Here is a 72,089-nt window from a genome sequence, read left to right as displayed (position 1 = left end):
CATATAAGGTTAAGGTCAGTCAAGTTGGTAGTGTACATGTTCTGCCATATTTAATCCTAAACAATGTGTTGTATGTTCCAGATTTCAAGTTTAATCTAATTTCAGTTCACAAACTCACTAAACAACTCATGTGTACCTTGTTTTTCTCATCTTTTGGTACATTCTTGCAGGGCCCTTCACTGAAGAGGCCAGTGGTAGTTGGTGAAGTGAAGGAAGGTCTATATCTACTTAATCCAGTTTCTCTAAGTTCCGGACTAGTTCATGGAAATCAATCAGTTTTTAAGTCTTTTTTAGCTTGCAACAACCTTAAGAAGGACATTGTGTCTCATTCAATTTCTTGTTCAGCCAGAGTCAACTCTAATGTAAGCCTATGACACAAAAGATTGGGGCACATGCCCTAATCTAGCATGCAAATCTATCAAGTTTTCATTTTCCTTCTCTTGCCACATTTAATCATCCTTGTGATGTATGTTCTCAAGCTAGACAGGCAAAGTTGCCTTTTCATTCAAGTCATATAAACACAAATTTCATTTTTCAACTAATTATGTTGATACTTGGGGACCTTACAAGCTCTCAACGCAAGACGGTTATAGATATTTTTTGACTACAGGGGATGGCTATAGTAGAGCAACTTGGACCTACCTATTACGAACAAAAAGTAATGCTTTTTCAGTTTTAAAATCTTTTCTAATAATGGTAGAAAGACAGTTTGCCACAAATGTTAAAATCATTCGTTCCGATAATGCTTTGGAATTAGGATCGGGATCTATTCTTTCAAAAAAAAAATTCCTCTAATGGAATCCTTCATCAAACCTCTTGTGTTGCCACACCACAACAAAATGGAGTGGTTGAGCGAAAGCACAAACAACTTCTAGAGACATGCAGGACATTATTATTTCAATCTAATCTCCCCACCATGTATTGGGGTGATTGTTTGTTAACTGCTACTTTTCTAATAAATCAATTTTCCTCAAGAGTTCTTAATTTCAAAACACATTTCGAAATTCTTTTTGGAAAAGTTCCATTTTATGATTTTCTGAAATGTTTTGGTTATCTATGTTATGCATCTACTTTACCTCACAACAGAACAAAATTTGAATCTAGATCTATCAAATGTGTTTTTATAGGTTATCCTTTTAGAAAGAAAGGCTACAAATTGTTGGATCTTCACTCTAAAGCCATTTTTATTTCACGAGATGTTATTTTATATGAGGACATATTTCCTTTCTTCTCTCTTTCATCTGAACAACCAATTTTTCCTAAAGAAGTTTCTACTATTCAAGACTCGAATCACTCTTTCTCTCAGTCTGATATCCATTTTTCCACAGAATCAGATTCTAACTCCCCTATACAACCTTCAATAACTTCACCTCGCTCAACTCCTACCTCATCTCCTATCGCCAAAGATATTTCCTCTCCATCTTCCCTACCCCTTCAACCTGAACTAAGGCGGTCTACTAGGGACCACAATCCACCATCATATTTGGCAGATTACGTGTGCAATGCTGTGTACTTGACTGATCTAACCAAATTTTGTCTTGCAGCACCAATCTCACCTACTACTATGAATTTCACTAACCTCTCTCCTACAAATCAATCCTTTTTTAACTCTATCTCTCTCATCGTTGAACCTACAAGTTACTCCCAAGCAGTTTTACATCCCAGTTGGCAGGAAGCAATGACACAAAAACTTCTAGCCTTGGAAACCAATCAAACCTGGGACGTGGTTGAACTACCGAGAGGCAAGAAACTTTTACCTTGTAAATAGGTTTATAAAGTTAAATACAAATCTGATGGGAGCATTGAAAGGTTTAAAGCTCACCTAGTTATCCGCGGGGACATCCAAAGAGAAGGAATAGACTACACTGAAACTTTTAGTCCAGTGGTGAAAATGACCACTGTTAGATGCATTTTAACAGTTGCAGTTAAACGACACTGGAAATTGTTTCAATTAGATGTCAATAACGCTTTTCTTCATGGTGATCTACAGGAAGAAATATATATGAGATTCCCCTCAGGATTGCCTTCACCTTCTAATAATCATGTATGCAGGTTAAAAAAGTCCTTCTACGGACTTAAACAGGCTTCTCGACAATGGTACACACGACTTACTGGTGCACTCAATTTCAAAGGATATTCTCACTCTCTTAACGACTATTCTCTATTTTTCAAGAAGACAGCTACTGAAATTTCTATTGTTGTTGTTTATGTCGATGACATACTTCTCACAGGTGATGACCCTACAGAGCTTTCTAATCTCAAAGAATTCCTCAATTTGGAATTCAAAATTAAAGATCTTGGAGAAGCTAATTATTTTTTTGGCATGGAACTACTAAGGGAAAAAAATGGACTAATTTTCAGTCAACGAAAGTTCACCTTGGAGCTTCTTTCTGAGTTTGGTATTCTTGATTCACGGCCAGTCTCATCTCCGCTAGACCCCAGTTGCAAGCTTCGAGACGATGTTGGCGAACTTCTTCAAGACCCAACCATCTACAGGTGACTGCTCGGAAAGCTCAATTTTCTAACTCATACTCGCCCTGACCTCTCCTTCGCAGTTCAACATCTAAGCCAGTATATGCAAAGTCCCCGTAAACCTCATCTCAATGCTGGTTTACACTGTCTTCGTTATCTGTTGTTTTCACCATCACTTGGGCTTTTCATGAATTCAGAACCTTCTATTCAATTAACCGCTTTTTGTGATTCTAATTGGAACTTGTCCGGAATTTCGTCGCTCAATCAATGGTTTCTATATCAACCTTAGAGGATCCCATATTTCATGGAAATTAAAGAAACAATCTTTAATATCCCTTTTCTTTGCTGAAGCCGAATATCGGTCTATGAAGAAGGTTGTTTCAGAACTTACATGGCTTGTACGCCTCCTCACAGATCTTTCATTTTCCCCCTCCTTTCCAGTCTCCCTTCACTCAGATAGCCAAGCGACTATTCACATTGCAAAAAATCTCGTTTTCCACGAACGCACCAAGCACGTGGAAATTGACTGTCACTTTGTCCGCCAACAGTTCCTCGCCGGACTCATCTCTTTATCATTTGTTCCCACAAAATCGCAACTCACCGACATCCTCATAAAACCCATTTCTGGACCTCTACATAGGGCCATCGTCTCCAAGTTGGGTCTGTTTTCTCACCCCTCCAACTTGGGGGGGGGGGTATTGGACTAGAATTTACAACCTGGCCCCTAAATCAAGAGCTGGTCGATATAAAGCATATACAGTCGAAGAAGACGACGAGGAAGAGATAAAAGAAGTGTATCAAATGACCTAGAAATCAGAAGACCAACACATATGATTTAGGATATATTGGGCTCAAACAAGAAATTGGGCCAATATGTTATATTGGTCCAATAAACAAATGAGAAGCCCAAAATACAAAATAAGGTCTGGCCCAAACTATTTAAACATCTAGTCCATTTTCTTGTAGCATAATGGATACAGCTGGAAGACACTTGTTCCTTCCAGAACATCACTATCCAAGTGCAATGTATAATTGTACATGTCATAATGCAAACATGAGTAGGACAACAAATTAAGAATTACACACTTGTACTTAGTACAGCTGTAATTGTCCTTAGTTTGATTCCTAAAAGAGGTGTATAAATATGCATTCTGTACAACATATTATTCCATTGAAAAAAAAGGAAATTTTCCTAAATCTCTACAGTATCACTTTATTTTAATTATGTAAACATCATGCACTAGTAAGTAGAAATTTACTGAAACCAGCGGTTTATGCAAAATTAAAGACTATAACACATGTGTCTTTTGTAACATATATTTATTATCACCTAATTATAGTTACGCGATATAAATTTTAATTTTAATTTTTAGTCATTTAATCATTCAATTTGGTGTAAACATCCGGTGGAACTAATTAGTTTTTAGGTATTTACTCCCTTCTTTTAAAAAAGAATGTAGCTATTACTATTTGGGAAGTCAAATAAAATTTCTTTAATTTTAGTTTTTGGAAATAATTTTTAAATATTTTAAATTTTTAACTATTATAACTTATACTTTTAGATATGTAAATTATTTTTTTTAAAAATAAATAATTTATGTTCGAATTTATTTGGAAAATTAGTTAATTACTTTGAAAAGATTCAAACAAATTGAAACCCAAAAAAGAGACTAATGATTACTTCAAACTAACAGATCTAGTCACAAGATTTGCACGTGATATGGGGTAGAGAAAGACCAACCAATCTTTTTTCTTCCCCAATTCCTTCTTCAGAAGAGATTTAAGGGACAGTTTTTAAGTTTAGAGGCGTTCTTTCTACCAACATGTGATGACCCATTTGGGTCATTACTTGTTTTAAAAGTGGATTCTGCATTTCGAGCCCTTAAAAATCTTTTTTGGTATTACCTCAATTTACGTGCGCATTCCGGGCGCGTAGCTGGAAAGCCATTTTGTGAAATTTTGTAAAAAATGATGAATTTTGTAATTAAAATGAGTTTAAGTTGACTTCGGTCAACATTTTGGGTAAACGGACCTGGACCCGTGATTGGACGGTCCCGAAGGGTCCTTAGGAAAATATGGGACTTGTGCGTATGCCAGGAATCGAATTCCGAGGTCCCAAGCCCGAGAAATAAATTTTTAAAGAAAATTATTTTTTGAAATTGTTTATGAGTTTTGGAAATGAAAAGTGTTTAAAACTTGATGGTATCGGGCCCGTATTTTGGTTCCGGCGCCCGATATAAGTCTTATATGTGATTTAAGATAACTCTGTGAAGTTTGGTAATAAACGGACTTGAAACGATGTGAATCAGATCGTTTTTGAGAAAATTGAAAAGTTTGAAGTTCTTAAGAAATTTCATGATTTTGATCTTAAATTCATAGTTGTTGATGTTATTTTAGTGATTTGAATGCACGAGCGAGTCCGTATGATATTTTTAGGTTGGTGTGCATGTTTGGGTTGGAGGCCCGAGGGCTCGGGTGAGTTTTGGATAGGCCACGGGGTGGATTTTAGACTTGAGAAATTGCAGGCTTCAGCTGTTTCTGTGGAGGCCTGGCTTGCAAATGAGATATCGCAAATGCGAGGGCTATGTCGCAAATGCAAAAGTAGCCCATGCCAACCTATCTCGCAATTGTGAAAGTTTTAATCGCAAATGCGATCCCCCAGCTTGTGGCCAATTGTCGCAAATGCGACATGTTGGTCGCATTTTCCAGCTCGCAAATGCGAGCCCATTTTCGCAAATGCGAACTTAGCAGAAGTTTGGGTTCGCAATTGCGAATCCTGGTCGCAATTCCCATATCTGCAACCTGCAATTTTATAACTTAGCCGAAAATCTTTCATTTTTCACACTCTTTCAAAACCAAAACACTCTTGGGCGATTTTTCAAAGACAACTCTTCTTCCAAATTGATTGTAAGTCAATTTTAACTCATTTTCTTCAATCATTAACATCTTTTCACATGATTTCAACTTAAAATCAATGATTTTTATGGGGAAAATTGGGTGTTTTGGGTAGAACCTAGGTTTTTCAAAAATTGGGGATTTGGACCTCGATTTTAGGTCCGATTTGAAAACAAAATATATATTTGGGTTCGTGGGGGAATGGGTAATCGGGTTTTGGTTCGAACCTCGGGTTTTGACCATGTGGGCCTGAGGGCGATTTTTGACTTTTTGGGTAAAACTTTATAAAACTCATTTTCATGCGTTAGAATTGATTCATTTAGCATTTATTGATGTAATTAAGTAACTTGTGGCTAGATACGAGCGAATTGGTGGTGGAATCAAGAGGTAAAGCGATAGTAGAGACTTCAATTGTGTTCGTGGCATCGAGATAAGTGTTTGGCCTAACCTTAGCTTGGGGGATTAAGAGTCGAGTCCTATTTTCTATGTGGTATTTGTCGGGTACGACGTATAGGATTGGTGACGAGTATCTATACGTTGGTGTCAAACATGCCCGTGAGTCTTATATTGTGATTATTAAGGCTTCGTAGTATTATTCATGCTTTGATGATGATTTCTATTGTTGCGCAAAGTTTATGGAAGTAATTGTGATATTTGAATATTGAGGAGCGTTGGCTCAAGTTGTACAATGAAATATGAAAGTATAATTGGAAATTGAACCTTTTAGAGCATTGGCTCAAGTTGTGAAGTGAGTTGAGAAGTAAAAGTGAAAAAGAGAAGAGAATCATTATATCATCTCCCTTGCCGGAAATTTGTTATTTTTGATGTTATATCCCTAGACGGGATGTTGATGCTTCTTTTGATGTTTTTCCCTTGCCGGGATTCTTATTGTAATTTCATTTATTCCTTTGGCCTATTATTTGTGATTGTTGTTTGGGTGAGGAAGAGTGTTAAAGCACGAAGGGTGATGCCCTGTATGAATTATGAGGAAAGAGTGTAAAGCACGAAGGGTGATGCCGTATCGCACGATGTGCCATTCAGTGCCTATTATATTGATTATATGGTGAGGACGAGAGTAAAAGCTCGAAGGGTGATGCCGTGCACATTTCATTACTTGATTGCTTTGGTGAGGACGAGAGTAAAAGCACGAAGGGTAATGCCGTGCACATTTTCATTACTTGATTGCTTTGGTGAGGACGAGAGTAAAAACACGAAGGGTGATGCCGTGCACATTTTCATTACTTGATTGTTTTGGTGAGGACGAGAGTAAAAACATGATGGGTGATGCCGTGCACTTATTGATTTCTGATTCTTTGTTGATATCTGAGATACGTTGTTTCTTTCAATTACCTGTTGTCTTTCTATTCTAAATTGATAGTTCCCCGCAGCATGTTACCCCTCCCATACTTGACTATATATTACTGTTCTTCTTTTCTGTTGTATATAGTTGAATTGCACATGTTTATTTGGTAGTCTTGTCCTAGCCTCACCACTACTTCGCTGAGATTAGGCTAGGCACTACCAGCATATGAGGTCGGTTGTGCTAATACTACACTCTGCACTATGTGCAGATCCCGGAGCAGCCGTATTTGGACCGTAGATTGGGTGGCTGCCTTCCATCCACACGGAGATCCAAGGTAGACCTGCAGGCATCCGCATGCCCTAGCGTCTCCCTCTATCCCTTTATTCCTGTTTCATTTCCTTAATTTAGAAACAGTGTATTGCTTATTTTCAGACTTTGTATGTAGCATTCTTAGATCGTCTTTGGTACTGTGACACCAGTTCTGAGTGGTCGAAGTTCAAACAGTTGTATTGGATATATATATTTAGATAATTTACTGCATTTCTTCCGCTTATTGAAATTTTTTGCTGTCTACACGCTTTGGCATTATAATTGTTAAAGAGTATAAAATGGATAAAGAAGTAATTTGTTCAAATAATTGGCTTGCCTAGCTCACATTAGTAAGCACCATCACGACTCCCGAGGGTGAGAAATCCGGGTCGTGACAAGTTGGTATCAGAGCTCTAGGTTACATTGGTCTTACAGTTCACAAACAAGCTTAGTAGAGTCTGAGGGATCGGTACGGAGACGTCTGTATTTATCCCCAGAAGCTACAGAGTTAGGAAAAACTTCACATTTATTCTTTCCTGTCGTGCGGTTTGGTTTCTCAATACTAATTGGATTTCTATTCTGTTCTTTCGCAGATGGCGAGAACACTCGCTTCCTCATCCACTGACCAGCAGCCTGAGCCCCTAGTGGCAACTCCTACGAGGGGCAGAGGGCGAGGCCGAGGCCGTGCTAGAGGCTGAGGTAAGGGTAGAGCTCAGCCCAGAGCATCAGCACCAACGACGAACCTCAGGATGACTTTGATGATGAGGTTCAAGCTCAGACAGTTCCGGTGGGCCTAGATCAGGTCCCAGAGGGGTTTATTGCTACCCCCGTACTCCAGGATGCTCTGGTCCATCTAGTGGACCTTATGGAGAGTGTCACCCGGGCAGGCTTGCTTCATGTAGCACCAGCCGTCTCTCAGGCTGGAGGAGGAGCCCATACCCCTGCTACTCGCACTCTAGAGCAGGTAGCTCCCCAGTTACAGACTCCAGCAGCTCAGCTAGTTGGAGCAGTTCAGCCGAGTGTGGTAGCTCAGACCGGTGATGGAGCAACTACGTCTGTCGATGCTTTGTGGAGGTTGGACAGGTTCACCAAGATCTTCACTACTACTTTCAGCGGTGCATCTTCTGAGGATCCCCAGGATTATCTAGACAACTGTCATGGGGTTCTCAGGAACATGGGGATAGTTGAGACCAATAGGGTCGATTTTGCTACTTTTTGCTTGTCTGGATCCGCCAAGACTTGGTGGAGAGATTATTACTTGGCTAGATCAGCCGGATAACCAGCATTTACTTGGGAGCAGTTTACTCAGCTATTTTTGGAGAAGTTTCTCCCTATTACTCAGAGAGAGATCTATCGGAGGCAGTTGAGCATCTCCAATAGGGTTCTACGACTATTACTCAGTATGAGACCAGATTCATCGACTTGGCTTGTCATGCTCTTATCATACTTCCCACCGAGAGAGAGGGTGAGGAGGTTCATTGAGGGACTTATTCAGCCGATTCGACTTCAGATGGCCAGGAAGACTAGGAGTGAGATTTCTTTCTAGGAGGCGGCCAATGTGGCCAAGAGAGTTGAGATGGTTCTATCACAGGGAGGTGGTTAGGGGTATGACAAGATGCCTCGTCATTCAGGCCGATTTAGTGGTACCTCATTTGGAGGCAGAGATTCGTATGGTAGAGGCCATCCTCCTAGTCCTTTTCAGTCAGCACTTCAGGTTTCTCACGGTGCTTCAGGTGGTCGTGGTTCCCATATGCAGTATTTTGATCAGCAGTCCTATAGTGCACCACTAGCTCCTGTCAGTGCACCGCCACTTCAGAGTTTCAGGGTGGTCATTCAGGTCTTCAAGGTCAACAGTCTCAACAGCCGAGGGCTTGTTACACTTGTGGTGATATGGGTCACATTTCTAGGTTTTGCCCTCGAGCACCGAGCAACTCTTAGCATCAGGCTTCCCGTGCCATAGTTCAGGCACCGAGTGTTCCACAGCCGCCCAGCCAACTAGAGGTGGGGGTAGAGGTGGAGGTAGAGGTATTAGAGGTGGAGCTCAGGCCGCTAGAGGTGGAGGCCAGCCACCAGTAGGTCGTCCCAGAGATGTAGTTTAGGGTGGTGGGGCCTAGCCCTGATGTTATGCTCTTCCAGCCAGCCTGAGGCTAAGGCTTCCAATGCAGTTATTACATGTATTGTTCTGGTTTGTGGCAGAGATGCTTCAGTTTTATTTGATCCGGGATCTACGTACTCCTATGTGTCATCTTATTTTGCACCGTATCTGGTCATGCCTAGTGATTCTTTGAGTGCTCCTGTTTATGTGTCTACCCCGATGGGTGATTCTATTGTGGTAGATCGAGTCCATCGTTCATGTGTAGTTGCGATTGGGGGTCTTGAGACTCGTGTAGATTTGTTTCTTCTAGACATGGTTGATTTCGATGTCATATTAAGGATGAACTGGTTATCACCTTATCACACTATCTTGTACTATCATGCCAAGACTGTGACCTTAGCCTTGCTGGGTTTACCTCGTTTAGAATGGAGAGGGACTCCTGATCATTCTACCCGTAGTGTTATCTCATATATGAAGGCTCGGCGTATGGTCGAGAAGGAGTGTTTGGCCTATGTCTGTGATTCTAATGTTGGGGTTCCTTTTATTGATTCTGTGCCCATTGTTCGTGAGTTTCCTGAGGTATTCCCTTCAGACCTGTCGGGTATGCCAGCCTAAAGGGATATTGACTTCTGCATTGATTTGGCTCCGGTCACTCAGCCCATTTCTATCCCGCTGTATCGTATGGCCCGGCCTGAGTTGAAAGAGTTGAAGGAGCAGTTGCAAGACTTACTCGAGAAAGGTTTCATTAGACCTAGTGTTTCGCCTTGGGGTGCACCGGTGTTGTTTGTTAAGAAGAAGGACGGATCGATGAGAATGTGTATTGATTACCGGCAGTTGAACAATGTTACAATCAAGAATAAATATCCATTGCCGAGGATTGATGATTTGTTTGATCAGCTTCAAGGTGCCAAGGTATTCTCGAAGATTGACTTAAGATCTGGCTACCATCAGTTGAGTATTAAGGCATCCGATGTCCCTAAGATAGCTTTCCGCACTCGGTATGGGCATTATGAGTTCTTGGTAATGTCATTCGGGTTGACAAATGCCGCAACAACTTTTATGGATTTGATGAACTGAGTGTTCAAGCCTTACTTAGATTTGTTCATGATAGTATTCATTGATGATATTTTGATCTATTCCCGCAGCCGGGAGGAGCACGAGCAACACCTTAGAGTGGTTCTTCAGACTTTGAGGGATAGTCAATTGTATGCCAAGTTTTTGAAGTGCGAGTTCTGGTTGAGTTCAGTTGCATTCCTGGGTCATGTTGTATCAGCAGAGGGTGTTCAGGTTGATCCGAAGAAGATTGAGGCAGTTAAGAACTGGCCTAGACCAGCATCAGCTACAGAGATCCGGAGTTTCTTGGGATTGACAGGCTACTAACGCCGGTTTATGGAGGGGTTTTCGTCTATTGTAGCCTCGATAACCAGGTTGACCCAGAAGGGTGCTCAGTTCAGATGGTCAGACGAGTGTGAGGCGAGCTTTCAGAAGCTTAAGGCAGCTCTGACTATGGCAGCATTGTTGATTTTGCCTATAGTTTCAAGGCCTTATACGATTTATTGTGATGCATCTCGTATTGGACTTGGCGCAATGTTGATGCAGGATGACAAGGTCATTGCCTATGCTTCACGGTAGTTGAATATCCATGAGAATAACTATCTAGTTTATGATTTGGAGTTAGCAGCCATCGTTCACGCGTTGAAGATTTGGAGGCATTATCTATATGGTGTGGCATGTGAGGTGTTCACGGATCACAAGAGTCTGCAATATTTGTTCAAGTAGAAGGAGCTAAATTTGAGGCAAAGAAGGTTGTTGGAGCTATTAAAGGATTATGATATCACCATCTTATATCATCCGGGAAAGGCCAATATGGTAGCCGATGCTTTGATTAGAAAGTCAGCTAGTATGGGCAGTCTTGCTTATATTCCGGTCGGTGAGAGACCGCTTGCTTTGGATATTCAGGCTTTGGCCAATCAGTTTGTGAGATTGGATGTTTCTAATCCTAGTCGTGTGTTAGCTTGCACGGTCGCTCGTTCCTCTTTATTGGAGCGTATCCATGATCGACAGTATGATGATCCCCATTTGTGTGTCCTTAGAGACACGGTGCAACTCGGAGGTGCCAAGCAGGTTACTTTAGGTGATGATGGTGTTTTGAGATTGTACAGTCGAATTTGTGTGCCTAATGTGGATGGGCTTCGAGAGTTGATTTTAGAGGAGGCCCATAGTTCCCGGTACTCTATTCATCCGGCCGCCGCGAAGATGTATCAGGATTTGTGGCATCATTATTGGTGGAGAAGAATGAAGAAGGACATCGTTGCATATGTGGCTCAGTGTTTGAATTGTCAGCAGGTTAAGTACGAGCATCATAGACCTGGTGGTTTGTTCCAAAAGATTGAGATTCCTGAGTGGAAGTGACAGCGTATCACCATGGACTTAGTTGTTGGACTCCCACAGACTTAGAGGAAGTTCGATGCAGTGTGGGTTATTGTTGATAGGCTGACCAAGTCAGCACATTTCATTCCGGTGGCAGTCTCCTATTCCTTCGAGAGGTTAGCTGAGATCTATATCCGGGAGATTGTTCATCTTCATGGTGTTCCTGACTCTATCATTTCGGATCGAGGTACGCAGTTTACCTCCCATTTCTAGAGAGCAGTTCAGCGAGAGTTGGGCACACAGGTTGAGCTGAGCACAACATTTCATCCTTAAACGGACGGGTAGTCCGAGCGGACTATTCAGATTTTGGAGGATATGCTCCGAGCTTGTGTCATTGACTTTGGAGGCTCGTGGGATCAGTTTTTGCCTTTAGTAGAGTTTGCTTACAACAACAGCTACCAGTTGAGTATCCAGATGGCTCCTTATGAGGCTTTGTATGGTAGACGGTGTCGGTCGCCGGTTGGATGGTTTGAGGGGGGGGGGGCTCGGTTGTTGGGTACAGATCTAGTTCAGGATGCCTTGGATAAGGTCAGGATTATTCAGGATAGGATTCTTACAGCTCATACCAGGAAAAAGAGTTATGCCGACCGCAAGGTTCGTGATTTGGCATTCATGGTCGGTGAGTGAGTATTGCTTTGAGTGTCGCCTATGAAGGGCGTGATGAGATTTGGGAAGAAGGGCAAGCTTAGCCCTAGGTTCATGGCCCGTTTGAGATTCTTGATCGAGTGGGAGAGGTGTCTTACAGACTTGCGTTACCGCCGAGCTTATCAGCCATACATCCAGTGTTTCATGTGTCCATGCTTCGGAAGTATCACGACGATCCATCCCACGTGTTAGATTTTAGCATTGTCCAGTTGGACAAGGATTTGTCTTATGAGGTGGAGCCGGTAACTATTCTAGACTGGCTAGTTCGTCAGTTGAGATCGAAGAGTTTTCCTTCTGTTCGTGTTTAGTGGAGAGGTCAGCCTGTTGAGGCATCGACCTGGGAGTCCGAGTCCAATATGCGGAGCCGTTATCCCCATCTTTTCCCCGACTCAGGTACTTCCTTCTTCTGCATTCTGAGGCCATAAAAACCTCTTTCGATATTACCTCAATTTGCGTGCACAGTTCGGGCACGTAGCCGAAAAGTCATTTTGTGAAAATCTGTGAAAAATGATGAATCTTGCATTTAAAATGAGTTTAAGTTGACTTCGGTCAATATTTAGGGTAAACAGACCCAGACCCGTGATTGGACGGTCCCGGAGGGTCCGTAGGAAAATATGGGACTTGGGCGTATGCCCGGAATCGAATTTCGAGGTACCAAGCCCGAGAAATGAATTTTTAAAGAAAATTATTTTCTGAAATTGTTTATGAGTTTTGGAAATGAAAAGTGTTTAAAACTTGATAGTATCGGGGTCGTATTTTGGTTCTGGTGCCCGGTACAAATCTTATATGTGATTTAAGATAAGTCTGTGAAGTTTGGTAAAAAAACGGACTTGAAACGACGTGAATCGGATCGTTTTTGAGAAAATTGAAAAGTTCGAAGTTCTTAAGAAATTTCATGATTTTGATGTTAAATTCATAGTTGTTGATGTTATTTTAGTGATTTGAATCACGAGCGAGTCCGTATGATGTTTTTAGGTTGATGTGCATGTTTGGGTTGGAGCCGTGAGGGCTCGGGTGAGTTTTGGATAGGCCACAGAGTGGATTTTGGACTTGAGGAATTGCAGGCTTCATCTGTTTCTATGCAGGTTGCGAGGGCTATGTCGCAATTGCGAAAGTAGCCTAGGCCAGCCTATCTCGCAATTGCGATCCCCCAGCTTGTGGCCAGTCGTTGCAAATGCGACATGTTGGTCGCATTTCCCAGCTCGCAAATGCGAGCCCATTTTCGCAAATGCGAACTTAGCAGAAGTTTGGGTTCGCAATTGCGAAACCCCGTCGCAATTCCCATATCTGCAACGTGCAACTTTATAACTTAGCCGAAAATCTTTCATTTTTCACACTCTTTCAAAACCAAAACACTATTGGGAAATTTTTCAACGACAATTCTTCTTCCAAATCGATTGTAAGTCAATTTTAACTCGTTTTCTTCAATCATTAACATCTTTTCACATAATTTCAACTCAAAATCAATGATTTTCATGGGGTAAATTGGGTGTTTTGGGTAGAACCTAGGTTTTTCAAAAATTGGGGATTTGGACCTCGATTTGAGGTCCGATTTCAAAATAAATTATATATTTGGGTTTGTGGGGGAATGAGTAATCGAGTTTTGGTTCGAACCTCGGGTTTTGACCATGTGGGCCGGAGGGCGATTTTTGACTTTTTGGGTAAAACTTTAGAAAACTCATTTTCATGCATTAGAATTGATTTATTTAGCATTTATTGATGTAATTAAGTAACTTGTGGCTAGATACGAGCGAATTGGTGGTGGAATCAAGAGGTAAAGCGATAATAGAGACTTGAATTGTGTTCGTGGTATCGAGGTAAGTGTTTGGTCTAACCTTAGCTTGAGGTATTAGGAGTCGAGTCCTATTTGCTATGCGGTATTTGTCGAATACGGCGTATAGGCATGGTGACGAGTATCTATACGTTGGTGTCAAACATGCATGTGAGTCTTATATTGTGATTATTATGACTTCGTGGTATTATTCATACTTTGATGATAATTTCTATTGTTGGGTAAAGTTTGTGGAAGTAATTGTGACATTTGAATATTGAGGAGCGTTGGCTCAAGTTGTACGATGAAATGTGAAAGTATAAGTGGAAATTGAAAAAGAGAAGAGAATCATTATATTATCTCCCTTGTCGGAAATTTGTTGTTTTTGATGTTATCTCTCTAGCCGGGATGTTGATGCTTCTTTTGATGTTATTCCCTTGCCGGGATTCTTATTGTAATTTCATTTATTCCCTTGCCCTATTATTTGTGATTGTTGTTTGGGTGAGGAAGAGTGTTAAAGCACGAAGGATGATGCTGAGTATTGTTTTGGTGAGAGAGCGTTAAAGCACGAAGGGTGATGCCGTGTATGAATTATAAGGAAAGAGTGTAAAGCACGAAGGGTGATGCCGCGCTGCACGATGTACCATTCCATGCCAATTATATTGATTATATGGTGAGGACGAGAGTAAAAGCACGAAGGGTGATACCGTGAACATTTTCATTACTTGATTGCTTTGGTGAGGACGAAAGTAAAAGCACAAAGGATGATGCCGTGCACATTTTTATTACTTGATTGCTTTGGTGAGGGCGAGAGTAACAGCACGAAAGGTGATGCCGTGCACATTTTCATTACTTGATTGTTTTGGTGAGGACGAGAGTAAAGTCACGAAGGGTGATGCCGTGCACTTATTGATTTCTGAATCTTTGTTGATATCTGAGATACGTTGTTTCTTTCAATTACCTGTTATCTTTCTATTCTAAATTGATAGTTCCCCCGCAGCATGTTAACCCTCCCATACTTGACTGTATATTACAGTTCTTCTTTTCCGCTGTATATAGTTGAATTGCACAGGTTTATTTGGTAGTTTGGTCCTAGCCTCGTCAATGCTTCGCCGAGGTTAGGCTAGGCACTTACCAGCACATGGGGTCGGTTGTGCTGATACTACACTCTGCACTATGTGCAGGTCCCGGAGCAGCCGTATTTGGACCGTATATTAGGTGGCTGTCTTCCGTCCATGCGGAGATCCAAGGTAGACCTGCAGGCATCCGCATGCCCTGGCGTCTCCCTCTATCCCTTTATTCCTGTTTCATTTCCTTAATTCAGAAACATGTATTGCCTATTTTTACACTTTGTATGTAGCATTCTTAGATCGTCTGTGGTACTGTAACACCAGTTCTGGGTGGTCGAAGTTCAAACAGTTGTATTGGATATATATATACAGATAATTTCTTCCGCTTATTGAAATTTTTCGCTGTCTACACGCTTTGGCTTTATAATTGTTAAAGAGTATAAAATAGATAAAAAAGTAATTTGTTAAATAATTAACTTGCCTAGCTCACATTAGTAGGCGCCATCATGATTCTCGATGATGAAAAATCCGGGTCGTGACACAACATGACTTGGGATAGTCACATTTTTCGTCGCTCAAAATTTGTATGATTCTGATTCGCTTTTTTCCTATTCGATTTGTCAATATCTTAATTGCAGTAGATGTATGGTTCGTATGTTTCATTTGTATGAGATTTGGGAATTGGAGCTTTAGAGCCCTACTTGCAATTTATCATTGAATTAATTTATGACTGTACGTATTAATTTTGATGGTGACTCTTCTTTTTACCCATGAAAACTTAAAGTAGGGTTACTATTAGAGAAGAAGGATCTAAGCACTTTTATAGAGGAATTGGAGGGGTAGAATGAAACTTAATTGAGGAGATACACAATATAGTTTAAGTTCTATGCAAGTTGTCAAAGGCTCATTTTAGGCGCACTTAAGTCTGGAAGATTAGAAAAGCTATAAAAATATAAAAATAGCACGGTATAGCCAGTTTTCGGACTGGTCATTCAAAAATAGCCAACGTTTACCAAGTCAATAAAACATAGTCACTATTTTGCTGCAACAGAGACCTGTCCAGCATAATATACTGGAGTTCGGTGCACCTGTGTATGCCTATTTCATTATCTCATCATCATTGGCTTGGGAGGTTAAATGGTTAAATGAGGGAAATGATTTGGTACTAACTAATGGTGAAAGGAATGTTTATTTATTTCTTGTTCCGAGTTCTATTGTCAGTTATATATATCATGTTTAATTAGAATTTCATATATTATATTGTTGGCCTATAGTAACTGTCGAAGTCAACCTCTCGTTACTACTTCTTCGAGGTTAGACTAGATACTTACTGGGTACATGTTATTTATGTACTCACGCTACACTTCTGCACTAAATATGGAAGATTTGAGGTAGGTGCATCTGGGTATCAGTCTGACGTGCATCCTTGACTACTCCGAGACTTTGCGGTGAGCTGCCTTCTGAGCCCGTTTTGCAGCAGCTGAAGTCTTTCTTTTGCTTGTATTTCCTTTCTATTTTATTTCAGACACTAGTGTAGTATTCTTTTGTATATTCTACTAGTAGCTCATACACTTGTAATACCAAGTCTTGGCACAAACTAGTAGACTTGTGATTTTGGTTTATTTCTATGGTTATGATTGCACTCAATTGCTTTCGTCTTATTTATTTTAAATCTGCTATTTCTTAAATCTTTTAAATTAAGGAAGGCTTAATTACTTTGAAATCTATTAAAAAGGGAAATCACGTGGTTAATTCACGGTTGACTTGCCTAGCGACGACGCTGGGCGCCATCATGGCCTATAGGAGAAATTGGGTCGTGACAAAAATCCTGATAATGCTAAAGACAAGCACGTTGTGGAAACGGTGAGAATCCTGAGGAACAAAAAGTCTATTAAGGACCATCTCTCGCGACAAGATCAGGCCATGACAGATTTGAGGCAAGAATTGTCGGGGGCTTCCAACAATGCGAATAGAAGAGGTCTAGTTCCTTACGGTGCTCCCAAAAACCAAACATCACAAAGAGTTGATAACAACACCCCGAGGGATGAGGCTGACTTCGATGGGGCCAGGGGGAACGACATCGGATCTGGTAATAACAATGAGAATGATCCCTTTAAAACCGAACTCATGCACTTCATGAGGGAAATAAATGCCCGAACGGACAAAATCCCCGGTGTGCCGCCAGTGTTGAAAAGGACTAGAATCAAAGAAATACACCTGATTGTTGTTCAAACGAAGTGCGATACCTGAGTTAATCCCGAAACGGTTCAAAATGCCAAACGTGCTAAAATATGATGGAACCACAGGCGATCTAAGAATGCTACATACAAGTCTGAAAATAAGCAATACAATGTTTCTGAATTAAGGAAATGAAACAAGAATAAAGGGATAGAGGGAGACGCCAGGGCATGCGGACGCCTGCAGGTCTACCTTGGATCTCCGCATGGACGGAAGACAGCCACCTAATATACGGTCCAAATACGGCTGCTCCGGGACCTGCACATAGTGCAGAGTGTAGTATCAGCACAACCGACCCTATGTGCTGGTAAGTGCCTAGCCTAACCTCGGCGAAGCATTGACGAGGCTAGGACCAAACTACCAAATAAACCTGTGCAATTCAACTAAATACAGTGGAAAAGAAGAACAATAATATACAGTCAAGTATGGGAGGGGTAACATGCTGGGGGGGGGGGAACTATCAATTTAAAATAGAAAGACAACAGGTAATTGAAAGAAACAACGTATCTCAGTTATCAACAAAGAATCAGAAATCAATAAGTGCACGACATCACCCTTCGTGCTTTTACTCTCGTCCTTACCAAAGCAATCAAGTAATGAAAATGTGCACGGCATCACCCTTCGTGCTTTTACTCTCGCCTTCACCAAAGCAATCAAGTAATGAAAATGTGCACGGCATCACCCTTTGTACTTTTACTCTCGTCCTCACCAAAGCAACCACTATTTTGCTGCAACAGAGACCGGTCCAGCATAAAACATTTTCACACTCATGAGATAATGAAATAGGCGAACATTCTAATTACAACAAAAACATACTTAGTGTATTTCCACAAGTGAGGTTTGGGGAGGTAGAGTGTATGCAGACGTTACCTCTATCTCCACAAGGTGGAGATAGAGAGGCTATTTCGGCTAAACCCTCAGCTATCTAATTGCAAAAATTAAATCTTTACGGTTCACTTTGAGCTAAGTCCATGTTGAGCCGTTGTTGAATGAATCACATGTGAAACTCTCAAGTATATGAATGCTTTAATGAGTTACTAAACTATAAGTTCTATACTTCAAATTATCATCTTAGTTAAGGAGATGAAAAGATTGACAAACACTACAAAGTTATAAAGTGTTTCATCTCTTCGTGATGAATAATTAGCTCAGACACATGCTCATACAAGTTTTCTGATGAAATTAGCTTCTTCCGGTCTATGTATCCCAATTGAGGGCACAGGAGTAAGGTTTACGAAAAGAAGGCTTAGGGTTGCACTCTCGAGGTACTGGTACACTTCAATGTCCAATCTTCCTTCCAGCTTCATTTTTTTAAATTATTTGTCATCCTGTCTCTTGTACTAGGTCTTCATATGCTATACGAAAAAGTTTCTCATTTTCTTTTCGTGCCTTTTGATGAATGGACGTATTCGTGAATCTTAGGTTTTGGTTTGGATAATTTGCATCACCTTCTTCATTTTCCTAAAAATTGTCTGAACATTTTTATAGCTGATCTTGCATCAAATGACATCAGGGCATATTTCCAATAATCTGATCTATGGTTATTTGCTCATCTTAATTAATTCACAAATACATCCAAATGTAAAAGTTCAGTTAAATGTCAGATGGCAAATAAAGCAACCACTAATCTAACCAATGGAAATGACCCAATGACTATTACACCTTATTGCACTTTGTTTCTAGTTTTCTTGTGGTCGGCAGATGCTAAAATTTAGGGATGACAAGAATTAATTGAACTTCTTGTGGTCGGCAGATGCTAAAATTTAGGGATGACAAGAATTAATTGAACAGCGAATTACAATAATCTCAGCTATTACATTTAGAAATTTGTAATAAACAAGATATTACAGCATGTTGCATTACAAAATGGAAAGAAGGAGAAAGTAAAATATGATTTAGGTCAAACTTGTTACTATAAGTCTAGGGAAGCCGGTGCATAAAGCATCTCGCGTAAAGGATTCGGGGAAAGGCCGCAGTATAAGTCTATAACCTGAAAAAGAAATTGCAAAGTACAAATCAGCTTCTTCTTTATTTTTCTATGGCACTTGGCTTTCCATTGAGGTAATAGTCAGCAACTTGGAAACAAATTCTTCAATATTTCTATTTGAACTTCCTCCTTCATCCACAGCTTTTCTAGTCAATTCCTTCCATTTCTTTGCATTTTCCCTAATCATTTTTCCTTTCTCTTCTTCCATTACTATCTTTATACATTCTTCAATAATTTCTCTTCTAACAATCCCTTTCTCATCTTGTTTTGCTCTAACACCCATCTCCCAAACATCTTTCACAAGCTTTGCATTTGTAGGTTGATCTGACCATTGTGGCATTGCAACCATTGGTACGCCCAAACTAATTGCTTCCAGAGTCGAATTCCACCCACAGTGCGTGAGAAAACACCCTATTGATTTGTGTTCCAAGACTTGTAATTGTGGACACCATGACACGACTAAGCCTTTTTCACTTGCTAATTCCTCTACAAAGTTCTTGGGAAGTTTGGATTCTTCAGTGGATCTAACTACCCATAAGAAGTTCTTGTTGCTATTTCTCAAACCCCATGCTAATTCTTCCATTTGCTCTGCTTCTACTTTGGCTAAGCTTCCAAATGATACATATACTACTGAGCTAACTGGTTGATGGTTTAACCAGTTTAGGCATGCATCTGTCATTGGTTTGAAGACACTAAGGCCATATTCTTTATCATCTGGTAGCCTCTTGTCTAGGTACATTGATGGTATAGCCGGTCCAATTGTCTTGATTGGATAAACCTCGGACATCCAATCAATTACCTGCATGTCAAACAATTTGAAACATGATACTAATAAGATTTCATGTAACAATTTAAATCTGAATACACTGACAATGTAAATTAAGATCTTGTTACATTTATATTTAGTGCAGTCTAACCTATTGTAGTATATTTTTAATTTACTTCACCTAATAAATGGCTTTTTGTGTTTTTAAAATGTCAACTATGTCAAAACAAGTTCAGTTTGTTAGTAAAATGTTACTTCCTCTATTTGACTTGACACAAACTTTAATAAAGAGAATGACTTTTGAGATATGTGGTCTAAAATAAGCCACATCATTTGTGTAGCTATAAAACTTTTAAAACTTATTGTCTTAAACCTATCATATCACTTGTGTGACTATAAATACTTCTTATTAAAAAAATAGTGAAGCTGTCAATCTTTTTAAAACGAACTAATAAGTAAATAGCGTATATCATTTTGATAGAGAGAGTATTAAGACCCGATAGAGAAAAGGCTGTATAGTTTTGGAATCTTGATGAGAACATTCAAGAACATATATGTAGCCAATTAACAAGTTCCAAATGGACCAAACAAACAAAGAAAAGAACAAAAGTAGAATATTCTCTTACCTCTTTCTCCAATTCATAGAAGCTGTTGATTAGAACCCAATCCACTTTTTCAAGATTCGAGAATTGATTCACCAACATTTCAAGAACTCTTGCTGATTCAGGACTAATTTCAAAAGTAGGTACATCTGATGTCTCAACTGTTAATAATCCAGGAATTGAGATTTCTTCATCAATGTCAGTTGGAGGAAGTTTTAGAACCCCTTTATGTACATGGTAATAAATGTTATCCACTGTACAAGATTGTGTGAAAAAAGCAGCAGTAGCTAATCCAAACTTCTTTGCTACTTCTACAGCCCAAGGAAGAAATGGATCGTAAACTATGCAACTCACAGGACAACCACAATTTGTTAACTTTCCAATAAGCTGAGACAGAGTATCCGAGCCAACTTCTTTGAATCTTGTAAAATAGGCCACAAAGGTTCCAGCTTGCTCACGGCCTCCATCATCATAGCCATCGGAGATAGCCTCGACTGACACAGAAGTTGACAATTCTTGCATGTTTTTCAAGAAGGATTTGGTGGCTGCAATAGTGGTTTTGACACCTTTGGATTGCAAACGTTTGGAGAACTGGAGCATAGGGTTGATATGACCCTGAGCTGGATATGGCAAGATCAAGCAATGAGCTTTGTGAGTAGTCATCTTTTGCAAGTTCTTCTTAATTGATGGCCAAAACTATATTGAGGGGAATGCTAGTTTAATTTGCAAAATCCTGCAGTGAAAATGAGGTTCTTATAGTTTTTTGATAAAGTTTGAAGTGTATGATTTGGACACTGATATTTTGTCAGAGGGTGTCTTGGATTTTTCTGAATTGCCAACATGTGCAATGACACAAGCAAAAGGATGTGCTAATGCACTAATAAAGGTTCATTTAAAGAATTATTATATCGTTAATTGGCCATCCATGTGATTTAGCGGGAATAGACCTTTTGTAAATTGTAATAACTCTTAGGTTTAAACATCATCGATATGACAACACGTGAAAATGAGAATTTAAGTGATATGAGAACGGCATTTTGCTCTTTTACTTTTCTTCCAAGGAAAATGTATTATATTTTTTTTTACTAGGAATATAACGATTTGTTTCATGTTCTCGCTTGATGTTACGTCAGCAGCAAGAGTTTGATATAATATGTTTCTGAATATTTTACCTTTTCAAATAGTACCATGGAAGTGCGGTGCATATTGAAAATGAATTTTGTAAGGTGTTCGCCATTATTATTGATAGTAAAGTATAATAATAATAATAACAGTGATAATAGTTGGATTACTTAATACGGAAAAAGTATGGGTGGAGCGGGGGTTAATCTTTTTTATGTATATATATATATATATTAGATGTTAAATTTACTTGGCATTTTTGTGGGTTTACTTTTTTTATATAAATATATTGCAACCTTGCATGTGTGAGAATAAGCACATATATGCGTCGACATGTTTCAGGCTCTAGTAGCTTCACCGAAACTATATTTTGATACAACCTATGATGTGATTTATTTTGTTAATTTTAGAAAACATTATTCAAGTATTACATGATATGGCAAGAAAAAGCTTTTTGGTAATATGTGTTATAACATACATTATGCTTTAAATATGAAAGTAAGTTCCGGGAGGAAGCTCGAAAGATCTGAATTAGTACATATTAGCTTTCTATATGGTGTTTTATCGATTATAAAAAGTACCTTTAGCATTTTAAGTATCCGATTGAACATCTTTAGCATATCCATCCGTCTTTAGTATGATAAGGCAGACAACATATCTTGATACTCAGGAAAGTTCAACTAAATTTCCTTCATTTGAAAATGTATTGTGTATATTGGTGAATTTTCGAGTTTTTGACCAATATTATCCCTTATTTTTGAGGATATGTCTATTTTGGTCCCTCAAATATAACCATGAACATATTTAGTCCCTTAAGTATGCTAAAGTGGGCCACCTTTAGTCTCAGTGACACAATATGTTCAAAAACTAACAGTGTTGGTTTCTATACATTTTGTATGTTAATATATAAAAAATATACAAATTTTATATACTTTTTCGGCTACCATATGTAAATAGTTTCTGGTGCGGGCTAAGAATGATAATACAACCTGGTTATTCGTTTGCTTCAGTAATATGCTCAAAAGTGATCCCGACAGCTCTATTTTGTTTTTCAAATTTTAAATTTTATTTTTGGAAAAATCAACCGAAAATTTTAAAAGTAAAAGTTTCAACGTTAAAATCTTAAATTTATCAGCTCTGTACTATTAGTGGGTGTTGGTAGGGGTGTTCATGGTTCGGTTTGGATCGGTTTTTCCCTAAAAAAAAACCAAGTAAGTCGGTTTTTCAAATATTAGAACCAAACCAAACTAATTAAGTCGGGTTTTCTCGATTCGGTTTATGTCGGTTTTTCGGTTTTCGGTTATTTGTCGGTTTTTTCTTAAATATAAGACATACACTACCAAACACATATTCCGGCGACCACATTTTCAATGTAACACTATCAAATCAATTGCCCTTTGAGAAATCTATTATTTACCAGAATATATTGATGATAATTGAATCAAATAGTGATGAATAATTTAAGGACTCAATTAAAAATATGTTATTTTTAACACGAAATGGATTCTTACACTAAACAAAAGAAAACTACCAATCAAACTAGAATGTAAAGGTAAAGAACTATATTAAAAGTGCAAACTATTAACATTTACCATAAATTTTTTGAAACTTTGTATAACAATATACATATATATAGGTGTAATAATAAATTTGGAATAACTACTCCAATAGTCGGTTTTGTTCGGTTTTTTCTGATTAAAACTAAAACCAAATTTGATCGGTTTTTAAAATTCAAAAGCAAAACCAAACCAAACCAAAAAGTATCAGTTTTTTTGCTCGGTTTGATTTGGTTTTCGGTTTGGTTCGGTTTTTCGGGTTTTTATGAACACCCCTAGGTGTTGGTTTATAAAATATTTTCGATAAGTAAATTAAAAAGACGGGGAGTGCCGAAACCAACCCCGAAATGAGAATGGCTTTTTTCTTTTATTGTTTATCTTCTTCTTACAATGTCACATAAGTAACACGAGGCAGTGCTGCTGTTTTTGAACACATTGTGTCAGTGAGACTAAAGGTGTCCCACTTTAGCATACTTAAGGGTTTATATATGCTCAGAGTTATATTTGAGGAATCTAAATAAACCTACCTCAAAGATAAGAGACAATATTGGCCAAAAACTCGTGAATTTCTTTATGTGTATGTACATAAATTGCCGAATTCCCGAAATATAAGAGAAAATATTTTTTGTATTTCTTAAATGAAATTCTTGCCTCTGGCCCTCCCTGCCACTATTGAAGGTGTGTATATGAGAGTGCACATGTGCAGTATGAGAGATTTTTTTTGCCCTTTTTCTTTCTTATTCATTAGCTTTTTTTTTTTTTTTGTTCTTTTCTTTTAGGTTAAGATCAAAATAATAAAATGAGAATTGTATTTGCAAAAACAAAGAATCCGCGGGAACTAAGGATAAGAACACTTTAGTCAATTCTCCTCTTACTATTTGCAAAAAACGGATTTCAAAATGTTTTGTTAATTCATTAATCTAGGGGTGTACATAGGTCGGGTTGGTTCGGATTTTACAATTACCAAACCAAACCAATTTGTGTCGGATTTTTAAATCTAAAGACCAAACCAAACCAATAAAACTCGGGTTTTTCAATCTCGATTTTTCTCGGGTTTTCGGGTTATTCGATCGGATTTTTTTCCGGTAAAATCTTCGTAGAACAAAACATATAACGTATGCTCAAAATATTTCTTTAATCCTAGTAAGATACAACTATATAAAGTATTTTCCAAGAAAATAATACAAAATATGAGATGTGCCATGGCATTATCCTAAAATATTCAACAATAAAAACAATAAAATTATGTAATATAAATATTGCTAATTAAAAATCCATAATAAAAATAAACATAATCTAAAAGTACTAAGCCATGCTAAAATAAATAGACTAATAAGGGAGTATTAATTACTTGACTAAACGCTAAAGAAAAATAAAAATAAGTTTTACATTTTTATCTAAATTATTGCAAAAAAAAAAAAGATATTCAATACGTTCTCGTTCGTAATATTGAATTGGTTGTCTTTTGTTAGCATTAGTATTGATTTGATTTTGGTTTGGGCTTTTGTTAGCATTATTTAATTTACTAATATAATGGCTATAAAACTTATTGGAGTATTCAAAAGTTCTAATTAGTCAAACCTTGAAATAATACCTTAAAAGATAAAATTATGAAAAAATTTAAGAAATATTTATAAATTACATCACAATAAGTATATTTATATATTAAATATATCTAAAATTTCTATATATGTAATGTCGGGTTGGTTTGGTTTCGGTTTGACTTTCTTTAGTTAAAACCAAACCAAACCAATTATGGTCGGGTTTTTTTCCAACACCAAATCAAATCATAGTCGGGTTTTTTTCTCGGTTTGACTCGGATTATCGGGTTGGTGCGATTTGTCGGTTTCCTTTGTACACCCCTACATTAATCTCTTGACGGCAAAATTTATAGATGTCGATTTGAGTAAAGTTTAGTCATTTTGCTGTTATAACAGGTAAAATTCAATTACTTTAACGAGACAAGAATAATTTTGTGATTATTATATTTTTAGCAAATTAAGTTTATTTATTTTACTGTTATAGTAAGTAAAATTCAATTACCGTGCAACAAAAAATGATTTTATAATTTACTATTACAGTAGAAAAAGTTCGTGACTATAAGTGAAATTAATCATCCATTTGATAATTATGACAAGTTTGGGAAAGTGTCTGTATTTTTGTTTCTGTTGTAATTGGGTCCTAAAAATTGAATGAGAGACCCTACCCCTTGTCTTTGATTGGCAAATTAAGATTTAGAAATGGAATTCACTTTGAAACTCTTCTGCAAAATTTGCTCCTATTATATTTACACATACCATTGCACATCTCTCTTCAACATTTAAATATTTACTATCCAATTTTACCCCTTTTTTAATAATCCAACTTCCAACTTCAAACTACATATATATACCACAAACTACAAAGAATTTGTATGGGTAATTAAATTAAACAATTTAAATGGAAAGAATATAAATTTAAACTACAAAGAATATATATATATATATATATATATATATATATATATATATCAATCTATTCAATATTCCTTCCAGATGTAATCATAATAATCACGGGCCGATATACACTTGAAATTACATGATTGACAGAATTTAGTAGTTTTTTTTTCCAGAACGTATAATTATGTTAAGAAATTCACTTTATATGAATAAATATTTATCTAGAACCCAATAAATTAAAAAAATTATGAATCTAAATCTCATAAACTTAAAATTCTGGATTGACTTGTGATAATAATCATTGAATTTTTTTGTGTGCTAAAAATGAAAACAATAAAAACATAAAAAGCAAAAGCTAGCATCATGGCACACGCACGAAGTTGTATCAAATTTGGCACTCACTCTTTCTTTAATGTACTATTATAAGAGAGCAACATGCCAATATGATTTGGTATATTTCCATTTTGTGACTGTCATTTTCTATCACGTTATCTCTGCTAATTAATGTATGTTCCACTCTCCTTTAAACTCTCCTGTATCTGTTCTTCATTCATTATATAAACTACTTAATTTGCTTAGTACTTTGTTATTGAGAATTATGCAAGAAATTAAGGATAATTAAGTTTGAGAAAAAAGCCACTTCTAAACTGAATGTTGTGTTTCCATGGTAAAAATTAGGACCGTAAGGTAAGCTGGCATTACTTTTCTTTTGTATATACTCTACATTAGATCGAATTTTTTCGTCGTTATTAACTTAATTTAACTTATTATACGAAAGTGAGCACATGTGAGATCTCACTCTTCGCATTTCTCTCCCCACGAGCAAAACATCCAAGACGCATAACACTTATCTAACGAGCGACAACGATTACGTTCTCATTTCAAAGAGTAAAATCATTGTCAAATATCCTAACCTACCTATATAATAAAAAAGGAATCCATCAGTCACTAGGTCTTCAACACGACATGATAGTATAACTTTTTTTGCACTATTAATTTATAGAAGTTAAAATCTTCTTCATTTGCTTTGCATATTCATGGTGACAGAATTATTTTAACTTTTTTTATTTTATTTTTCTGTATTACTTAGGAAAAGCAGCTCATATCACTTACCTAGGTGCTACTAAATGGACTCTCAAGTAGTGTGCTTTATGTATACGACGTCTCCGTATCGATCCGCGAGACTCTACTAGACTTGCTCATGACTCGTGAGATCTAAGGGAACCTAGTGCTCTGATACCATGTTGTCACGACCCAAAATCTACTAATGGTCGTGGTAGCGCCGGGCACCGCTGTCAGGTAAGCCAACCAAAAATACTTAATTAAATTCTCGTTTAAATATTTCCGAAAACACTTCTTTTATACGTTTAAAACAATACATAGCGAATTCCTCTGAATAAATAATGAAACATTTAACAACTTTTAAAATTCCTGAATAAATCCAAAGACATCTCAGAACCCGGTGTCACAAGTGCATGAGCAATTTCTAGGAAGTAATATAACACAACAACCGTCCGGTATACAAATTTTGGACATAAAATAAATACAGAAAACTGAAAGAGACTCTGCTGGCTACCGGTCGCCTCAAGAAGTGCAGCTCACCTAAGTCTCCGTATCAACCATGTTGCTTCGCTCAATAGGCCCCTAGAGATACATATGTCTATGCAACAAAAATGCATAGAAGTGTAGTATGAATACGAAACCAACGTGTACCCAATGAGTATCCCGTCTAATCTCGAAGAAGTGAAGACGAGATGACCGACTTCGACACTTACTAGTGGTCCAATAATGTTATCTCAATAATATAGTAAATCGATGATTTTAATAAACATGATTGTAATTCAATGGAATGAAGCAAGCAAGAAATTCTTTCTTTTATAGAAAATTTCCAAATTCTTTTTCATCCGTTAACCACCTCCATTTTTTATCCGTTAACCACCCGGAATCCACCCGAGGCCCCCGGGACCCCAACCAATCATACCAACCAGTCCCAAAACTCATTACGGACTTACTCGAGGCCTCAAATCATAACAAACAACGCTAAAATCATGAACCGATCTCCAATCCAAGCTTAATGAACTTTAGAACTTCAAACTTCTACTCTCGATGTTTAAACCTATCAAATCACGTTCGATTGACCCCAAATTTTGCACACAAGTCATATTTGACATTATGGACCTACTCGAACTTCCGGAATCGGATTTCAACCCCGATATCAAAAAGTCCACTTCCGGTCAAACTTCTCAAAAACCTTCAATTTTCTATCTTTAGCCAAATGACTTCAAAATGAACTACGGACCTCTGAATTCACTTCCGATCGTGCTCCCAACTCCAGAATCACCATACGGAGCTACTACCAAGCTCGGAATCCCAAACAGACATTGATAACATTGAAATGCACTTCAAGCCAAACTTATGAAATTTCTTCATAAATGCTAACTTCCACCATAGGTGCCAAAACACTCCCGGGTCATCCAAAACCCGATACGGGCATACGCCCAAGTCCGAAATCATCATACGAACCTGTTGAAACCTTCAGATCCCGATTCCAAGGTCGTTTACTTAAAAATCCAACCCTAGTTAATTCTTACAACTTAAAGCTTCTGAAATGAGAATTCTCTTTCCAAATCAACTCGGAACTTTCCGAAATTTAATTCCGACCACGCGTACAAGTCATAATACCTGAAATAAAGCTGCTCATGGCCTCAAACTGCTGAACGACGCGCTAGATCTTAAAACGACCGGTCGGATCATTACATTCTCTCCCACTTAAACATACGTTCGTCCTCGAATGTGCTGCGAACTACATTGAAGTAGTCTGAAATCACCGTTTAACACCTCATGCACCTTCTCGTGCTACCACAACTCAGCTGAGCACATTAGCTCTATCAATCCTGAAGATATCCTTTTTTCACTTAAGCATATAAGCCTTGGACCCCAATTCCAACATCCGAAATTCTCCGTCAGGCCTGTTTCCAAGTTACAACCACCGTATCAATCACCACATGATGTACCAGAACATGACTGCATACCTTCGCTAAATTCATACCTTACACCGCTTTATATCCTCTAAGCACAATAGTCAAAATTCCACGAATCGGATGCTCACAACGCACCTCATGATATACATAGCTCTTACTCTAACTCTTACAATATCGCCACGATGGAAGATGGGCGTAGAAATTCATAACCAATTGCTGAATCAACAATCCATTGAGTCTATACTCCTGACAAGAACCATCACCTCATTCTAAATCGAATAATGGTCTTAATTTCTTAATATATTTCATATAATCAGATTGCACTAATCCTAAATCCAATGATCTCATCTCACCCAGTGCGAACTATTCCGGCAATAAGCCACCCGGACATGATCAAAAATCTCATATGATGCCGCAATGTGCCAATAGGCTACCAATTCGAACGCGTTACAAGAGGAAGACGAACTCTAGAAGGGACTACTCAACTCACGCACTAATACGGACTTTCCTTAGAAAATAGAAAGCAAGGCATACACAAATAGCATATAGAAAACTATACTCAACATCACACTATTACAGCGCCCAACCCGATCCAAATAACATAGCACTCACCTAAGGAGATGCACACCGATCTGGATTGCTCATTACAATAAAATACTGAATATCGGTCATAAACACGCTAAGTGCATAATACTATCCTTGAGGGAACATATAGCGCTATAAGCTACAAAACTCAAGCACAACTGAGGTGCTATATACGATCTAAATCTCGAGAGACATCCTGATCATAAAACCTCATTGCTACGCGGAATCTCAACACATAAGAAATTTACCAAGCTGTCTCACAACTCATACGGCACTATAGAACATTACATGAAATAGCTGACGACGAAATAACACCCCGACTACTCTTCCATAAGGAGCGCATTGCTGAGATGAACACATCTATCCTGATATAAAGCCCATATTCACATTTAAATCCATCCACAGACCCCAAGCTAATTCCGATCATACTGAACTAGGCCAATAACCTTCAATAACGGCCCCCTTTTTCTCATAACACACAAGAACAACCATCATAACCGGAGTAATCCTCCATAGTCCACAACACAATAAACTAAGTGCCCTCCAGGCATCACTTCTCAATTTAACGACATCACTACAATCTTCATACTTGGTTTAACTTCTTCAATCACTCAAGTGACTACATGCCACATTTATACAACCTTTTCGTGGGGCACACTCCCACGACATTCCGTAATGGATAACAAGTCTGTACATCCAAACCATGGTCGCACTAACGCTGAAAAGCGATCAAGAATCCTTAACCAGGATACAAAGCCTCTTTCACCAAAACACCGATCTCAGGTGACACTGAAGATAATTCCACTTACTCTAGAAATCTAAACTCATTTCCTGCTCATCCGAGCTCGTGACATCCTTGTCAACACCGAACTGCAACCTTGATCCTTACTTCAAATTCCATACCACTCACTGCAACCAACATGTCAATATTCAATAGAACACGATTTTCATCGTAACTCCAGAACCACTAATAGATTAACCCTTCATCATATAAAAACTTTTCACTTAACTCACTTCAGGAGAACCATAGCAACACACAGGCGAATTCTCATAGCCGTAGAATATGCAAATCTCTAAGTAGTGGTCTAAGCCACCATAGCCCTTCCGGGATCCGCCTACACATAACAGGCCATAACAGAAGAATACTCCTGAATAACATCAGTCACGGCGGCCGACAAGCCTCATATGTACCGCTACATATCACATGCATAACTTGATCATGCTGAAGGAACTGATCTCTACCACCAATATGCTAACTCAACTATGGCTAACCAATCTATCTTCTTTCGATTTACCTTAATTGCCTTAGAAATAATAATAACTCCATCCGCACTCACCCCCGAGTGACCTTGAATCATGAGATCATGTTGTCTCAAATCCCAAGAACTATTTCATACTTCCTAATTGCTAAACTGCAGGTCAAAACATCCCAGAACATTCTGGGCACCTTCTCATAAGCTGCTACGAACCTTGATTCTTAACTGTACCTATAGACTCGAAATCATTAGGCACCACATTACCCCTTTGAATCCACTAGGACCATTGCTGAGAGCCACCCGCTCTGACTTAGCCCCGAATATAATCAACCCCACGAATCTTCTAGCACATGATTACCCTCTCGACGAAGCACCCGACAGAATTACTTCCCTTGGAACCCGCATCTATACAAGGCATAAATCCTGAATCCTTTCCCAAGTCTGAACATGATCCAATAAGGCCAACCTTAGCACACCTCTAACAATTCCTTTGCTCAAGTTATCACTTATGTTCTTTTCCCATAGCTAAAATAACTTACCAATACGCCGATGACCCGAAACCTCACAAGAAGATAACCATATAACCCAATCGTAGACGGTGGGACTCTCCCACTTAGCTTGAAGCCACTATTACACAACTCTGAAATTCACCAGAATCCTTAATCTCTTATTGACATAACCTTGCGCAATCAACCGCCAAAATTCTCGGAATCTTCCTGTAAAACCCCTTTTATATTTTGAATTGTCAACCACATTTGCACGACCGATCTCTTTGTTATACAACCAATAGGATTCTTCGCAGAAGCCTTGCCAACCACGCGACCACTAACCTGCTCACAGGGAATAACCCACCTATGGAAATCACTTCCCGACACCTTCCAACGCTGTTGCACGGGGTACAATCACTACGACATCAATAACCCATCCTAAGTTCGAGCTCACTCTCTAGCTGCACAAGTCCATTCATCCCTTGTGGACATCAACTAAATGTGTAGCAATAACCTTCCAATCCGAAGTTATGTTGTATCCTTCTTCATTTCAAGTAGCTTCGTCCCGTTATATCAAACCTTCTGCCGCATAATGGCCCATGATTCCAATTAACCCCGTAGGCCCCAATCACTAATCTCTAAAATTGTCAAATCATTCCAAACTCTCCTTAAGGTGCGTAGTCATCCTACCACAATGCCCATATGCAACTCCGCCACTCTCCCAATTTGGCGGAACTCATCCCTTTAATTGACTACTCGACCTTTGCTTCTTATACTTGACCTTCTAGAAATTTTAACCACCGCCTTACACTTCCCACATGTCCTTCTTCATCCTTTGCTGCTCAGTTGTTGCCTTAAATAAAATCTATCTTTGTAGCACTTGAACCCACAATCACTACTAACTTTAAACCTTTTTGAAGATCATCTTTCTCGAGCCGTCGATGTTAGGAACACCAATTCAATCCTGAACCACCGCACCCCGCAATCTTTGACCGTCGTACATTCAATAAGGACAACGACCTCATCATAGAAGGAAACTCCACCACGCTCATAAATACCAAGTCTCGTTATCCCATTAACACAAATCTGAACATTCTTAGCCTGATTGCTTTTCCCCTACTGGGAATAAATTACCAAAATCCCTAGATCATGCACTGAGTAAAGCTCCCCTCAAATCATTCACTACTCCGACACGTAGGCAAACTTCCTACCATCATATTAATACTGCGGAACAATCGTTCATAGCATCATGACAACTTGGGCCTAGCCTCAGAGCTCTCAGAAGTGTCGCTACTGAGTTGAAATGACAGAATATCCTTCCACAAGACGACGATAATAGCTCAGACAACAATACCGGGAGAACATCCCACACCACATATGTAGTGCCATTACAATCCTTCAATTCTCGATTTATAACCAGTGGTTCGCGTCGCGTAAGATTGAGTAGGAAAGAAACAAAGGCATAAGCCTCAAGGAATCAAATCGCACGATGAGAAGTCAAGAAGGGAAGTACTCCTAACAACCCTGTAGCCTCCCGAAGATAAGTACAAACGTCTCCGTACCGATCCACGAGACTCTACTAGACTTGCTCATAACTCGTGAGACCTAAGGGAACCTAGTGCTCTGATACCATGTTGTCACGACCCAAAATCCACTAAGGATCGTGGTGGCGCCGGACACCGCTGTCAGGCAAGCCAACCAAAAATACTTAATTAAATTCTCGTTTAAATATTTCCAAAAACATTTCTTTTATACGTTTAAAACAATACATAGCAAATTCCTCTGAATAAATAATGAAACATTTAACAACTTTTAAAATTCCTGAATAAATCCAAAGACATCTCAGAACCCGGTGTCACAAGTGCATGAGCAATTTCTAGGAAGTAATATAATACAACAACCGTCCGGTATACAAATTCTGGACAAAAAATAAATACAGAAAACTAAAAGAGACTCTGCTGTCTATGGATCGCCTCAAGAAGTGCAGCTCACCTAAGTCTCCATATCAACCATGCTGCTTCGCCTAATAGGCCCCTAGAGATACATATGTTTGTGCAACAAAAATGCACAGAAGTGTAGTATGAGTACGAAAACAACGTGTACCCAATGAGTATCCCGTCTAATCTCGAAGAAGTAGAGACGAGATGGTCGACTTCGACACTTACTAGTGGTCCAATAATGTTATCTCAATAATATAGTAAAACGATGATTTTTATAAACATGATTGTAATTCAATGGAATGAAGCAAGTAAGAAATTCTTTCTTTTATAGAAAATTTCCAAATTCCTTTTCATCGTTTAGGCAAATATTCTCAAACCGAGAAGAGGCAATAACAAGTTCAATAAGTTTCAAGGCAAGCAATACAAGCATGCGCAAATCATGCCGAGGCGTACAACCCGATCCAACAGAAAATAAATTGTGCACTGCCGAGGGTCGAACGACACGAACCATAGATGCATCTATTTAATCTACTGAGGCGTTCGGTCCGTTCCAAAAATAAACACACATAGACAGTCAATCAAGAAGTCCACACGGAGCAATTATCCAACGAAAGCCAATCCTCTTTTAAACATTTTAAGAAAAATGAAGTTTAATCTGTTTAGAAGTTCATTTACTAATTCGATGTGATTTAAGCAATTCAAGCTGTCGATAAGTTCGCAAATAATCCAAGTATAACATGCTTCTAGGTCCTAAACTACTCAGACAATAGCATAATAGTAGCTACGCACGGACTCTCGTCACCTCGTGCGTACGTAGCCCCCACAAATAGGAGCACATGACCAATTATTTTACCTATGGAGACAATTCTCTCTTACAAGGTTAGAAAGGAGACTCACCACGCTCCGAAGATCCATAACCCACATTCCACGCTCTTCCGAAGACTCAAATTGATGCACAACGCTCCAAAACTAGCCAATAATTATGCAAATCCATTAATATACGCTTAATTAATCATTACAATCCAATTTATAATAATTCCTAATCCCGATCGAAAAGTTGACAAAATTGCCCTCTGGCCCACGTGCCCGGATTCCGATTTTTTTTGAAGATTAAGCTTACTCATAACTCCACGAACTCAAATATATAATTTACTCCCAATTCCATACCCAAAATCGTGGTCAAATTCCAAGAATATAAATTTCTAGGTCTTTCTACCAAAACCCCAAATTTCTACCAATTTACATGCTAAAATCCATACATAATCGATGCATTTAACTCAAGATGGATGAGATTAGCTTACCTTATTGTTGATGATGAAAAATCCCACTTGAAGTTCTCCCAAAAATCGCCCAAGTCAAGAAAATATGAGAGAAAATGGCCAAATTCCGATTTTTAAAAGAACCATTCTGCCTCCAGCACTTTCCGCACCTGCGGCCTCTCGACCGCTTCTGCGGTCCTTCCCAGGCTGCCCCTTTTTTGCTTCTGCGTCTTCTCCACCGCAGGTGCGGTCCCGCATCTGCAGAAAAACGACCGCATCTATGGTCCCTTCACTTCCAGTCCAAAACCGCATCTGCGGCTCTTCTGGACGCTTCTGCGGCCCAAATCTCGCAGGTGCGGTTATGACAGCAACCTGAAAGTTGAGCCTTCCAAAAATTCTATTTTCGATCCGGTAACCATCCGGAATCCACCCAAGGCCCCCGGCACCCCAACCAATCATACCAACCAGTTCCAAAACATATTACGGACTTACTTGAGGCCTCAAACCATAACAAACAACGCTAAAATCATGAATCGACCTCCAATCCAAGCTTAATGAACTTTAGAACTTCAAACTTCTACTCTCGATGTTTAAACCTATCAAATCACGTCTGATTGACCCCAAATTTTGCACGCAAGTCATATTTGACATTACGGACCTACTCGAACTTCCAGAATCGGATTCCGACACCGATATCAAAAAGTCCACTTCCGGTCAAACTTCTCAAAAACCTTCAATTTTCTATCTTTAGCCAAATGACTCCAAAATGACCTACGGACCTTGTAATTCACTTCCGATCGCGTTCCCAACTCCAGAATCACCATACGGAGCTACTCCCAGGCTCGGAATCCCAAACGGACATCGATAACACTGAAATGCACTTCAAGCCAAACTTATGAAATTTCTTCCAAAATGCTAACTTCCACCATTGGTGCCAAAACGCTCCCGAGTCATCCAAAACCCGATACGGGCATACGCCCGAGTCCGAAATCATCATACGAACCTGCTGGAACCTTAAGATCCCGATTCCAAGGTCGTTACTTAAAAATCCAACCCTAGTTAATTCTTACAACTTAAAGCTTCTGAAATGAGAATTCTCTTTCCAAATCAACTCTGAACTTTCCGAAATTTAATTCCGATCACGCGTACAAGTCATAATACCTGAAATGAAGCTGCTCATGGCCTCAGACTGTTGAACGACACGCTAGAGCTCAAAACGACCGGTCGTGTCGTTACATTTTTACACTTTTTCGACTACCAATTATAAATAATTTATAGCGCGAGCTAAAAATGAAAAAAAAAACCCGAAATATTTATGGCTTCAAATGTTAAAATCCAAAAGTCGGTATCAACAATAGGAAGAAACCGAGACACACTGTATGTCCGAATTGGATACTTCAAACTCTATTAAGACCATCTCCAACCCAACGCTATTTTTGACGTCAAACGCTATTTTGGTGTAAGATTTGGTGTTTTGATGCTTCAACCCAACACTATTTCTTATACCATTTTGGTGTGTGTAGAGTGTTACACCAAATTTAGTGTAACACTATTCATCAACACCATTACTATTCATCAATAGTTATTATTATCTTTTATTATATAACACTTTTAATTTAACATATTATAAATTTTGTAATTACTTATACTTTTTATGTAATATCTTTATAATATTACTTTTATATTTTAATTTTGGTGTATAATTTTTATTAATTAATTTTCGTTTATTTTATTTTTATATAAAATTATAAATTAATTTTATTATAAGTTATAATTGTGTAAAAATATATAGCCATCAAAAAGATGAAAAGTGCAAATTTACAAACTATAGAACCACATTTTCATTGTAGTATTTTCCCATCCATAAATTTAGAAGTTGCAAAAGATGACTACTCACGAAACTCACTGCTTGATCTTGTCTTGCCATATCCGGTCCAAGTCATATCAAACTTTAGCGATAGACGTAATATATTTGGAAACGGCTCTTCTGTTGCCAACTTTAGCGAGGACATAGTTAAACAATATTATAGGAATGTGGATAATTTGGTACACACCGAATTACCAAAATCGAAATTGAAAATTTTAGTATATGATATTTTAATATTCAATTTGGTATTTGGTTTAAGTTTTAAAAATATGTCATTTGCTTCAATATTCAGTATTTTAAAAAAATATCGAAATATCGATATCGAACCTAAATACATATAATTTACACAATATACATATTTTAGATTACAACATAATATAAAAAGCCTAAAATTTGAATTAATTTACATGTAGCGTTACTTGTTCTCATGTCATTGCTTGAGCGCAATTCACTTAATTATTGCCAGTTCAACTGTAAATTTTATTTTGGATTGTATTCCAGATTCCTATATTTATTTAAGAACTGATAATAGTCTAGTTCAAAAATTCTTACACGATCGTGTTGGCTTTTTCTCTAACTCACTCTCTAGAAAATTGTTAGTTCCAAAAGGGAGTTTTTTGATTTAGTTTGATATCCAAGATTTTTCTTTTACCTCTTAAAGACTAAAAAAAAAACAGGTATAGTTTTTTTATTCAAACAAGATAAATTGAAGTTACCTTACCGAATAAATTGAAAAGGAAAGGAAAAATATCGAACCATACGAATTTAATAATATATGATATTGATATAACATTTTAAGAAATTGCATACTAAAAATACCGAATCGAAATGTCTACAAATCGAACCAAACCAACCGACGAATAATGTTATATATATAGTTCAAAGGCAAATTTAATTATTTTCCCTTATTTTTAATATCTTTGACTAAAAAAGAAAAAAATTACTTATTTCATTTTCTTGTAAAAGAAGTTAAATCTTAAAGAAGTTATATCCATATTCATACTCACTTTTATTTTTTATTTTATAATTCGTAGTCATACAAAACTTGTAGAATTATTTAAAATGGACAGAAAACGTATCTTTCAAGTAAAATAAACGTAGATGCGTATATGACTAATCAATATACCTTATGTTATTTAAAACTAGTGAATTCATCCACACTTCGCGCGGTAATAAAAGAACTAATTATTATTTTCTAACATACGAATTAAAAAATTAGTTTTTAAATTCAAATATGTAGTTTAGTTGCAAGTTTTACTGTATTTTATCGTTACTATTATCATTTATTTTTCATCACTTGACGATTGTTAGTCATTTAAAGTTTAAAGAAAATTGATCTCTTTATTTGAACATTTTGTTGTATATTTAGCATTTTAATATATGAATATAAATATTTATCTCTTTTCCTTTTAATATTGAGTTAAATATTAATATTTTCATAATTGTTCAGGTGTTTACATCAAACGAACTAATTTAACTTTAGCAGTTAAAAAACTATGGAGCCGATACACATTATTTAGCTATAGTTAAGTGGTAAATGTATATTGAACAGACATGTTTTGTTTATTATTTGATATAAACAACGATTGCGTGTATGTTTTTACCAAAATTACATACCCCTCAACTTGTATTATATATTGTCAAGAAATGATTAAAAATGATTCATATTTCTGCCAAATAGCTTCTAATTAGGACAATAAAAAACTTTTAAACTACTTGTATTGAGAAACAGAAGCCACAAGTTGGTAGATAGGTAACAACGTACAAGGAAAAAATGCTATTTGAAAAAAACATCAATAAAAGTCGAAAAAGAATGCTGAAAATAGTAACCTATATACTATTAAAGCCTGGATATTGAAACTCAATGTCTGCAAAAAGCCAGGTCTCTAACCATAAGCCTGGATGTTGAAACTCTTCGTCCCTGAAAGCCATATACGATACAACAAAGCACAAACAGAACAAACCATAACAAAAATAAAATAGTACATTTTTTCAAAAAAGTCAGAAGCTAAATCACCTATGCACCCACACCTCTACATTTGCCAACATAAATGAGCTAAACACTATATAAAATATTCATGAAATTGAATGTAAAGCGAGATGTATTAGTAAGTGTTTTGTACGGGTATGCACACACATGATAACAATCTAAAAATCTGAAAAACTTACATATAGAAATTGCTGGAATTTTAGGGACGGAAAAACTGAAGAATCCATAGTCTTCTAGGGAGCAAAGTCTAACTTCTCTGAGTTTTATCCACCAATGTTTATCAACTAAGGGTACCATTTTCACATAGAAGGTTATATATAGAGTGACAATGGAGTTTCTAAGTTAAAAACATATTGTAACTCATACGTTAGAACCTCTTGGTGTGGCCAAAATAATGAGGAAAGAAATTATTGAAACACATTTAAGGAAGACATAAGTAGGGTATTTTTATTTTTCTGCTATTTTTTTTAAGGAAAAACTAAGAAAAAAAGGCCAAAAAAATAAGAGAATAGATAAATAGGAATCCTGAGAGTGCCACGTCACTTTTTCTATTCCCAACTTTATATATATATATATATATATATATAGATGGTCAAAGTTATTTGTTGACATTATTACCTAATCCTAATTAAATACTTAAACAGGACTCATATTCCTATTAAATACTCAATGCATATGACCTGCTTATGTCACTGCATATGTTGACAAAAGAAGAAGCCAAGACACTCATTTAGGCTCGTTTGGTATGAGAGATAAGGGATAATTAATTCCGGAATTAAATTTAAGACGAGTTTATCTCATGTTTGGTTGGGATAAAATCGTGATATAACTAATCCCGGATTGTAATATTTTTTTTATCCCTAATTCCCTATGGGAGAATGGGATAACTAATACCGAGATAATTAATCACGGGATAACTTGTTTCCAACCAAACGACCCCTTAGGCATGTATGTCAAAAAATTTGAACACTTCAAACTCGTTTGACCAATTATAAGAACCTCATTTTCACTACAGGATTTTACAATCCTCTCATTCTTAATTGGCCATAATATCAATTGAGAAGTTGCAAAACATGTCTCACAAAGCTCATTGCTTAATCTTGCCATATCCAATCCAAGGTCATATCAACCCTATGCTCCAATTCTCCAAACGTTTGCAATCCAAAAATGTCAAAATCACTATAGCAGCCACAAAATTCTTCTTGCAAACCATGCAAGAATTGTCAACTCCTGTATCAATCGAGGCCATCTCCGATGGCTACGATGATGGAGGCATCTACCAAGCAGAAAGCTTCGCGGCCTATATTACAAGATTCAAAGAAGTTGGTTCTGACACTATGTCTCAGCTTATTGAAACATTAACGACTCGTGGTTATCCTGTGAATTGCATAGTTTATGATCCATTTCTTCCTTGGGCTGTAGAAGTGGCAAAGAAGTATGGATTAGCCTGTGCTGCTTTTTTCACACAATCTTGTGCAGTGGATAATATTTATTACCATGTACATAAAGGGGTTCTAAAACTTCCTCCTACAGAAGTTGATGAAGAAATCTCAATTCCTGGATTAGTAACAATTGAGAGTTCAGATGTACCTAGTTTTGTTTCTACTCCTGAATCAGCAAGAGCACTTGAAATGTTGGTGAATCAATTCTCAAATCTTGAGAAAATAGATTGGGTCCTAATCAACAGTTTCTATGAATTGGAGAAAGAGGTATGAGAATATTCTTCTATTTTTTTTTTTGAAACTGGTAACTTTAAGAATATTCTTCTATTAGTGTTCCTCTCTTTATCTGTTAAGTCCATTTGGAACTTTGCCAATTGGCTGCATAGAAAAATACAACACTCTGAAGTTCACTATACCAGTTTAACAGCCTAATAGCTCCAATTAGTGAAGTGTTAATAAAGTGAGATATCTAAAACAAATAAAGCGCAGTTTAGACATATAATCTTATACTAAGGCTATTACATGTATTTCTTAAGGGATGTTTTGAAACACAGATGGTAATATGGACCAGAAGTAGTACTTGGTAGAGAGTACTACTACAATATTAACTTTTTCCAAAGCAGGTCTTGTCCACAGTATATTTATTCATCCACGGTTTTACAAGTATAACAGAGTATTCATTCTTGAGGTATTGTGGTAGGAAAAATACATTAGAATAAATAAATAAATAATACACATAGGAGTTAATTTTTTAGCCATCTAAGTTATACACAGTATTTAAATTGTTACATGAAATCTCATCCTTCTTCTAATTTGTTGACATGTAGGTAACTGATTGGATGTCCAAACTTTATCCAATCAAGACAATTGGACCAACTATACCATCAGTATACCTAGACAAGAGGCTACCAGATGACAAAGAATATGGCCTTAGTATCTTCAAGCCAATGACAAATGAATGCCTAAACTGGTTAAATCACCAACCAATCAGCTCAGTGGTATATGTATCATTTGGAAGTTTAACCAAACTAGAACCTGAGCAAATGGAAGAATTAGCATGGGGTTTGAAAAATAGCAACAAGAACTTCTTGTGGGTTGTTAGATCCACTGAAGAATCCAAACTTCCAAAGAATTTTTTAGAAGAATTAAAATTAGCAAGTGAGAATAAAGGCTTAGTGGTGTCATGGTGTCCACAATTACAAGTCTTGGAACACAAATCAGTAGGGTGTTTTCTGACACATTGTGGTTGGAATTCGACTTTGGAAGCGATCAGTTTGGGAGTACCAATGGTTGCAATGCCACAATGGTCAGATCAGCCAACAAATGCAAAGCTTGTCGAAGATGTTTGGGAGATGGGAGTAAAAGCAAAACAAGATGAAAAAGGATTAGTTAGAAGAGAAGTTATTGAAGAATGTATAAGGATAGTGATGGAAGAAGAGAAAGGAAAAATGATTAAGGAAAATACAAAGAAATGGAAGGAATTGGCTAGAAATGCTGTGGATGAAGGAGGAAGTTCAGATAGAAATATTGAAGAATTTGTTTCCAAGTTGCTGACTATTTCCTATAAGTAGGAAATTAAGAGCAACATATGGAAAAATAAAGAAGAAGCAATTTCACATTTTGTATTTTTTCTTTCCAAGTTGAAGTAGCAAAGTTTGACCTGAATCTTTTGTGTCTTCTTCTTGCTAAAGCAATTTGGTTGATAAAGCAACATGATATGTAATGTTGTTCTTTATGAGTTTAACTTTTATATATTGATAGTATAAATTTTTTTAAAGGTTTACATGCCACTACCCAAATAAGTAAAATCAGTAATCTGAATTCTATAATAAGGTAATGTTTAAAGTTCCAATATTCTGTAGACAAATTCAAGTTATATTTGTTGTTTATGAGTTAAATGATATGGATTGATAAGTGTGATGGTCAATGCCAGAAGCAGACCTACGTTGAATGGAGGGGGGTCATCGGTCCCCGGTAACTTCGGAAAAATTATTTTTATATATGTATATATACTTTGAAAATAGTACATATATATTCTTGGGACCTTAAACACAAAAGCTCTAGCATTCATGCCAAATGCCCAGGATCGATACCCCGCTACTTCATAGTTGCTTTCTATATTTTTTACGTTTTTCAGTAAGAGAATTTGATATTGTCAGCCCAATGGCCCATATTTTTAACTGGAGAACTCGATATGGTCAGCCTAATGGCCCATAGCTCAAATTCCTTGATACTACACAGCTGCCCATGTTTTTTTTTTTTTTTTTTTTTTTTGCTTTTGTTTGTAGGAGTGGCATCTGTGGAGGACAAGTTGCGGGAATCGAGGTTGAGATGGTTCGAGCATGTGAAGAGGAGAGACATAGATGCTCCGATCAAAAGGTTGTCCATGGCGGGTCTGAGGAAGGGAAATGGTAGGCCTAAAAAGAATTGGGGAGAGGTAATTAGGTAGGACATGTCGTTGCTTCAGCTTACCGAGAATGTGACTCACGATAGGAAGGTGTGGAGGTCGAGGATTAGGGTTGTAAGTTGACTGATAGTAGTGTGTTCCTCCTAGGCTTACCAGTAGTACTAGGATTATTTTTGTATTATCTTATCATGGTTCTTTATTATTACATGTTGTGTCATCCTCGGATTATGTTTTGTTGTTGTTGTTTTGTTTGGTTTTTTTGCTTTTGTTTCCCCCCAACTTTCCCGCCTCCTTGTACTTCTAATTAAATTCCTAAATCAAAAGACCCCATAACCTTTCAAGAGAGTTGCACGCTAACTGGGTAAAACCTGAATTAACCGTGGTGCACTTGCGGGAAACTCCGTGCTGAGAGCCTGTGCAACCCTGGGATTAGTCAGGGCTCTTAGAGACTCGGACACCCGGTGCAAATCAAAATAAATAAATAAAAGAGAGTTGCACGCTAAACTTTATAGCTAGAGATATGCATAGCTATGTTGAAAAATAATGGTGCCCCCATCACCTTCAAATCCCGGGTTCGCCTCTAGTCAATGGGTTACTTATTTCTTAGATGATTGAATGCTTTAATTTATTTGTCATCTGACCTTTAGTGAACTTTTGGATGTAATTAACAAAAGTTTTGTGAATTTTAATTTAAAATTTATGAATTAATTAAGATTAGCTAGTATTTCTAGATCGAACCATCAGAAAAAGGCCACAATGTTAATGGGTATCCTTATCATTCAATTGCTTGCTTCTTCTTTCCACAATAGCCTGAAAAAGATGTACTAATTCTTTTTCTTTCCTTACTTTTCTGAGAAGTCATTTTCTCTATACACACAAGATAAACAAAAATCATCAATAATGCAATAAAATAATTTACTCCTAACACATAAATAATAAAACAACTACTGCAGTTGATCCAACAACTACTAAAATAATTACAAATAATTGCTGAAGTTGTTGTGATAAATTCAGCAGTTGTTGAATTATTCGTTGCAACAACCCTTTCAGTTGTTGAAATTGTTGTAACAATTGCTGAAGTTATTGCAACAAATTCAGCAAATAGTTGCAAATAATTTCAACAACTAAAGGCAATTCTTATGAAACATAGAACAATGATAAAAGCAGCACTAACAATACAACCCCTATTTGAAAAGCCACAATGAAGAAACCCCAAAAAACTTTACGCTAAAAAACACTCTCCTCTCTCTACGCGACATGGACCATTAGATTTAACCCTAAAAAAGAGACTTCAAAAGCTTTTGTTTTAACCCAAGATAGGAAACTGTTGGATGCTTTGAAGAGTTCGAATTCAATTGGTACAAAAGTTAAATTGGCAAATAGAGACATCCTCCATACTCTTGTCTCTCATGATATGGACAAATTGAATGCTCTTGATAACCATAAAAAGAGCTTAGCCATTACCTCCAAGCCTAGTGGAATAGTATCCAAGAGACATGAGCTAGGGGCTTTAGTGTCAGGACCTAGTCCAACAGAGCTTTTGCTGGTGATATGGGCATTAACATATTTGATGAGGAGGAAGAGAATGACGTGTTGGGATGAATGTTTTGGTAATGTGGCTTGGGATGGAGGTCTCTCACCTAGGCAGCAAAGAAGAGGATACAACAAAATAAAAAGACAGACACATGAATGGCAATAACAATAACAATAGGACAATACTAGTAACTTACTTAAAACCTCATAATAACACTAATTTCTTTAACTACTTTGAAATCCATCTTCATCTCGTTTAAACACAATGAGCATTTCCAACGCATTATTCGTAAGCCTAAACCCTAGTCTAATAGTTGTAAACGAGTGAAAATAGAAAAAGAAAGACAAAATTTACCTTAATAATATGAGATGAAGTTGCCTTGAACGAGCTTTTGGAAGGATCAGCATTGATTGACTCCAATTATGAAGCAGAGAACAGCGAAACAGAGGAAGAGAAAGAGCAGAACAGAGAGTAATTTAAATCTATCGATTTTTAATGAGAAAAGATACTTTAATTTGAATACATAGTAGGATCATTTTTCTTTTGTAAATAAGATAAGGTGGATTCTTTAGTCCGTCGTGATGGTACTTACAAATTTTTTAAGAATTATGTATTATTTGTTTTGTTAAGTATGTGAAAACTTCTATATCTAATTTATGTATATACTATATCTAAACTATCGCTCCTTGAATTAGCATTTTTAATGTTGAACCTGTTTCTTCAGAAATGAACCAGAATCTTTTATGCTTGTTGAGGTTTATGACTCCTGAGTTTTTAATTTACTTTAATAATTTGTTATTGACCTGAAATATATTTTGCGAAATGATTATAATTTGTAGATGATTAGAGTTTATATTCTTTCAATAAAGCTTATATGATTTTATTTATTTAAGAATTTTTTCTCGAATAAATCATTATCTTCTAGGTCAATTTTTTCATTATTGTGTGTCTCTTTTTTATTACTAAGGGTGTAAGCGTAACTCCTTTATTCTTATTAGTTCAATCGAGATCCAATCATTTTGACCAAGACAAACAAGTGACCATATGATAAATTCACGTTGATCATTCACAAATACTTAAACTTTATTTCTTCATTATAGTTATTTACTCAACAATTTATTTTATAATATTACTATTATTTACAAAAATGTATATTACATACACGTGCAGCGCACGTACAAGAAACCAATAGTCTGAAATGGACAGCAAATAAATGTACAATTTTAATTATTGAGCGAAAACTGCAAGCTTTTGTAATTGTGTTGGACTATTGGTGATAGAATGTAAAGTGACTATCCGTTGCTACTCAGTGTAGTCTGTTTAGATCCGAAACTTCAGCAACTGAATGCTAGGTGATTTTCAATTGAACAAACACGATGAAAAGTTCTTCGTTAATATAATTGTATTCATTTTTAAAAGGCAAAATTACTCTTATTGTCAGTTGGCCCAATATTCTAACAAAATTGGGCCTATATTTTCCCTTCTTATCCGGTATGGTCAAGTTTCTATAATGTTGAAAATTTATTTTCAACAATTAGCCACATTGCGCCGCCACTCTTTTTCTTTATGCAGAGAAAACTTTTCCATTCCCAAATTCTCTTTCAGATTTTCTCCCCATCCCACTTTCTCTTTCATTTTCAATCTCTTGCTCTTTCTCTCTCTCTTTCTCTCTCTAGCAAAATAGTCGAGTTCTTCTTCAGATTTCCTTGCTCCGTTCATTTGTATCTTCCTCTTCCACAAAATAATATTGTTGAACAATCCACACCAGATCTATCTTTTGTAGTCTTTTTCTTTTCGATTCAGTGCTCGCCGAAGCAGATTCCGACTTTCACATTAGAGGATCCTTTTATTCCCGTTTGAAGAAAAAGAAAATATTGAGTGGTTATTTCTTTTAATTCTTGTCTCTTATTCTAAGTTATGAAATCTCCTTTTTTTTTTTTGGTAATTTTTCCTCCTCCTCCTCCTCCTCCTCCTCCTCCTCCTCCTCCTCCTTCTTCTTCTTCTTCTTCTTCTTCTTCATCTTCTCACTTTTAATGACTTCTGAAGGGAGGAAGAATGATGTATATGTTGTATATAACTATATATACTTTGTATAATCATGTATAACAATGTATATTTGTGTGTATTCTCATAGCTATATAGAAATATACATGATTATACACAAGTATACAAGATTATACATAATTATAACCATGTATATTTGTGTGTATTCTCATAGCTATAAAGAATTATACATGATTATACACAAGTATACAAAATTATACATAATTATACAACATAGATAATTGTAAAAAAATTGCCTTCAGATAGTGTGTATTATTATATATTTATGTATAATTAACGTATGACTATGTATAACAATGTATATATAAGGTGTTTAATAATGTAAATTTTTATTTTTTTCAGTGAAATAAGAATTTCCCTTACAAAACTTTAAATTTTGCAAAACAAAATATAAAAATAAAATTATAGACTCTAAGGATGAATATATTTTTATTTTTTACTTCAATTTCCTGATATTGTGAAGTTTAGGAAATACTATACAGAGGGAAGTAAAAAATATATAAGAATGAAAATGAAAAAGGGGAAAAGATAAAATGAAAAGAAAAAAGCGAAATCTGATTTAGGCGTGATTTTGGGTGTAGTTGACGAAGTTGTGGGTTAGGCGACTGAAAATTGTTTGTGGGCTACCGGATGAAAACCGTATTTGTGGGTTAGGCGGCTGAAAAGTGCTTTCTCCAAGTGTATTTATGTGAAATTATCCCTTTTTAAAATGCTATGTTTCATAATAACTTCTTGCACACAGGGATATGGGTTCACGTGAACCCATACTTCTCTCCCTAAACCATGAATAACAATGTTATATTTCTTTAAAATTATTTAAATATATGTGCGTGAACCCATGCTCAAAAACTATTATGGTGTAATTATTGTTGGGTGCACATTTACAAGTAAAATTGACTGTTCAAATCTCACTCAGGACGGTCTTGTTTCAGCACGAAGTATATATATATATATATATATGTGTGTGTGTGTGTGTGTGTGTGTGTGTGTGTGTGTGTGAAAATTACCAAAAAATCAAAAAGAATATAATTTTGAACCTATAATTTTAAAAGTGTAGTGGGTCATGGTAAGATACTGATCACGCCCAACTATGCCTTCTAAAAGACAAAGCGGTCGTTGCAAATATAATCCGGTTTTAAGTCTGGAGTCGAATCCTCAGGAAACTAACCTATCTATTACAACTCTTGGCAATGCTATTATCAACTCAAACAATTTCAAGATGCAAGATTTTTATCAATAAATATTGTTTTTTTTGTTTAACTACTTCCAATGATATTAAAAATAACAATATGATAAATCAAAGATAATTCAATGGTAAAAAGGTCTAGGGTATTGATTTCCCCAATTACAAGTTTAGGTCTTAACTCTTTTGCTATAATCTCGCCGTAATACTTTATGAGGATTATGAGCTATGTGTTATCGTAATTATCTCTCGATCAACTACGATAATTTACTAGAGCATTCTCTTGAACTACTCTAGCTGACTGTCACGACCCTAACCCCGAACCCGATCGTGATGGCGCCTCTCCTGAGGACAAGGCCAGCCAATTAGACCCAATTCACTTTTTAAAACAGTTAAACAATATAAAAGCAGTCTAAACATGATTTAATGATAATAAACAGCGGATATACAACCCAACACAGCCCTAACCGGGGTGTCACAAGTTACGAGCATCTACTAGGGTATTAATACAACTGAAGGTCTGAAGTGTACAAATACAGTCTAATGAAATGAAGAGAGAGAAAAGCAATGCGGCGAACGCCGGCAGCTAACTTGCTAAACTCTAATGACTCAGCCTCCGATCAGCCAAAACATACCTGAATCTGCACACAAGGTGCAAGGAGTAATGTGAGTACTCCGACTCAATGAGTAATAATAATAAATAAAGACTGAAGGCAAGAAATCACGTAAAACATATCAAGATGATGTATAGAAGCAGTCCAAAACCAGTAAGAAAACAGTGAAACTGTAAAAATCTCTTTAAAATATTTTGGCTCAGTTTAAACTTCTTTGAAAATGACTTTTCCAACAGTTACGCAAATGAATGCCAAAAATAGTTAGTGCAGATAAGCACAGAAATCCGCCTCTCGGGCACAAATACCATAGTTTAATAGGTAAATGGCAAGTAAATATGAAAGATAAATATATAAAGGTTCGCCCCTCGGGCAATATCTCAAAACAATACCAGCACCTCGGGCAATCACATAGAACGGTACCAGCCCCTCGGGCAAATCACATAGAACAATACCAGCCCCTCGGGCTATCACATAGAACAATATCAGCCCCTCGGGCTATCACATAGAACAATATCAACCCCTCGGGCTATTACATAAAACAATATCGGCCCCTCGGGCTATCACATAGAACAATATCAGCCTCTCGGGCTATATCTCACATCACAATGGGTACCCGCACTCACTGGAGTGTACAGACTCCGGGAGGGGCCCCTTACGGCCCAAGCGCAATATCAAGCCATCTCGTGGCATAAAATCTAGGCCCTCGGCCTCGTATCAGTCAAGCCACCTCGTGGCGTATGTATGTATCTCAGGCCCTCGGTCTCATAAACAATATCAACAAGCCACCTCGTGGCGTACATATCTTAGGCCCTCGGCCTCAATCAGTATCAGTATTTCCTCACAACTAGGCTTTCGGCCTTACTTAGTCAAAAATACTCACAAGCCCCTCGGGCATTAGTAAAATAGTATTTCTCAGCCCAAAACATCATTTAAAAATATCATTTAAGTCTCAAAACTGAGTAAAATGGCTGAGTAGTAAAACAGTGGAAAATAACATGACTGAGTTCAAATAATAAGTTAAAACAGTGAGGAAATAGTAATAAAAATCCCCGAAAGGTTCAAATAGTTGGCACGAAGCCCAAATATGGCAATCAGCCCAAATCGTGATGATAACAAATAAGTTTCAGTCAAATACGCGGTAAAATCATCAATCGGGACGGACCAAGTCACAATCCCCAATAGTACACGACCCCACGCTAGTCATCAAGCGTGTGCATCACCTCAATATAGCACTACAATATGCAATCCGGGGTTTCAAACCCTCTAAACATCATTTACAATTATTACTCACCTTTATCCGATCCGAACTCTAGCCCGCGACGCCTTTGCCTCTCGAATCGGCCTCCGGATGCTCCAAATCTAGCCGAAATCAGTACCAAACCATCAAAATGTGCTAAGGGAACAAAGCCCACTTGAAAACAAACAAATTACCACAAAATTTCCAAAATTGGTCAAACCCGACCCCCGGGCCCACATCTCGAAATTTGACAAAAATTCACAAAACTAGAATCCTTATACTCTCACGAGTCTAACCATACAAAAATTGTCCAATTCTGATACCATTTGGTCCTTCAAATCATCATTTTACATTTTTCAAAGATTCCACAATTTTCTTCCCAAATTCCATCCCAAATCAGATTAAATGATGAATTCAATGATGGATTCATGTACTCTAGCCAAATCTGAGTTAGAATCACTTACCCCGATGAATTTCTTGAAAAATCTTCGAAAAATCGCCAAAATCCAAGCTCTCTAGGTCAAAATATCAAATAAAACCCAAAACCTCATTTTTATAGAGTACCCCCAGATTTTTACCTCTGCGGACCGCACAAAAACGATGGCAGTCCGTACAAAACCAGTGCGGTCCGCACAAAAACGACCGCGGCCGCACGGGTTTTCCTATGTAGTGACAGGCTTCAGTATTTTGGCCATAATCTTCGCTAAAGATGTCCAAATGCCTATTATAATATGTTTCTGAAAACTAGATTCAAAGATCTACAACTTTCGTTTTTGAATCATCTCAGAATTCCTTGTGGATCAAAAGATATGAGCTTCCGAAGTAGGACCAGCAGAATGTTCTTCACCGCGGCCACACACCATTTTGTGCGGTCCGCACAACACCTACCACGGCCGTACACCATTTTGTGCGGTCTGCACAACACTCACCACGGATGCACTTGTTTTTGTGCGGACCGCGCTGGTGAGTTCCGAGGCCTGCAACCCTTCTGGACCTGCTACAGCTATAATTTTTGGCCTAAAACATCCTGGAACCTACTCGGAACTCGCCTGAATCCCCAGGACTTCAAACTAATTATACCAACACATCCCATGATATCGTTCAAACTTTTTCAAAACCTCGGGATGCTCACAACAACATCAAATCACTAATTTAACATGTGATTCAAGCCTAAGAACTCTTAAATTATGCTTTCGATCAAAAAGTCTATCAAATCTCGTCCGAATGACCTGAAATTTTGCAAGCACGTCATATTCAACACTACGGAGCTACTCCAACTTTTGAAATTCCATTTCGACCCTTAGATAAAAATCTCACTATCGTACCGAAAACTTCAAACATTCGACTTTCAGCATTTCAAGCCTAAATTAGCTACGGACTTCCAAAACACAATTTGATCACGCTCCTAAGTCATAAATCACCTAACGGAGCTAAACAAATCATAAAAATTCCAATCCGAGATCAAATACAAACAAGTCAAATCTTGGTCAAACCTTTCATATTTTAAGCTTTCAACTGAGACTGTTCTTCCAAATTCATTCTGATTAACCTGAAACCCAACACCAACGATTTACATAAGTCATAATACACCACACGGGGAAAGTCATGCCCAAGAGCTAAAAAACAAAGTGCAAAAGTTCAAAACGATCGATCAGGTTGTTACACTGACAATATGTGCAGCTCTGAATTATCCCATCAAAGTTTCGTTATCTCTAACCCCACTTTTAAGTTCAAGTAATGAATCTTTTCAATTACCCAAAAGAGTTTTATTAAATCAAAAAACTCTCAGGCCTGCTATAAATGTAGAAGAATAGGCCATTATGCAAAGGATTGCAAAATCAAGGACAAAATCAAAGACCTTGATTTAGATGACAATATTAAAGATTCTTTATATAAGATTCTTTTAAATTCCTCATAAAAAAATTCTGATAGTGATGGAGATGATTCATCAACTAGTGAAGACTTACGAGTCCTCCAATAAGAAGATTATATCTCATCTTCTCGTGATGAGCAAGAATCCTCTAATAGGGGAAAATGCTCAAAACAGTGTTGTAACACTGATAATATCTTTTATAATGGCATAACAGCCATGTACTTCTTTATAAAATTCTCAATTCCTTGGATAATGAAATGGGATGTTCAAACTGGTTATACCGAAGAAGGAATTCCTTGCCTTGAGAGAATTGTTTATAACAAGTTTTGGACTAAGCTAGTCCAGCCAGATCATCAAGAAAAGATTTATGGGGAAGATTTAATAAATCAAATCAAGGGCAAGATTGAAGAGTATAAAGTCCAAGAGGTAAAAAATATTGATGAAGGAGAAATAAGCCCCTTCCAGCAGGTTACCAGGAAGCTCCAAATGAAAAAGGGAGCTATATCCAAAATGGAAATCCTCGCTTCATACTTTGAAGTTTGAGGAAATAAAGAAAGATTTAGACAAGAATTTTAAAACAGAAATTGGAGATGATATATCAATGACCTCCATTGGAAATACTTCAGATGAAGAAGTCTGTGCAGCAAGTGAAACACAAAGCAACTCTGGCACAGAAGTGAATATTGATGAAATTAAGGACTTCCTTGCAAAATTGAAGGAAAGTGCCGAAGAATCTTTGGAGAAAAAAGACAACAAGGGAAAAAATAAGGCTTGAATTATTGAAGGCCCCACAGATCAATTATCGGGGTAATAGAAACAAACAACTTTAATAAAGAAACGAACCCCTCCATCATCGCAAGGAATCTACTTTTATAAAGTAGTCTATCCGTTAGCAATTATAGGTGCTTTTACTTTATATCTTGTTGGCCATGTGTAAATCATTTTTTGTCGGCCACAAAACTGTTTTAGTTTTGTTTGATTTTAACTAATCCATTATATAAGGATTATTTCATTACTTAGAAGGGCATGCATTAGCCAACACTCTCCCTTTTCTCTATCTTCTATATACTATGTAGTCTTTTGAATAAGAAATAAAAAATCAAAAAGGTCACTTGGCCAGAAATCCAGTAGTCTCTGGTATTGTAATTCTACTCTTCTCTATTTACTTATTTATTTTGCAGTACTGTTTAGACGAAATGATATACTAATCATATAAGTGTTAGACTTAGTATTCATAGGCTATTTACTAAGCATGTTTTGTAGCTAAGAGTCTACTGTATCACCCCGATGAGGTTATAGGTTAAGACCAGGCATTTACCAATTTCGATAGTAAACCTTGGTTAGGACAACCTAACTGGTGGTGCTCGGTTAAACCCGTTTAGTCAAAGTGGACATTGGAGGGCTGGGAGGGGCACCGTGGTTTAAAGTTTACCTAGAGGTTAGTAGCTAGCCAGGGGTCTCATAATTTATTCCTGAGCCTCATCGGAAGCGATCCTTAGCCCCCTTGGTAACAGATCCACCTTAGTAAAATCCCTTAGAAGCTAAGTCTAACACTTTTCCCTTAATGAATATCATTAGGAAGAAGACTATTGTTAAAAATAGTAGGAAAGAGGAATATGAATTGCCCCAATAATTAGACCTGCTTAATAAGTGGACTATACCATTAGTCAAGCCTAAGGTAATATACCAGTTAGGTACTTTTGAAAAAATAGGTTTAAAACAAGTAGTTAAAACTACTGAAGAGACAGTCACTGTAGATAGTGACCATGCTACATTCAGATTATTATCTGAAAGTGATTTAGCCCCTTTATAGGGATTCACATAGATTCATCCATATATGCTTAATACAAGTCGTTTTAAGCCACTTACTTTAAGAGGCTTACCTGAAAGCTTTATAGCAGCTCTCAGAGATGGCAGAAACCAGAACTGAAAAAAATCTCTTATAGGGACTGTGCAAACCAGTTTGGCATATGCCCTATTTATTTTAATGCTTATCCTAATTTGCATATTTCTCTTAATGATGAGAACTCTTTAAATGCTTTAATTCTCAGCATTAAATTACATGGTTATGATTATTTGCCCGGTATAGAGGTTATATGTATCTGTTATAGAATTTATTTCAAACCTTTATATACTTTAAATCCTATGTGCAAAATGATGGATTTCAAAAATGAAATAATTTTAAAAGAAACCAACTTTGATAAATCCAAAGTAACCACCAGAAGACCTATCAAATGGGATGAAATTGATTTCCCTAAGGAATGGGTCATAGAGGAGGCAGTGGCCCCTCGAAACACTGGTAATACTGAGGTTACAAAAATAGAACAAACCTTAGATGGCACTGTTAAGATCAGGTTCAATGAACCCGTGCAGTCTGATAATATCAGCTTATCATCTAGACTAACTAGATCAAATTCTTCTTATATTTCTCCAATTGATTATATGGTAGATTTTCCATCTAGAGCTCCCACATCCCAAATTAGAGAAAATAATAGAATTGATAATATCCGAATTGGTAAGGATAATATCGTCAAGATTAATTCGGTCCTTGAACCTACTGCATCCGAAATGGATTTTTCAAATGGTGTTGATGATGGTTGAAAACCAAATAGATTTTAGTCCGGGTTCACCGGCAAGAAAAATAATTTTAGAAGAATTTCTAAAACCCAGATGGGTTGTTTTCAGAAAATGGTTTCATGACAACATGAATAGTGAATTAATCCAATTCTTTAGACATGATTTTTATGAGGATATTAGCAAGAAAAATAAGATTATTTCTTTTGTTCCCTGGTTTATGTCTAAACATGTTTATAACTATGTTTCTGTATTAGAAAGAGATTATACGCTCACTAGTGGAAAAATTGTTAATTCTATTTTCCCACCTCAACAATCTTTTCAAATGGAGAAAAGGATAAAATTATTTATTGTACTGCTTTTTCAAAAATATTTAAAAATGATGTTGCTGCAATAACAGTCAAGAATCTGAATACCATGCTCACTCGAAACAATTATACTAATATGTATGTAAGTATTCTGGGTGAACAGGTTGTTAAGATCCATGAAAAATTGGAAAAGCTTATAGCCGAAGTCCAAAAAATCCAGCAAAAGGATACTAAAGGTAAGGAGCAAATCACTACTACAAGTATCCAACCACCTCCCGAGGTGAGAGACTTTAAATTAAGAAGTCTGGATGACATTGAGGAACGTCTCGTTAAGAAGTTGGGTGAATTTAGAGCTAACCCTCTAAGTTTAGAGCATATGTCTCCTAACAACCTAAAAGTAGACGACGGGATTAATAAACTCGCTGAAAAATATTGTCACGACCCAATTTAGGATCATGACCGGTGCTTAAGAGCAAGTTCTCCCAAGTAAGCCTCATCGATAATGTGACGACTCAGCCAGTCGTCTCATGTACTGCTCCATTTTCCCCCATTTCTGCTTCTTTATGCTTCGTCTATCCGTGTTATGTGGTATCGGGTTGGTCGGAGCGAATCCGGAATGATTTTGGTAAGGTTTGAGACATTTAGTCTCTTTTAAGGAAGCTTAAGTTGGAAAAGTCAACCGAATGTTGACTTATGTGTTATAGGGCTCGGATGTGAGTTCCGATGGTTCGATTAGCTTCGGGAGGTGATTTATGACTTAGGAGCGTGATCGGAAGGAGTTTTGGAGGTTCGTAGTAGATTTAGGCTTGAATTGGCGAAGTTGATATGTTGACCTTTTTCGGTTTGTCACACCTCCTTTTTCCGCCCCCGCGAGGGGTGAAGGAGTTTTTCCAATTAAAGGACAATCGAAACGGGATTTGTTTATTTATTTCAGAGTCGCTACATGGGAGATTTAGGGTGTCCCAAGTCACCAATTTAATCCCCAATCGAGGAAAAGAATGACTCTGTATTACAGTCCGCGAACCAGAAATCTGGATAAGGAATTCTGTTAACCTGGGAGAAGGTGTTAGGCATTCCCAAGTTCCGTGGTTCTAGCACGGTCGCTCAACTGTTATATTCGGCTTGTTTATATGATTTTATACAATTATGCGCTCATATGTAAGTTTTAACTCTTTACCGCTTTTATTATTATATTTTTAAAAGAATGTGAACATCGTTTAAAAAAACATGTCTTTGGATTTCATCACATGAAATGCACCCGCAATCCGAAACACATTTTTATTCAATATTTTGGGATTTGGATTTGGGTCGCATGAAATGCACACCCGAGTTTAAGAAAGTAAGATTATTAAAATGCGTGCCTAAAGCGATTAACGTATTTATTATTTTTGGGTAAGGCCGTGGAGTTTGCTAAGTGGCCGATCCCGAGTTCTATGTAATTAACACATACATTTTGTAAAGGCCCCGCAATCTGTGCGTTTTATTTGGCGAGGCTCGTCTCATTTTTATTTAAAAGGATAAACCTATAGTGACTATATTTTTTCTATTAAGTTCGTCTCTAAAATAAAAGAAAATCTCTCAATTAATTACATGCTGAAAAAGACGTAACTTATTAGTTATTAGTTTACGGCTAATGCAAATGGAAAATTGCAATCGAGTTTGTACAAAGAGAGATTGCTTTCGTTCTATATTCTATTATTTAATAACACTAGCACAATAATATCAAAACAAATTAACTATTCTTTGATTAATTTAAACTAACATTATTAGATGAAGGAGTTATTATACATATGCAACCCCATTACTCATTAATCAATCAACTACATTTTTATACAAAGAAAGAAAAATTCTATTCAAACACAAATCTAAACAGGAGGAATTCAACACGAACAAAGCCTGATCAATATTTCATTTCACCTCAAGCCAAGAGTGTACAAATGTGTACCTGGAAATGGCAATACAAGAAGAAGAAAAGTAGGAGTCAGCAACAGTAATAACACAACAACGCAACAACAATAGCAAGCCAACAGCAGCAATTCGAACCAGATTCAAGGCCCAGAAAAATTTGAAGAAAACCAAACAAGCTCAATAGAGCAAACCCAAAAGTTTGTAAACAAACTAAACAACAACAACCCACGCGTGTATTAAACCCGAAACTAAACTCGTTTCTCACTTTGTTTTTGTTTTCTCTTTTTAAACTCTACCACCCTCTCTTTAGATTTTCAGAATGTATTCCTCTCTCAAAATTGTTCTCCCCAAAAATCCTCTAAGTTCTAGTCTTCAAGTCTCTCTCTCAAGTCTTATATTCATGTCTTGGTCCCTTAAAATGTGTCAAATGACTCTATTTATAACAAGACCCTTGTCTTGAATCCCCAACCCGAAATATTCCCTCAATTGCATGTTTTGTCCCCACTACTTAATGTTTTCTTTATTTTAAACCCTTGTCCCCATGCTTAACATAAATAATTATATTATTCCCACCCCACTACATTATGTCTTGTCCCCCACTATATTAAACAATTATATCAACCCCAACCCATTACATCTTGTCCCCCATGCTTAACATAAATAATTACATTATTCTCACCCCACTACATTATGTCTTGTCCCCCATTATATTAAATAATTGTTCAAATGTTTAATTCCAAAAATACCCCTCTGACCTTACTGCAATTACCATTTTACCCCTGAACATACTGCAATTTACCAAACTACCCCATCAGCTATAACCAATCACCTAATCAATCTCAACCAAAATACAACAAATATGACCAATTTCTAAATAAATTTCAACAACAAATCTCATGAACACAGATGAATCATACAGCTTCAAATTAACGGGAATAAGTTAACCATATTGGGAACCAATCCGGGTTAACTTAGACAAAAAATGAATGAGCAAAGAGACAACAATATCAACAACAAAAATAAACTGAAACAACATGAATCACAATTAACGGAAATGATGCAAACTGAAATCATACCATGAACAACAAAAAGCAGGAAATATTTTGACTGAACAAATTTTTAACAATAATCCTACTTTCAGATTTAACAAAAATAAGAAATTGATCATAAAAAACAAATAGATTCAAACTAAACTAAACACTCGCTTGAAAAATTCAGAAAGCAGCAAACTTTAAAAAAATGCATGAACACAAATTTTCTCTAATACAAACAAAGAACCTGGGTTAGAAAGGCAACCTCGATGCGCTGTAACTCGATGAACTCGAACTGTGTATGAACTGTTTCGACAAACCCCGACCAAAGCTCGAACAAACAAGATGGTTGAATCTCGTTGTTGGACTGGACTGAAAGCGGATGGTTGAGTCTCATTTTTTCTGGACTGGGGGCGCCGGAAAAAGGGTGAAGCAGCAGCAACGCAGCAGAAGCGATGCTGGACGGGGCTAGACATTGACGAAGCAGCCAGTGAAGGCTGGCCAACGACTGTGTGTGTGCGTGCGACACACAGTCGAGCTTGGAGCGAGCTTGGAACTCATGTCGTTCATGGGAGGAGCCTGTTTTGTTAGTTCTTTTTTTGTAGAAGACGATGAAGCCACGAGAGGGCTAGCCATGGTAGCCATGGCGATGGGTTGACGACGAAGACGCAGCAGCAGCCATGGATGTCGAGCTCAAGCTTGACGACGATGGGTTCTTGTGCTGTTGGTGGTTGAAGACGAAGCAGTGGCGATGGGGTTTGGTTTCGACCCAACTGCTCGACGAGGAAGATGAAGAGAGCAGCAGCTGATGTTCAAGGTTTTGACTAGTTTTGGCTAACAGGAAGAAACATGAGCAAGATGGCCCTGGTTTTCGCCAATTCTCGGTCCAACGACGACTGTGTGTGTGTGGTCGTTTTGGAGGTGAACAACGGCGTGGGGGGGGGGGCAGCAGCTGTGGTGGCTGCTCGTGTGGAAGGGGAGGCAGCCATGGTTGGCTAGGGTTTGGGGTGAAGGTTTTGGAGAAGAAGAGAGGGGGTGGCGGATGGGTTTCTGTTTCTGGTTTTAGGTTTTTTTTAGTTTGTTTTGTGAAAATGTAAGATAGGGGGGTGTTGGGTATTTGGGTTATGGAGCGGACCGGGTCGACCCGTGTTGAGATGGACCGGGCCATGGGGAAGGTTGGGTATTTTTTGGGCCTGTGGCTTGAATTTGAAGAAGAGCCCAATTCCTATTTTCTTTATATTTTTTGCTCTCTTTTCTTCTTTTATTTTTCTAAAACTAAATTCTAAAAATCCTTATATTATCATATAGAACTAAATTAAGTTATGAAAGCGCAAATTAATTCCCAACAACAATTAACACACAATTAAGTAATAATTAAGCATGAAATTGTACAATTGGACATTAAATGCTAAAAATGCAAAAAATGCCTATTTTTGTGATTTTCATTTTTTGTAAAACAAACTTAATTACTAACAATTGTAGGATTAAATCCTAAATGCAAATGTGATATATTTTGTATTTTTTATTAATTTAACAAATAAATATGCACAGACAAATACAAATGATACAAGAAAAATAACACAAAAATTCTCAAAATTGCACACCAAGGAAAATCGTTTTATTTTGAATTTTTTGGGAGTAATTCTTTCATAGGGCAAAAATCACGTGCTTACAGCTGCCCCTCTTTGCCCGAAGACACGAACGGTTTTCATGCAAAGATAAAGTGAGCGATTTTTGCCCATCCGAGTACTCCGTGTGAAGCATTTTTTGAAAAAGATTTAACCGAACCTTTGCTTCAAAGGTTTCCTACATATCCCTGGCTAAAGGTGAATCAGGTTAATGTAGTTCGGGAAGTTTTGGTAGCTGGGACTACCGTGGGACTGCAATGTTACTACTGTTGCATGCTATTACCACTGCTTACCGATCTCTTTGTTACACCGTGCTTAAAAGAAAACAAAAAGCTAGGCTAGACTACGGATCATAAGATCTCATCTATCTTCAACTTGTTCTTGTTGCCTTGCTTTCTTGTCGGCTTGTATTTCTTCCGGTGCTTTTCTTCCGAGAATTTGGGGATGACACTGGCCTTTTGCTTTTCTGAATACCAGTTTTCATCATTTTGTTCGGTCCGCTGGGGATATGGCTTCCTTCATTAAGCTTTTTGGTGGTTCCTCTGGGGATACGGCTTTCTTCATCAGATTTGTTATGCTGGGCATAATTTAATGTTCACAGGCCGCTTCTTTCAAGACCGTCTTTTCTTCCTTTTGACTCATGCGCTGGAATTTGTGCTGGGACCTCTTGTTGCAACCTTCTGCTTTCCAATGCTGGGGATATTTATTGTTTCCTGCTGGGGATTCCTGTTGTAACCTTCTGCCTTCCGGTGGGTTACTGATTTCAAGATATGCAGTATAAGACTGAAAAGTATTTCTCTCGTTATACATGTGGGCACCTGAAACATGAAATATAAAGACTGAAAAGTATTCCTCTCGTTATGTAGGTGGGCGCCTGAGACATGAAATGTAAAGACTGAAAAGTATTCCTCTCGTTATACAGGTGGGCGACTGACTTCAACAGCAACTTTGAAAAATAAAACGCCTTTCCTCTCTTCAGGCGTGCTCCTGACTTCAATAAACAACTTTGAAAAATAAAACGCCTTTCCTATCTTCAGGCGGCCTCCTGACTTCAACAACTTTGAAAATAAAATGCCATTCCTTTCTTTAGGCTGGCGAGGTTTCAACAACTTTTTAAAAATAAAACGTCTTTCCTCTCTTCAGGCGGGTTCCTGACTTTAACGACAACTTCGAAAAATAAAATGCCTTTTCTCTCTTCAGGCGGGCTCCTGACTTCAACAACTTTGAAAATAAAATGCCATTCCTTTCTTTAGGTTGGCGAGATTTCAACAACTTTTTTTAAAAAAATAAAATAAAACGCCTTTCCTCTCTTCAGGCGGGCTCCTGACTTCAACGACAACTTTGAAAAATATAACGCCTTTCCTCTTCAGACGGGCTCCTGACTTCAACAACTTTGAAAATAAAATGTCATTCCTTTCTTTAGGTTGGCGAGATTTCAACAACTTTTACAAATAAAACGCCTTTCCTCTCTTCAGGCGGGCTCCTGACTTCAACAACAACTTTGAAAATAAAATGCTATTCCTTTCTTTAGGTTGGCGAGATTTAAACAACTTGAAAAATAAAACGTCTTTCCTCTCTTCAGGCGGGCTCCTGACTTCAACAACTTTGAAAATAAAATGTCATTCCTTTCTTTAGGCTGGCGAGATTTCAACAACTTTTAAAAATAAAACGCCTTTCCTCTCTTCAGGCGGGCTCCTGACTTCAACAACTTTGAAAATAAAATGTCATTCCTTTCTTTAGGCTGGCGAGATTTCAACAACTTTTAAAAATGAAACGACTTTCCTCTCTTCAGGCGGGCTCCTGACTTCAACAACTTTGAAAATAAAATGCCATTCCTTTCTTTAGGCTGGCGAGATTTCAACAACTTTTAAAAATGAAACGCCTTTCCTCTCTTCAGGCGGGCTCTTGATTTCAACAACCCAAAATATCCTATTTTGAGGGTGGATGAACCCAAAATATCCTATTCGAGGGCGGATGAACCCAAAATATCCTATTCGAGGGCGGATGAACCCAAAATATCCTATTCGAGGGCGTATGAACCCAAAATATCCTATTCGAGGGCGGATGAACCCAAAATATCCTATTCGAGGGCGGATGAACACAAAATATCCTATTTTGAGGGCGGATAAACCCAACTAGGAAGTGCGTCTCCTACGAGTAAAACTTGTATGAACCAAAATCAGGAAGTGCGTCTCCTAAGCAAAATATAACCTGAAAGACCCAGCCTAGGAAGTGCGTCTCCTATGGGTGAAACTTCAATGATTCAAACTAGGAAGTGTGTCTCCTACAAATGAACTTACATGAACCAGACTAGGAAGTGCGTCTCCTAGGGGTAAAAATAAACTTAGGAAGTGCGTCTCCTATGGGTGAAACTTTAATGATTTTGAACTAGGAAATGCGTCTCCTATTAATGAAAACTTAATTTAGGAAGTGCGTATCCTATTAATGAAAACTTAATTCAGGAAGTGCGTCTCCTATGCATGAAATAAAACTTAGGAAGTGCGTCTCCTAGGGATAAAAATAAACTCAGGAAGTGCGTCTCCTATGGGGTAAAAATGAACTTAGGAAGTGCGTCTCCTATGAATAAAAATGAACTTAGGAAGTGCGTCTCCTTGGGTAAAAATAAACTTAGGAAGTGCGTCTCCTATGGGGTAAAAATAAACTTAGGAAGTGCGTTTCCTATGAATGAAAATACTTTAGGAAGTGCGTCTCCTATGAATGAAATCTTAATTTAGGAAGTGTGTCTCCTATGCGTGAACCATTTCCTTCTTCCTGAATTATTTACTTACCTATTTTGTCTTCCCTCGAAACTGCTGGGGATAACACTGCTGGGGAATTATTTACTTACCTGTTGGGGAATAATATTATTGGGGAGTCTCCTTTCTTCCCCTTTTCTCCAAAGCTACTTCCTTCAAAACTTTTCTCTCTCAACATTGTTGGGGATAAAATGTTATCAGCCGGGGATAACGCTGTTGAGGATAACACTGCTGGGGGATTTTGATTCCTTAAAAACTAGTGCTTCACTCTTCTGAAGGCTGCTGGAAATGATACTGGCCTTTTGCTTTTTCCGAGCACAAGTTTCATCCTTTTGTTCTGTCCGCTGGGGAACAACTTCCTTTATTAAAACTTGTTATGCTGGGGGTAACACTGGTTCAAAGACCACTTCCCTTGAAACTGGTGTTATCTTTATTCTTCCCCAAATGGGTACCTGACTTCCAGAAAATTTTCTAAATGAAAGGAAAATTTTCTGCCCCAGTGTGATAATCTCCCTTGTGGCATGCATTTCCGTCATCAATGCCATTTCCTTTACCTGTTTCAAATCAAACAAAATTTGTTAGTTTAAAACGCGGTGGTTGGTTGTGATACTCCTACTGGGATGGCTTTTCCCTTTCTCCTTCCTTGCTCTGCGTTCCAAAACTTGTTGGGGATGATATTATTTGCTGGGGATAATCCCTTTCTGCTGGGGATATCCCTCTTCTTTTGTGGCATAGCTCGGAAACTGGCATTTCCCCGACTTTTAGTCTTGTATGAATTTCCCAAATCATGTTCATTGCTCTCCTTGATTTGTCCCCGTGCCTTGGCCTTGAGGTTTACAACCTTTGATTTCGGCAAGGATATCCCTCCTGACATTCGTCAATCCTTTTGTCAATTCCCTTTTGCTGGGGATATCTTTCTTGACATTGGCCTCGCGCTTGTTCCTTGCTGACTATACCACTTGGATGTACTAGTTAGATCTCATCTTGCATAATTGGAAAGCTGATGACATATATTGAAGTCAATTCTCACTTGTTGTGACCAAACAGACTCTATTGGGGAATTTTTCTATGAAAGGAAAAAGATAAAAGGGAACAGAATAAAAAGACAAAGGAAAAAGATGACTCTTTAACAAAAGAAACTATAAATGAAAACCTATCAAACGCAGATACCGACTCTAATGGTCATGACATGCACATGTGGCCTATCCTCCGCCGTCAATCGTCTTTTAAGATCTTCATTTGGCGATTCGCCATCTGATTCTCAATCTTATTCCACTTGCAGTGCCCAAAGGGTTTTCACTATCAAGCCTCTCTCATTTTGTTTTTTCTCTCAGCTTTCATTGCCTTATGGTGCCCGCGAAGGTTTTCACCGATAAGACTCTCTCATTTGTACCACTTTCCAGCTGGGGATTTGGAGTGTTGCCGATATGACTCTTTCTGCTGGGGATTAGAGTCCTTTCTACTGTGGAACAAAGTGTTATGTTCACCGGTAAGACTCTCATTTGTCTGACTTGGCATCTTTTGAAGACTGATCAGAAGGTCTTTCTTTGGACCGTAATGTGGGTTTTTGGATAGGCTAGAAAGAAAGGGTATTAAAGGCTCAAAAAACAAATCAATTTGGGGTTCAAAATTACAACCTTTGGAACCATATTTGTTTACAACAAGCGCAACCTTTGCCCCAGTTTCTTGCTTGGGGATTTTTATTTTTGTTATACTATGTTACACTATGTATATTACGCACATTATGCACCCTATGACCGAGCCGTGAAACGCCTACGTATCCTCTTTGAGGAATCAGGTCAAACGTAGTTCCCATTTCCTCTCTTTTCTTCTGACTTTCTTTTGTTTTCGTTATCATTTTTATTTTCTTTTTTTTTTTCATTTCTCCTTTCTCTTTTGTCGTTTTGTTGTTTTCTTTTCTTTCCTTTTTTTTTCTTTCCTTTTTCTTTACCTTCCATGCTCGTATTTTCTAGTCGTTGCTACTGATTCCGAACGAGGGGTACGAAAGAAAAACAAATAAGGCTCAAAGGGGTAACGAAGGATAAAGTGTTTAGGTAGCAGAACAAAATGCCTTCGTCATTCCAGTCTTCAAAACATACCAAGTGTAAATAACACAAAGATTTGTAGCCTCTTCTGAGGGTGCTGGACTTAACAATTATATTCACACATTTGCTTTTTCATTTGTCATTTCTAAGCACCGTCGGGCGACACTCTCACCCTCATTATCATGAACGACCCTCATGCCAATTTGGCGAATCTTTCTTTTAACGGTTTTCTTTGTGTTTTACTTGCCCTAGTTCCACATGACTCGAGCTCCAAATAATCTCAAACCGTCCTTATTTCCTTTAAACGTTCTGATCACCTTTTCGGGGTTTTATGATTAACTTTTAAGATTAGGCCCAAACTGTGTGCGCATGTCATGTCACGAGAATCGGCGCTGAACAAAAATGATAAAAGGACTAAACAAAAAGATGACTGGAAATAATAAAAGACTGGATTTTGCATTAGACTACCGGTGAAATGGTTTGAATAACAAAACAAACAAAAACAAACCAGAATAAAATCCTAAAACAACCTGGACAAAACTTAAACAAACCGCAATGACAAAATGGAAAGATAAGAAAGTTTGACAAAAGATAATATCCGAATTATAACCCTAATAATCCAGACATTAGAAATGACAACAAAATAAGCCACCAAAAGCTTCTCTCTTGCTAACCAAGGAACGGAGCATCCTACCAATTATCGAACCTGGCATCTTAGCCACTGAGCTTTGCATTAATATTGCCAAGACCATTACCAACTTCAATATTATCAACCTCAGTCAACAAATTCCCAATAGGATTCGAGTGCTCCATGTCACTGTCATCGATCACAATCAGATTTTCCTGGATCATCCTTTCTATTTCTCTTTTCAAATTACGACAGCTCTCAATGTTGTGCCCTCTGACATTGGAGTGGTATGCGCATCGTGCAGCAGGATCAAAGCTTCTTGCACGTGGATCTGGAGTATATGCGGGGAGCGGCTCAATCAGGCCAGCATGCCTTAGTCTTTCAAACAGACTTGCATAAGATACTCCGATAGGGGTGAGAGCCTTTCCTCGCTTCAGCAACCTCTCGTTCCTAAATGCTTGATTGGGCCGGAAACCTGATCCAGGGGGCTTCCGGTAGGCTTGTGAGGGAGGATAGGCCTTTTGTAGATCTGGGTATTTGGAAAGTGAAGCATGTCTTTGGGAGTCTCGTGGGGAGAAGTAGTGTTGGGGAGGGGAGTAGCGTTGACGAGTGATGGAGCTACTCGGGTAGCATGGGAAAGCTACCATAAGTGGGTTGGGATGGAGAGTATGGGGGATCATCCGTTATGGTGTTGGGAGCTTGGGTAAGGACAGAGTTTAAGAAGCTTGGCGGTGGCGGGGGTGGTGCTTTCCCAGTCGTCCATGCCTGATACATGTCTGCCACATGCTGTCTCAGCATTTTCACTTCTTCTACCAATCCGTTGTTCCGTTCGACCAGTTGTTGTCGATCATCGGTACCGACCCACTTGGTTCTGAGGTTCTGTGTCATTGTCCTTTTTTTGCTTTGCAGGGAGGAATTACCACAACCAACCACTTTTCTATATATGAACACAACAAAGTGAAGCCATCACGTTAGTGTTAGGGCATTTGACAGATAATCATATATCAGAGATGCAATGCACCTAAGCAATTAAACCGTTCTATCCTGCATTCACTTCAATTACGTGCGTCGTTCCGGCTTCTTGTAATTGTGCCCCTTTGAACGCCTCCCAATCCTTCCTTTATTTTTCTTTCTCTTTTTATTTTTTTTTATTTTTTTATTCCTTTTTTCAGTGGTGGTCGAATCTTATGGAGATTGCCTACGTATCATGACCCCGCATGAATCAGACCTTGCGTAGTTCGGACCAATAAAAGATAAACAATAATAAACATTTTTTTTTCAATTTTTATATTAAAACAAATTGGGCTTCAAAGGTTTGAAGATGACCTACAAACTCGAAAATCAAACAACCCACATATTCTAATCAAAAGATTTACAAACTCCAAAAACAAATGGCCAGCTTCCTTTCTCCATTTGACAAATGCAACCGAACGGTTATTTTTTGCAAATGTGGCCCCTTCCAAATTTCACATGAATTTTGAGGCCGGGGAGGATTATTTTATGACACTTTACAAACTTGTCCGTTCTTTTACGAAAATAGCCTTTCGACAACTGAAAGACACTCTAAGGCTATTTCGGCAAGAACGGTTTAAGACACTGCCAAAGATGGCTCAGCTTATTTTGACCAAAAGCGCAAACGGTATTCACTTGACCGCTGACTCTTTGTTTTTTTTTCAAAATAGAACCTGGTGTTGCAAACACGGCCCTTCAGCGCCTCGGGGATGAAGATTTTTAAGGCTGTGTGGGTCAACTGGACCAAATCTAAAACAATGACCCAAAGGTGGTTGTTTATGCAAAGTCAGCCCTCCGGCGTCCCTTTCGGGAACATTCGGTTATTTTTGACAAAAACAGCATCACCCGACTTATTTATGACTCTTTTTATCGTTTTTCAAAATAGAAAACTCAATACTGCAAACACGGCCTTTCAACGCCTCGGGGACGAAGATTTTTAAGGCTGTGTGGGTCAACTGGATCAAATCTTAAACATGACCCAAAAGATGGCTATTTATGCAAAGTCAGTCTTCCGGCGTCCTTTTCGGGAACATTCGGCTATGTTGTTTGTTTATTTGTTTTTTTGTTTTTGTTTATTTATTTGTTTTTGGCTATTTTAGCAAAAGGGGAGGTTGGACCCGATGAGGGTTGCCTATGTATCTCACATCCGGTGAGAATCAAACCCGCGTAGTTCGGGACATCATAAATAAATAAACTGACTTTTTTTTTAATTATTTTTTTATTTTTATTTATTTTTTGAAGGAAAGATTTATAAAGAAGAAATGGAGCAAGACAAATAAATAAGACTCTTTTTCATAACAAATAAATAAAATAAAAAAACATTTTAAAAAACAAGACTCTTTTTCATTTTCATTTTTCATGGCAAGACAAACTATTTTTCTTTTATTTTTTTCATTTTCAAAACAAGACAAAGTGAAGATTTTTTTTCGTTTCAACAAAATGACTAACCTATTCTTCAACCTGAAAATAAGAGACTCTTTTCTATTTTTTTCTTTTGCCATTTTTGAGTGAAACAAACTATAAAAAATATATTTTTTTTCATTTTTTCCAAAATTTCGGCAGAATTTCGCCAGTATTTGGGGCATTGGTTATTTTTTTCTAAAATAGGCAATTAACTCTCTACACAGTTACTTCCTTCTTTTTCGCAATTTTCCAATATTTCCGATTTTTTGAAGCCGGTCAGCCTGCAAGTCTGAAACAAGTAAATGCATAAATCACACATGATGCAGCAGGATGGTCTTTTTACTTCAGGTTGCTAGTCCTAGACGGACCCAACCCCTGTGTTGAGTCCCCTAAGTCAAATGCGCATGATGCAAATAAGCGTTCCTACTAGGGATCCGGCATGTGGCTTTGTTATACTAGGTTCAGAACCTGGGTGTTTGTTCTAGACCTGGCTTACCCGAGCGGACAGCTCGAGCCGGGGGGGGGGCAGCGTATCGGGAATACAGAAGCTTTACCGGCTTAGCAACTTGTCCAAACCTCGTTCTAAATTGGGATTTGACACTATACAGAAAAGAAGTCGTATGAAGTACACCCTTCTTCATGATTCAGAAGACTCAGAGAGGATATGGGTTTCGACACAGTTTATATACAGTTCACAAAATATCAAAGCGGTAAATGCAGTTAGTTAGCACATTAAAACATGTAAAAATCACATAATAAATAAAGCCAAATAATACAATTATTCTAAGCTTGAATTCTTGAACCCTGAACCAGAGATTCTGGGTTGTTATCCCCAGCAGAGTCGCCAGAGCTGTCACACCTCCTTTTTCCGCCCCCGCGAGGGGTGAAGGAGTTTTTCCAATTAAAGGACAATCAAAACGGGATTTGTTTATTTATTTTAGAGTCGCCACTTGGGAGATTTAGGGTGTCCCAAGTCACCAATTTAATCTCCAATCGAGGAAAAGAATGACTCTGTATTACAGTCCGCGAACCAGAAATCCGGATAAGGAATTCTGTTAACCCGGGAGAAGGTGTTAGGAATTCCCGAGTTCCGTGGTTCTAGCACGGTCGCTCAACTGTTATATTCGGCTTGTTTTTCTGATTTTATACAATTATGCGCTCATATGTAAGTTTTAACTCTTTACCGCTTTTATTATTATATTTTTAAAAGAATGTGAACATCGTTTAAAAAAAACATGTCTTTGGATTGCATCACATGAAATGCACCCGCAATCCGGAACACATTTTTATTCAATATTTTGGGATTTTGATTTGGGTCGCATGAAATGCACACCCGAGTTTAAGAAAGTAAGATTATTAAAATGCATGCCTAAAGTGACTAGCGTATTTATTATTTTTGGGTAAGGCCGTGGAGTTCGCTAAGCGGCCGATCCCGAGTTCTAAGTAATTAACACATACATTTTGTAAGGGCCCCACAATCTGTGCGTTTTATTTGGCGAGGCTCGTCTCATTTTTATTTAAAAGGATAAACCTATAGTGACTATATTTTTTCTATTAAGTTCGTCTCTAAAATAAAAGAAAATCTCTCAATTAATTACATGCTGAAAAAGACGTAACTTATTAGTTATTAGTTTACGACTAATGCAAATGGAAAATTGCAATCGAGTTTGTACAAAGAGAGATTGCTTTCGTTCTATATTCTATTATTTAATAACACTAGAACATGATATTGACACATAATAATATCAAAACAAATTAACTATTCTTTGATTAATTTAAACTAACATTATTAGATGAAGGAGTCATTATACATATGCAACCCCATTACTCATTAATCAATCAACTACATTTTTATACAAAGAAAGAAAAATTCTATTCAAACACAAATCTAAACAGGAGGAATTCAACACGAACAATGCCTGGTCAATATTTCATTTCACCTCAAGCCAAGAGTGTACAAATGTGTACCTGGAAATGGCAATACAAGAAGAAGAAAAGTAGGAGTCAGCAACAGTAATAACACAGCAACGCAACAACAATAGCAACCCAACAGCAGCAATTCGAACCAGATTCAAGGCCCAGAAAAATTTGAAGAAAACCAAACAAGCTCAATAGAGAAAACCCAAAAGTTTGTAAACAAACTAAACAGCAACAACCCACGCGTGTATTAAACCCGAAACTAAACTCGTTTCTCACTTTGTTTTTGTTTTCTCTTTTTAAACTCTACCACCCTCTCTTCAGATTTTCAGAATGTATTCCTCTCTCAAAATTGTTCTCCCCAAAAATCCTCTAAGTTCTAGTCTTTCAAGTTCAAGTCTTCAAGTCTCTCTCTCAAGTCTTATATTCAAGTCTTGGTCCCTTAAAATGTGTCAAATGACTCTATTTATAACAAGACTCTTGTCTTGAATCCCCAACCCGAAATATTCCCTCAATTGCATGCTTTGTCCCCACTACTTAATGTTTTCTTTATTTTAAACCCTTGTCCCCATGCTTAACATAAATAATTACATTATTCCCACCCCACTACATTATGTCTTGTCCCCCACTATATTAAACAATTATATCAACCCCAACCCATTACATCTTGTCCACCATGCTTAACATAAATAATTACATTATTCCCACCCCACTACATTATGTCTTGTCCCCCATTATATTAAATATTTGTTCAAATGTTTAATTCCAAAAATACCCCTCTGACCTTACTGTAATTACCATTTTACCCCTGAACATAATGCAATTTACCAAACTACCCCATCAGCTATAACCAATCACCTAATCAATCTCAACCAAAATACAACAAATATGACCAATTTCTAAACAAATTTCAACAACAAATCTCATGAACACAGATGAATCATACAGCTTCAAATTAACGGGAATAAGTTAACCATATTGGGAACCAATCCGGGTTAACTTAGACCAAAAATGAATGAGCAAAGAGACAACAATATCAACAACAAAAATAAACTGAAACAACATGAATCACAATTAATGGAAATGATGCAAACTGAAATCATACCATGAACAACAAAAAGCAGGAATTATTTTGACTGAACAAATTTTTAACAATAATCCTACTTTCAGATTTAACAAAAATAAGAAATTGATCATAACAAACAAATAGATTCAAACTAAACTAAACACTCGCTTGAAAAATTCAAAAAGCAGCAAACTTTAAAAAAAATGCATGAACACAAATTTTCTCCAATACAAACAAAGAACCTGGGTTCGAATGGCAACTTCGATGCGCTGTAACTCAATGAACTCGAACTGTGTATGAATTGTTTCGACAAACCCCGACCAAAGCTCGAACAAACGAGATGGTTGAGTCTCATTGTTGGACTGGGCTGAAAGCGGATGGTTGAGTCTCATTTTTTCTGGACTGGGGGCGCCGGAAAAAGGGTGAAGCAGCAGCAACGCAGCAGAAGCGATGCTGGATGGGGCTAGACATTGACGAAGCAGCCAGTGAAGGCTGGCCAACGACTGTGTGTGTGCGTGCGACACACAGTCGAGCTTGGAGCGAGCTTGGAACTCACATCGTTCATGGGAGGAGCCTGTTTTGTTAGTTCTTTTGTTGTAGAAGACGATGAAGCCACGAGGGGGCTAGCCATGGTAGCCATAGCGATGGGTTGACGACGAAGACGCAGCAGCAGCCATGGATGTCGAGCTCAAGCTTGACGACGATGGGTTCTTGGGCTGTTGGTGGTCGAAGACGAAGCAGTGGCGATGGGGTTTGGTTTCGACCCAGCTGCTCGACGAGGAAGATGAAGAGATCAGCAGCTGATGTTCAAGGTTTTGACTAGTTTTGGCTAACGGGAAGAAGCATGAGCAACGATGGCCATGGTTTTCGCCAATTCTCGGTCCAACGACGACTGTGTATGTGTGTGGTCGTTTTGGAGGTGAACAGTGGCGTGGGAGGGGGGGAGCAACAGCTATGGTGGCTGCTCGTATGGAAGGGGAGGCAGCCATGGTTGGCTAGGGTTTGGGGTGAAGGTTTTGGAGAAGAAGAGAGGGGGTGGCGGATGGGTTTCTGTTTTTGGTTTTAGGTTTTTTTTAGTTTGTTTTGTGAAAATGTAAGATAGGGGGGTGTTGGGTCTTTGGGTTATGGAGCGGACCGGGTCGACCCGTGTTGAGATGGACCGGGTCATGGGGAAGGTTGGGTATTTTTTGGGCCTGTGGCTTGAATTTGAAGAAGAGCCCAATTCCGATTTGCTTTATATTTTTTGCTCTCTTTTCTTCTTTTATTTTTCTAAAACTAAATTCTAAAAATCCTTAAATTATCATATAGAACTAAATTAAGTTATGAAAGCGCAAATTAACTCCCAACAACAATTAACACACAATTAAGTAATAATTAAGCATGAAATTGTACAATTGGACATTAAATGCTAAAAATGCAAAAAATGCCTATTTTTTTTGATTTTCATTTTTTGTAAAACAAAATTAATTACTAACAATTGTAGGATTAAATCCTAAATGCAAATGCGATATATTTTATATTTTTTATTAATTTAACAAATAAACATGCACAGACAAATACAAATGATACAAGAAAATAACACAAAAATTCTCAAAATTGCACACCAAGGAAAATCATTTTATTTTGAATTTTTTGGGAGTAATTCTTTCATACGGCAAAAATCACATGCTTACACGGTTAATAGGTGAGATTTTGATATAGGGGTCGGAATGGAATTTCGAGAGTTGCAGTAGTTCTGTTGTGTCATTTGGGATATGTGTGCAAAATTGCATGTCATTCAGACGTGGTTTGGTTGGGTTTTTTTATTAAAAGAGTGATTTAGAAGATTTTGAAATTCTTAGGCTTGAATCCGATGCGAATTTGGTGTTGTGATGTTGTTTTGAGTGTTCCGAAGGTTGGAACAAATTTGAATGATGTTATGGGATATGTTGGCATATTTGGTTGAGGTCCCAGTGACCTCGGGTGAGTTTCGAGTGGTTAAACGGACTATTTCATCTTTGGAAAAGTTGCAGATTTTTTTTTGAGCTTCAGGTGTGCACCAGAAAATTTCTGGTGCGAGGAGTCCAGTTTGGAAGCTCATATCTTGAAATCTATAAGGAATCAGAAAAATTTCAAAACATGAAAGTTGTATCCCTTGTATTCTAGTTTCCAGAAACTTAAACCATTCAAGATTTGGATATTCTATCAGAAAGTTATAATGGATCGAATATGGCTAGTGGATCAGTTTTGACAAAATTTTCTGATGCATTTTAGAAGCTCATATCTCAGAATATATAAAGAGTTATATGGTGTATAACCTATCAAAAAAAATATCTTCGAGTCTAGTTTTTAAATATTCAAACCGTTTATCATTTGGATATTTCCACAAGGAGTTATAGACGTTTTAACAGAAAGCGTACAACAGGGAAAATGGTAAGAGGATGTATAACCTGTACAGTGCAAGGTACACCTCGATGAAGCCTGGGCAGATTGTTTTAAACCCGAGTTTTAGCCCATTTCTTTCGTTCCTTTCATTTGGTTTGGACGATTTTGGTGATCTCAAGGAGGGATTTTCACCAAGCAACACTAGGTAAGTGATTTCTTCCTATTTTTGAGTTAAATATCTGATCTTATATGGATTTAGACATGAAAATCTGTAGAACAAGGTGGAGTTAGGGCTTGAGATTATGAGACATTCTAGGGATGAACTGAGGTGTCAAAAAAACTCCAATTTTTGAGTTCTTTATATGTACTGACTCGTGAGATGATGAAGAATATTTTGGTATAAAGTTTGTCCAGTTCCGGGATGCGGGCCTGGGGTCGAGTTTTGACTGATTTCGGATTTTGTGTTTAAAATCGATATTTTTCAATTGGAATTCATTCATTTAGCATATTTGATGATAAAAATCTGAACTTGGTAGATTTGGAGCACTCGGAAGTTGGGTCGAGAGGCAAGCGTGTTGCGGAGTAGCTTTTCGGGTTAGTTCGAGGTGAGTAATGATTGTAAATGATGCTCTGAGGGTTTGAAACCCCGGATTGCACATCGTAGTGCTATATTGATATGAGACACACGTTTGATGACGAGCGTGTGGACGTATACTATTGGGGATTGTGACTTGGTCTATCCCGTATTGATGATTTTACCGCGTATTTGACTGAGACTTATTTGTTTTCTTTATGCTTTGGGCTAATTGCCATATTTGGGCTTCGTGCCAACTATTTGAATCCTTCGGGGATTTTTACTACCATTTCCTCACTGTTTTGACTTATTACTTGAACTCAGTCCTGTTATTTTTCCATTGTTTTACTGCTTAGCCATTTTACTCAGTTTTGAGATTTAAATGATATTCTAAATGATGTTTTGGGCTGAGAAATATTGTTTTACTATTATCTAAGGGGCTTGTGATGATTTTGG

General features: G+C 37.5%; 2 protein-coding genes and 1 long non-coding RNA gene across 3 annotated transcripts; 1 reads left to right on the top strand and 2 right to left on the bottom strand.

Annotated features, from left to right (window-relative positions):
* Positions 1 to 18,982: 18,982 nt before the first annotated feature.
* LOC104231869 (UDP-glycosyltransferase 74G1-like) lies at positions 18,983 to 21,308 on the bottom strand. Its single transcript, XM_009784927.2, has 2 exons — positions 20,608 to 21,308; positions 18,983 to 20,014 (listed from the first exon to the last, which is right to left on the bottom strand). The coding sequence occupies exons 1-2, from the start codon at positions 21,244 to 21,246 to the stop codon at positions 19,265 to 19,267; spliced, it is 1,389 nt and encodes a 462-aa protein (XP_009783229.1). The 5' UTR covers positions 21,247 to 21,308; the 3' UTR covers positions 18,983 to 19,264.
* Positions 21,309 to 37,777: 16,469 nt separating this feature from the next.
* LOC138884362 (uncharacterized) lies at positions 37,778 to 39,121 on the bottom strand. The gene is made up of 2 exons (XR_011404542.1): positions 38,245 to 39,121; positions 37,778 to 37,996 (listed from the first exon to the last, which is right to left on the bottom strand). It is a non-coding gene; the product is annotated as an uncharacterized lncRNA (long non-coding RNA).
* LOC104231871 (UDP-glycosyltransferase 74G1-like) lies at positions 39,099 to 41,290 on the top strand. Its single transcript, XM_009784929.2, has 2 exons — positions 39,099 to 39,774; positions 40,335 to 41,290. Exons 1-2 carry the CDS (start codon positions 39,139 to 39,141, stop codon positions 41,076 to 41,078), a joined length of 1,380 nt encoding a protein of 459 aa, XP_009783231.1. The 5' UTR covers positions 39,099 to 39,138; the 3' UTR covers positions 41,079 to 41,290.
* The last annotated feature ends 30,799 nt before the right edge of the window (positions 41,291 to 72,089 follow it).

This window comes from Nicotiana sylvestris, chromosome 12 (genome assembly GCF_000393655.2).
Source record: "Nicotiana sylvestris chromosome 12, ASM39365v2, whole genome shotgun sequence".
In the NCBI taxonomy this organism is placed as follows: Eukaryota; Viridiplantae; Streptophyta; class Magnoliopsida; order Solanales; family Solanaceae; genus Nicotiana; species Nicotiana sylvestris.
This window is presented reverse-complemented; position numbering and strand designations above follow the sequence as displayed.

Bases quoted from the DNA above. Each gene is read 5' to 3' on its own strand.
- LOC104231869 (XM_009784927.2), bottom strand. From the start codon at position 21,246: ATGACTACTCACAAAGCTCATTGCTTGATCTTGCCATATCCAGCTCAG. The intron at 20,015-20,607 runs GTAAGAGAATAT...TTTGACATGCAG, and splicing joins TCTATGAATTGGAGAAAGAG to GTAATTGATTGGATGTCCGA.
- LOC104231871 (XM_009784929.2), top strand. From the start codon at position 39,139: ATGTCTCACAAAGCTCATTGCTTAATCTTGCCATATCCAATCCAAGGT. The intron at 39,775-40,334 runs GTATGAGAATAT...GTTGACATGTAG, and splicing joins TCTATGAATTGGAGAAAGAG to GTAACTGATTGGATGTCCAA.